Genomic DNA, 70,509 nt, shown 5'->3' with positions numbered 1-70,509 from the left:
GGTTGCATCATTTTATATTCCCATCAGTATCCCATTCCATTCATTTTCCTCCACATCTTCTCTAACAGTTGTATGCTTGTCCATGAGAATGGTTAATAAAAGCTAAAAGCCATTCCAAAAGATGAATTGTGGTGTTTCACTGTGGTATTAATTTGTATTTTCCTAATGACTAAAGATATTGAGCATCTTTTCATATGCCTATATGCTACCCATATATCTCCTTTGATGAAGATATTCATTTCTTTTGCTCATATAAATTATTTTTAGGTAAATGTAGATTCACATGCAATTGTAAGAAATAACAGAGACACCTTATATCCTTTACCCAGTTTCCCTAATGGGAAACTTGCCTACCTACAGTACAAAATCACAACAAGATTTCACCTTATTTCTGGTGAGATTCAGATTTTACCTGATTTACATGCGCTGCGGCCATGAAATTAAAAGATGCTTGCTCCTTGGAAGAAACACTATGACCAACCTAGATAGCATATTAAAAGCGGAGACATTCAGTTCAGTTCAGTTCAGTTGCTCAGTCATGTCCGACTCTTTTCGACCCCATGAATTGCAGCACGCCAGGCCTCCCTGACCATCACCAACTCCCGGAGTTCACTCAAACTCACGTCCATCGAGTCGGTGATGCCATCCAGCCATCTCATCCTCTGTCGTCCCCTTTTCCTCCTGCCCCCAATCCTTCCCAGAATCAGAGTCTTTTCCAATGAGTCAACTCTTCACATGAGGTGGCCAAAGTACTGGAGTTTCAGCTTTAGCATCATTCCTTTCAAAGAACACTCAGGACTGATCTCCTTTAGAATGGACTGGTTGGATCTCCTTGCAGTCCATGGGACTCTCAAGAGTCTTCACTTTGCCAACAAAAGTCCATCTAGTCAAAGCTATGGTTTTTCCAGTAGTCATGTATGGATGTGAGAGTTGGACCATAAAGAAAGCCTAGCACTGAAAAATTGATGCTTTTGAACTGTGGTGCTCGAGAAGACTCTTGAGAGTCCCTTGAACCAGTCAGTCCTGAATATTCATTGGAAAGACTGATGCTGAAGCTGAAACTCCAATACTTTGGCCACCTGATGCAAAGAACTGACTTATCTGAAAAGACCCTGATGAAAAGATTAAAGGCCAGAGGAGAAAGGGATGATAGAGGATGAGATTGTTGGATGGCATCACTGACTCAATGGACATGAATTTGAGTAAGCTCTGAGAGTTGGTGATGGACAGGGAAGCCTGGCGTGCTGCAGTCCATGGGGTCGCAAAGAGTCGAACATGACTGAGCGACTGGACTGAACATGCACTAATGTGTGTGTATTTAGTTCTGTGCATTTTTATTACATGTGTAGACTTGTGTGACCATCACCAGAGTGAATACACAGAGCAGTTCCATCATAAGGCTCCCTCATGCCACCCTTTCATTTTTGTCCATTTCTTTTAATTTGGTTGGTTGTTTTCATATTGTAGACTTTTGAGACTTCTTCATAAATTTTGAACACAGATTGGTTGTCAGATAAATGATTTATGAATGTTTTCTCCAGTGTGTGTCAAGGTTTTTCTATCCTCTTAATAATGTTTTTGGAAGAGCAGAAGTTTTAAATTTGATGTTCAATTTATCAATTTTTAATTATATGAGTCATGCATTTTTGTCTATTTTTTAAAAAATCTCTGCCTAATCGAAGATCACAAAGCTTTTCTCTTTTGTTTTCCCAGAAGTTTTATAGCTTTAGGTCTATGTATCCATTATACCAGGTATTTCTTATATTGGCTTCCCTGGGGGCACAGATGGTAAAGAAACTGCCTGAAATGTGAGAGACCCAGGTCGGATCCCTGGGTCGGGAAGATCCCCTGGAGAAGGAAATGCTAACCCACTTCAGTCTTCTTGCCTGGAGAATTCCATGGACAGAGAGCCTGTCAGCCTACAGTCCACAGGGTCGCAAAGAGTTGGACATGACTAAGTGACTATCACTTTCACATATATGATTTTTTTTGGCTGGGTTGGGTCTTCCTTGTGGCATTGGACTTAGTTGCCTCATGGCATATAGGACCTTAGTTCCTTGACCAGGGATTGAACCCACATCCCCTGCATTGGAAGGTGGATTCTAAACCACTGGATCACTGGGGAAGTTCCCTTGAATATATTTTTAAACAGAAGTGTATTCATGTACTACTTTATGTAAGAAAAAAGCCAACTCCAAATGTTTAGTATATCTCCCTCTGACCTGACTGCTGATTAGGACGAGGTAGAATCTCAAAGATCCTTTGCAGACAAACAGAGGAGAGAAAGTCAAGAGACCATTAGGACTCCCAGTAGTTAAGTGTACCTCACATTCACGAGCGTCCTCCTCCTGCCAGGTTCTGTGTTAGCTGTATGGAGACTATATTATGCAAATTGCCTGCTATGTGCATTAGCTACACAAAGAAAGGATGAGTCCTATTTTGGAGGAAATCAGGGAGGCTTCCTAAAGGAGGTGACTTATCCTCTAGGCACTTTATGAGGGAAAAGCACAAGGAGATAAGGCCTGAATGAAGACGTGTAAGGGGCCTGTAAAGGTCTGATCACTTGAGGAGAGATAGTTGGCTACAAAATAGTGTAAAGGGCTAGGGCTTGGGGTCCAGCAGTTTAAGATTTAAAACCTTGTTATACTGTGTGACCCGGACCAAGACATTTCACCTCTCTGAGCCTTTGCTTCCTCATTGGCAAAATGATAGAAGTTCCTAACTCCTTAGGCTATTTCTAGGACTCACTGAGATCAAGCTTTGCAAAGCTCCTACTGTGGTCTTAGTACAGAGCAGATGCTTACTATACAGTAGACAGTAATAGCATATTTTCAAGTCTAGGCCTGGCCTTCGGAACCGTTTGGCTGCAATTATGCTCCCAATTTTTTTATTTTTATTTTTTAATGTTTTGGCCATGCTAAAGGGCATGTGGGATCTTAGTTCCCTGACCAGGGATTGAACCCATGCCTCCTGCATTAGAAGCATGGAATCTTAACTGCTGGACCGCCAAGGAAGTCCTAGCTCCCAGCGGTTTTTAGTGAACTCTGGAAGGTGGGCTTTCAGATCCCCCGAAATGTCCCCTTCACTGTGCTCCCTTCAGACTTGCCAGTTGAAATAATGACACTTCCCTATACACACACCTAGGCCTGTGGGGGCAAAAAAATCTGGCTTCATTTCACTCCAGAAAATTTTCAGTACTTCCAGACTTTGGTTTTTATCTCCAGCATTTTTAAGGTCTGACAAGGAGTTGGAATAAAGACTGCTTGTTTATATTTTTGCCAAATGGGCATTTTTTTGTCCCTCTCCTTGGTAGTGTGAATTAAGGGAGTATTTGCCTCCCAACCCCACTACCAAGCCAGCTCAGGAAAACAGACCCAGACCACTCTTTTGGCCAGAAAGCTTGGAGGACTCATTAAATGACCCCCCAACAGTCCCACCCCAGGGTTCCGCTACTAGTCCTTCAGTTCATTTCATTTGCTCCGTGTGTCTCACTCTTTGACACTTCATGGACTGCAGCACGCCAGGCTTCCCTGTCTATCACCAATTACTGAAGCTTGCTCAAACTCATGTCCATCAAGTCAATGATGCCATCCAACCATCTCATCCTCTGTCATCCCCTTCTCCTCCTGACTTCAATCTTTCCCAGAATTGGGGTCTTTTCAAATAAGTCAGTTCTTAGCATCAAGTGGTCAAAGTATTGGAGCTTCAGCTTCAACAACAGTCCTTCCAATGAATATTCAGGACTGATTTCCTTTAAGATTGACTGGTTTGATCTCCTTGCAGTCCAAGAGACTCTCAAGAGTTTTCTCCAGAACCACAGTTCAAAAGCATCAATTCTTCAGTGCTAGGCTTTCTTTCAGAGAAGGCAATGGCACCCCACTCCAGTACTCTTGCCTGGAAAATCCCATGGATGGAGGAGCCTAGTAGGCTGCAGTCCATGGGGTCACTAAGAGTCGGACATGATTGAGAGACTTCATTTTCACTTTTCACTTTCATGCATTGGAGAAGGAAATGGCAACCCACTCCAGTGTTTTTGCCTGGAGAATCCCAGGGATGGCGGAGTCTGATGGGCTGCCGTCTATAGAGTCTCACAGAGTTGGGCATGACTAAAGCGACTTAGCAGCAGCAGCAGCAGCAGGCTTTCTTTATGGTCCAACTCTCATATCCATACATGACTACTGGAAAAACCATAGATTAGACTAGATGGACTTTCGTTGGCAAAGTAATGTCTCTGCTTTTTAATATGCTGTCTAGGTTGATCATGGCTTTTCTTCCAAAGAGCAAGTGTCTTTTAATTTCATGGCTGCAGTCATGATCTGCAGTGCTTTTGGAGCCCCCAAAATAAAGTCTGTCACGAGTCCCTCAGAAAGCCTTTACACACACCTCTGAGTTTCACAGCTGCTCTCTGGGACTGGCAGCAGCTGTGTGAATATAGTACTCCTTTTCACAGATGGGCATACTGGAGCCCAGAGAGGAGACGGGCCCAGCCCTTCACACCTTCAAATCTTGGCTCTTCCATTGATAAACTGTGCCTCAGTTTCCCCAAGTGTAAACTGGATCTAACCCTTGTCTCTGTGGAGCGATTATGAGAATGAAACAAGCTATTCCAGGAAGTGATGAATGGCGAGGTCTTTTGTTATTATGTCTCTGTCACCACGGCTCCTTTTGTGCCTTTACTATCCTTCCTCTGGGTTCCAGGGCTCAAGGCAAATGGCTCCCATTTCTTAAGTGCTCACTCTGGGTCAGGACTGGTTCCAAGTTTAACCTGAGAGAGGGAGCTCAGGAGGGCAGGGACCACAGCTGCAGTCACTGCTGCAACCCAAAGCAGAGCGCAGTGCCTGGCACACAGGAGGCACTCACTGAGTATTTGTTGATGAGAGAAAAACAACTCATGATTTAGGTGGTAATACTATGTCCCCTTTATAGCTGAGGTCACTGGGGCCCAGAGAAGTTGAGTGCTTTGGATCACACAGCTGGGATGTGGCATTGAACCTAAGTGGTCTGGTTCCTAAAAGAGTGGCTGTGAGGGACTGAGGGACTTGTGTGCGTGTGTGTCTACACTGCCTGCGTGTCTACACTGCAGGGTAACTCCTCAGGGATTTGTGTACAAGTCCGGCACATTCCCCACTGCCCCTCCCAGGAGTCTTGGCCTTGTAGGCTCCAGGGCGGGCCTGCCTGGGCCACGTGACCTGCTCTGGCCCTGGCCCGGCAGCTGTTCCCCAGATGTGCCCGCAGCGCAGTCTTCCAGCCGCCAGGCCGGCGCCTCTGGGCTGGGGCTGCCGGAGCTGCGGGGGAGAGACCTTTGGCTCTGGTTGTCCCCGCCCCCCCCGTAATGGGAGGCTACAACCGTCCCCTGCACACTCTACCCCCAGAACCGTGTGCTCAGCCCACACTTCTCTCTGCCCATCATGCTGAGAAGAGAATCCAAGCTCCTCCCGGCCCGCAGCCCCTGACAGCACCACCAGCCCCACCAATGGCATCTCTTGCCCCTCCCTTTGTCTCACCAGCCCCAGGGCCTCCTTTACTACCTAGTGTGGTCCTGCTTCAGGGCCTTTGCCTTTGCTCTTCCCTCTCACTTGAAGGCCCATCTAGATCTTTATAAGACAGCTCATTCGTCAAGTCTCAGGTCAGAAGTCTCCTTTAGAGAGACCTTCTTAAAACCTCCCTGGGCTATTCACTTTCTTTCCTGTTCACCCGGTCTTCATCATTCATAGAACTTATTACCATCTGAAATGATCATTCTTTTCTTGGTAATTGTCCATCTTCTCCACACCCTTTCCAGGCTGTGAGCTCCTTCAGTCACTGCTGTGTCCCTAGAGCTGAGCACAGGGCCTGACCCAGAGAGGGCAAGCGACTTGCTCAAGGTCACACAGCACAGTACTTAGAATAGCATAGTATTTAGAGTAATATCTGTCGAATGAATGGTTATCTTATGGTCCTCAGTTACCATGTGTGCAAAATGGAGACAAAAGTTGAACTTAGTCTACAAGGTTATGACATGTCAGTTGGAAAGCATTCAGAAATGGGAGCCAGAACACAGCTTTGTGTCTTTCCAGGGTCCTCAAGTTTTCAACCCTTCAAACCAGCAGGAGGCTGTGGATGGGTGCATGAGGGTGTGGGGACTTCGAGCTATCTGTCCTTAATAGCTGTGGAAGCCTCTGCCAGGTCCCGGTCCCACTCTGGACCTCAGTTTCCACATCTATAAAATGAGGCCTGTTGCCACCCCTCCATCCTAGAGGTTTTGTGCTGGACTCCTGGGTCATGTTGGAGAGGACAGGGGTCCAGGCTTGAATCCACCTTTTGCTTTTCATCCTGTTTTCCAAAGAGGCCCCAGAACAATGAACAGGCGGCTGGAGCCTTTCAGTCTGGGCACCTCCCTGGGTCCCCTGCAGTTGAGGAGTGAGGTGGGGCCTTCCTGTGGCCTGACAAAGGACCACTGCTGCTCTGGAGCCTTAGGACCAAAGGGAGGGGCAGAATCAGGTCCCAGGGACCTCCCACTGAGGTCACTTAGCACAGGCCAAACCTGCAGAGCTGACAAGTACACTGCTAACACACACTGAATGACATATGACAAACACAGCACATGTGTGCAAACTGACACCATGACTGACACAGTGACAACAACACCTCAACACACAACCAACAGAGCAACCTGCCAAATGCATAACACAGTACCACGTGATAAGAACAATTAGCACGCTGGCCTCAGAGCACACAACCAAAACCCAAATCTGTACAACCAACACATCAGTAAACACACGGAGACCAAGGAGGCAACACACTGAAACACCCAATTGTCAAGCCTAACAGAACCACATCAAAGCAACACACTACAACAGCACCCTCAACAGCACAACCCAGACACACACCCTACAGTGCAACACACATTCACCAAACACAATAGACACTTACACCCAGATCAATATTGCTCACATCAAGATGCTGACACACAGCTCCCACAGTGCCCACATCTTACAGAAAACAATCCAATGCAAATCCACAAGCCAGCTTCCCCAGGCACTGATTCCCCGCAGGGTACATGCCCGACCAGCACCACCTTCACCAGTTCAAAGGCCCCATACTGCCTCCCACCACTCCTAAAGTCTTTTTTTTTTTAATTTGGCTGCACCAGGTCTCAGTTGAGGCACGTGGCATCTTTAGCTGCAGCATGCAGGATCTTTTAGTCGTGCATGTGAACTCTCAGTTGTGGCGGCTCGTGGGACCTACTTCCCTGATCGAAACTGGGCCCCCTGCCTTGGGAGCATGGAGTCTTAACTGCTGGACCACCAGGGAAGTCCCCCAAAGCCTTTTAAATTGTATTTATTTATTTATTTGGCTGCACCAGGTGGCTTGAGGGATCTTAATTCCCTGAACAAGGGTTGAACCTGCGTCCTTGGCAGTGAAAGCATGGAGTCCTAAACACTGGAAAGAAGGTGTTAATCGCTCAGTCGTGTCCAACTCTTTGCAACCCCATGGGCTGTAGTCTGCCAGGCTGCTCTGTCCATGGACTTCTCCAGGCAAGAATACTGGAGTGGGTTGCCATTTCCTTCGCCAGAGGATCTTTCTGACCCAGGGATCAAACCCAGGTCTCTTGCATTGCAGGCAGATTCTTTACCGTCTGAGCCAACAAGAAGTGAAGTGGACTGCCAGGGGAATTCCCCCATAGTCTTTGTAGATGTAGATACCTCCCCCAACAGGACTTGCCAGGTAGCTCAGTGGGTAAAGAATCTGCTTGCAATGCAGGAGACACAGATTCAATCTCTGGGTTGGGAAGATCCCTTGGAGCAAAGCATGGCAACCCACTCTAATATTCTTGCCTGGAGAATCCCATCGACAGAGGGAGCCTGATGGATTACAGTCCATTGGGTTGCAAAGAGTCAGACACGACTGAAGCCACTGAGCATGGAGGTATCTCCTGCAACACACACATATACACACAGACACTTCAGTATTGTGCATAAGCCCTGAGGACACACAAGCACTCAACCATGCCCACCCAGTGCCCAGGAATTCATGCCTCAGAATGTAGAACTGGGCTCTGCCAAGGGCAGATGCATGGGAGCTGGTCTGATCCTGTCAGCCATAGAAGCTGATGCCACCCACCAGGGATACCCCAAGTCAGGCACCGTCTGCAGAACTTGCAGATACCGCCCCTCCTGCTGCAAGGCCCAGGCCCATGGAGGTGGAAGGAGGGAGACTGGGCAAGGACCTTCTGGTGCTGGGCTTTAGTAAGTTCCCCCTGTGCCCACTGGGGCTCCAATGGTGGCCCCAGAGCTTCCCTTCCCGGAAGCAGAAATCCCCGCTCCTGCCTGGTGCCTAGCAGAGGGCCCTCCCTTGACTCACCTGCCCCGTACACCTGGTGCCCCCTCCTACCCTGGGGCCCGGAACCCGGAAACGGCTGAGGGTGTGTCTCTCAGGGCCTGCCCAGGTGCCTCCCCACCCCAAAAGCCTAAGGCAGTTCCACCCTCTCCACTCACCCCAACCCTAAGTACCCTCCAACTGCACCCTTGCCTCAGGTCATGGGTGGGGCTATACACCTCAAATACTGTGACTCAGGTCAATCTCTCAGGTCTTTTAAAAAGTCTCATTAGTTTTTGCTGATGCAAAAGCAGAACTGTTCTGGTTAAAAAGAAGTTGACATCTCAGAAACACTTAAGGGAGAAAGGGGCCCTTTTCCTAGGTGAAAAGAGGTCTGGATTCACATCTTTGTTTACTGCTTATAAGCTATGAGTCTGTACGTCACTTCATTTTTTCTGTGTCTGTTTCCCCATATGTGAAACTGGGGACAGGAGGAGTTCCCCTCTCTATGAGGATTCAGTGAGTTAAGTCGCATAAAGAGCTTAGAACAGTGCCTAGCAAAGTTGGCATTCAATAGACACTAGTTATTATTATTATCACTGACTCAATGGACATGAATTTGAGCAAACTCCAGGAGATAGTGGAGGATAGAAGAGCTTGGTGTGCTGCAGTCCATGGGGTCTCATGAAATGCCAACCACTCATTCTGTAATTGGCACACACCAACTCTAGGCACAGCATTGAAAGAACAAGGTGCAAGTTGATGCCATCAGGGAGCCAGGTGGTTGGTTCCTGGCTGCTGTGTCCACATGCTGGGGACCCAGATGCCACCAATAAGTTAACTACTGCCCTTCCAAAGGGGGCACTTTGGAGAGAAATGAACCTTCCAGGAGTGCTCTCGGTAGCACTTGCCGGGTCCTCGCAGTCTGCTCAATGGCCCTGCAAACCTGATCCCTGCCTGGAGATCAGGCAGACACCCCCCAGTTCCCAGGGCTATGATGGGGAAGCACAAAGTGCTGTAGAAGGCGTGGCCTGGGAGATACCCCAGTCAACTAAGGGAGATCAGAGAGGACTTCTTGTAGGAAGAGGTAATATGCCATCTGAGATGGAAAAAAGCGAGGAAGAGTGAGGCAGAGGCTCCTGAGCCTGAACATCTGTACATCTGGGATGTACACAGGAGACAACTGCCACATCAAATTGCAAAAACTTCAAAGTCTGATAATGTAAATTCGTGAGGGTGTGGGAAAACAAAAATCCTCAACCGCCGCTGGTATGTAAACTGGTACGATCACTTGAGAGCTCAGTTTGGCAATATTGAGTAAAAGTGAACACGGGAACTCCCTTTGACCCAGCAGTTCACTCCCACGGACATACCCTGAAAATCCTGCCCTCAAGATGCCAAAGGCATGGGGCAGGAACACGGCAGCTATGCTGACAGCAGAGCAGATTGAAAACTACCCATCCGTTCAACAACAGGAGAACAGGGAAATGAAATAATGGTGGCGTGGTGGTTGTTGTTCAATTGCTAAGTCGTGTCAGACTGTTTGCAACCCTATGGATTGCAGCACATCAGGCTCCTCTGTCCTCCACTATCTCCTGGAGTTTGCTCAAATTCATTCCCATTGAGTGGAGTGGTGAAAGTGAAGTGAAGTCGCCCAGTCGTGTCTGACTCTTTTCCACCCCATGGACTGTAGCCTATCAGGCTCCTCCATCCATGGGACTTTCTAGGCAAGAGTGCTGGAGTGCATTGCCATTTCCTTCTCCAGGGGATCTTCCTGACCCAGGAATCGAACCCAGGTCTCCTGCATTGCAGGCAGACACTTTACCGTCAGCTAGACCTGTATGTATTCTGCTGGATACCTGCAAAAATATGATGCTGCTTAGGGGGAAATACAGAAGGATTTGTTTTTTAAGTGTAAATTTAAAAAGCCACAAACAACGTTAATAAATTTCTTTGTATTAAAAGTATAAGAGGGCTCCCCTGGTGGTCGAGTGGTTAAGAATCCACCTGCCAATGCAGGGGACATGGGTTTGATCCCTGGTTCAGGAAGATCCCACAGGCCCTGGAGAAAATGAACTCTGTGCACTGCAATTACTGAAGCCCCCACGCCTAAAGCCTGTGCCCCACAAGAAGATAAGCCATTGGAATGGGCAGCCCGGCAGGGCAAGGAAAGAATAGCCCCCACTTGTGGCAACTAGAGAAAGCCCAGGTACATGACAGCCAGAAGACCCAGAGCAGCCAAAAATAATAAATCTTAAAAAAAATATACATGGCCTGGAAGAAACATGGCCACTTTGTGATGTTACCTGGGAAGTGGAGAGGGTGGCAAGTAGTCTTGGAGAAAAGGGCAGAGGCACTGACTACAGGGGAAAGCTAGCAGCATCTGTAAAGTTTTATTCTTTAAAGAATATGGGAGGGGGAATTCCCTGGCGTCCAGTGGTTAGGACTCCACCTGTTCACTGGAGGGGACGCGGGTTCCATCCCAGGTCAGATCTTGCAAGCTGTGGAATGGAGAGGGGGAAAAAACCTAAAAGATGTGAGGGGAACAATGATAGCAAACTGCTGGGTTGTTAGCTCCTGGTGGTGGGAATACAAATCGCTGTATTTCTCCGTCATTTCTACACCACACTAAGTAAAACGTTAGGCAAGCAAGAAGGGCAAAAGGCATTTCCAAGCAGAAGGGCCAGTCCAGTTAAAGGTTGGGGGCTGGAGATGGAGAGTTGCGCGGGGGACCCCGGGCGTTCAGGGTTAGCGGGAGGTCAGCAAGGGAGCGCTTTGCAAAGAGGCGGGGTGCCCGAGCGCCCTTCATCTCCGCAGGCCCGGCAGTGACTTCGGGGTGAGCAGGAGGGGAGAGGTGCCGCACCCCAGCTTTTGTTGGGGCGCGCACCTGCCTGAAAGAGGGCGATCCGCCCCTCGGGGCCGCCTGGCGGCAGGACCAGCCGCGCCGGGCAGATGGGCCGCCCGCTTCCTGCGCTCGCCCCGTGGGAACCGACCGGGCGGGCGGGGGCGGGGACGCCGGGAGCCGCGCACAGATGGGCGGGGGCCGCGGGCGGCGGCAGATGGGTGCGAGCCCGGCCTGGGCCCGGAGACAAAGGCTAAGGGCAGATGTTCGCGGCCAGATGTTCGCGGGATAGGGGGGCTACTCTGGGAAAAACCGACTTGCCTTCCCGCCGCCCTCCCCCTAAAGTGGCTCCGGGCGGGCGGTGGGCTAAGTGAAGCTGGTGTAGCCAACGGCAGGGGCAGCTGGGAAGCGGGGAGCCCACGACAGGGGCTAAGGGGCTCTCTGGTGGAAGCATTTTACCCCTAGCTTCCCCCAACCCCGACCCCGAAAGTTCCATCTTCTTTCTGCAAAGTACCAGTAAGACAGCTCAGGAATCTGGTCTGAACTTCCCTCCCCTATGTGACCTCCTTCCCCAGGCCTCCGGTATTAGGGGCCGAGGTGTCAGCACACACCCCTGTCTGCATCACCACACCTCCACCATCATCATCATGAAGAAGGGAAGCGAAGGTCGCTCAGTCGCAGACGGATTCTTCACCAACTGAGCTATCAGGGAAGCCTAATGAAAACACCCCATGGCAGTCCATGGCATTCTCCAGGCCAGAATACTGGAGTGGGTAGTGGTTCCCTTCTTCAGGGGATCTTCCCAACCCAGGGACCGAATCCAGGTCTCCAGCATTGCGGGTGGATTCTTTACCAGCTGAGCCACAAGAGAAGCCCAAGAATACTGGAGTGGGTAGCCTATCTCTTCTCCAGCGGATCTTCCCGACCCATGGTCCAACCGGGTCTCCTGCATTGCAGGCGGATTTGTTACCAACTAAGCTATCAGGGAAGCCTTGTCATCATCCTAGCGGCAGCAATGCTGGCTGACATTTATTAAACACTTATCAGGGCTTTAAATCATTCAGTTCAGTTCAGTTCAGTTGCTCAATAATGTCCGACTCTTTTTGACCCCATGGACTGCAACACGCCAGGCTTCTCTGTCCATCACCAACTCCTGGAGCTTGCTCAAACTCATGTCCATTGAGTCAGTAATGCCATCCAACCATCTCATCCTCTGTCATTCCCTTCTCCTCCCGCCTTCAATCTTTACTAGCATCAGGGCCTTTTCAAATGAGTCAGTTCTTCTCATCACATGGCCAAAGTACTGAAGTTTCAGTTTCAGCATCAGTCCTTCCAGTGAATATTCAGGATTGATTTCCTTTAGGATGGACTGGTTGGATCTTCTTGCAGTCCAAGGGACTCAAGAGTCTTCTCCAACATCACAGTTCAAAAGGATCAATTCTTCGGTGCTCAGCTTTCTTTATAGTCCAACTCTCACATCCATTCATGACTACTGGAAAAACCATAGCCTTGACTAGACGGACCTTTGTTGGTAAAGTAATGTCTTTGCTTTTTAATATGTGCTCTAGGTTAGTCATAGCTTTTCTTCCAAGGAGCAAGTGTCTTTTAATTTCATAGCATCAGTCACCATCTGCAGTGATTTTGGAGCCCCCCAAAATAAAGTCTCTCACTGTTTTAATTGTTTCCCCATCTATTTGCCCTAAAGTGATGGGACTGGATGCCATGATCTTAGTTTTCTGAATGTTGAGTTTTAAGCCAACTTTTTCACTCTCATCTTTCATTTTCATCAAGATGCTCTTTAGTTCTTCTTTGCTTTCTGCCATAACGGTGCTGTCGTCTGTGTATCTGAGGTTGTTGATATTTGTCCCAGCAATCGTGATTCCAGCTTGTGCTTCATCCAGCCTGGCATTTTGCATGAAGTACTCTGTATATAAGTTTAATAAGCAGGGTGACAGTATACAGCCTTGATGTACTCCTTTCCTGATTTGGAACCAATATGTTGTTCCATGTCCAGTTCTAACTGTTGCTTCTTGACCTGCATACAGATTTCTCAGGAGCTCATTAATTCTCACAGCCACTCCGAGTAGAGATGCTCTAACCATCAACTCCAGTTGAGGGATAATGAACACAGAGGTCCTGAATGACTGGTGACTTAGTGAAGGTCAAAGAAGAATTTAGCAAGGCTAGGGTTGAAGTCTGGGTTTCTCAAAGCCTATGGGTTCCCAGGTATCATGCCTCCTTTACCCTCCTGTGTGCTAAGTGCTTTACCAACCTAATTTCTTCATTTAATCAACAATATTTGTGAAGCACCTACTGCACCTCTGGCTCTGGGCCCACACTGGGATATTAGAGTGAACAGAACAGAGGGAAGTCACTATTCTGTGGAGTTTATATTTAGGGGAGAAGCGCACACAAAGAGCAGGGTAAGTGCAGTATGTATTATCTCTTCTGGTGATAAATATTATGGAGGAAATAAGTCAGGAAAGGGGGGGTTAGGGAGGGCTGGGGTTAGGATAGTTTGCAATCTCAGGGGCTGGGAAAAGTCTTCTCTGGGAAGGTGGGTAGCTCAGTAAATAACTTGTATTTGCACTTCCTTCAGCTACTGGGGACAAAACATTCCAGGCAGAAGTCAAAATCAGTGCAGAGGTCCTGAGGCAGAAAGGTGCCTGGTATGTTCAAGAGGCTAATGTGACTCTGGTCGAGTGAGCAAGGAGAAGGCTGCTAGAAGGTGAAAGTCATGAAGATATGGGGGCAGAGACATAGCTAGATCTCAGAGGCCACAGTGAGGAGTTTGGTGAGGCAAGATCCTGGGATGGTTTTAAGCAGAGGAGGATGGTGGTCTGACTCCTTGAGCAGAATCTCAACGACTCTGATCCAGCTGCTGTAGGGTTCCTATCCCTGTACTGCAGGGTGGCCCCTGCTCATCTCCACCCTTGTGTTTCTCTGCTTGGATGACAGCAGTTGGTTTAGATCAGAGTGTCTTAATTTGAGGTGCCTAGATGGGTTTCATTGTTGGGTAAATTTACTGTATTTTTTTGTGGGGAAAAGATCCACAGCTTTTAACACATTGCCAAAGGGGTCTGTGAGGAATATAAAGTGTTCATAGATGTCTTGCTCATAAGAGCACCCAATTGGAAACAGTTTAAATATCCATCAAAAGGAGAATAGCTAAATGCACTGTGAAATACTATGGGGCTCTGGGAAATTATGAGACAGCACTTCCACTTTCAGGAATGTATACTAAGGAAAAACTCAATGTGTGAAACAAGGTATGTCCAGGAAGAAGAGTCAACTGGAAAAAAACCCATTTGTCCATCACTAGGGGATTGAATCGGAGAAGGCAATGGCACCCCACTCCAGTACTCTTGCTGGAAAATCCCATGGGTGGAAGAGCCTGGTAGGCTGCAGTCCATGGGGTCGCTAAGAGTCGAACACGACTGAGAGACTTCACTTTCACTTTTCACTTTCATGCATTGGAGAAGGAAATGGCAACCCACTCCACTGTTCTTGCCTGGAGAATCTCAGGGACGGGGGAGCCTGGTGGGCAGCCGCCTATGGGGTCGCACAGAGTCGGACATGACTGAAGCGACTTAGCAGCAGCAGCAGCAGCGGATTGAATAAAGACCATTCTCTCCATATAATAGAATACATACATGCAGCTGTGAAAAAACAAGAAAGCTGCCTTTATCCTGAAATACTAAGGTTTCCTAGTACTTTGTTAAGTGGAAAAACAAAACAAGTTGTAAGGTAGTATGCAAAGACTGCCACCACTTTTGTTTAAAAAGAAAGAAAAACAAAATATTCATATTTGCATGTAACTCACTAGGAAACTGCCTCTGGGGTGAAAAGAGAGATGTTTCTACTTTTTAAATTGTGTACCATGAGGATGCATTACCTATTTAAAAATGAAATAAAATTAAAATGTAAAAGGGGGGGACTTTCCTGGCAGTCCAGTGGTTAAGACTGTGCTTCCACTGTAGGGGGCATGGGTTTGATTCCTAGTCAGGGAACTAAGATCCAACATTCTGAACAGTGTGTCCAAAAAAAAAAAAAAACCACAAAAAATGTAAAAGGGAAAGGTTTGGACCCAGAAAAGATTAAGGGAGAGTGCTTTGCCTCTGGGGCTTCCTCCCTGTCTGAGATTGTGTGTTATGTGGTTAGGAGATATCTGTGAACAACCTGAGAAACTCAGCTGGACCTGTGACGGGACCTGAGACTCGCTCAGAGTCACGTCCACCTGGAGGTGGGACCCAGGGCTTGGAGGTGGGAAATACCCTGTCAGTGGGCTGAGGGCTCCAAGATAGGAGCATTTATAGAATTTACTTTTTTTTAAAAAAACAACTGGGAAAGTGTTGATCACTCAGTCATGGCTGACTCTTTGTGACCCCATGTACTGTAACTGGTAGCCCACCAGGCTCCTCTGTCTGTGGAATTCTCCAGGCAAGAATATTGGAGTGGATTGGCATTCCCTTCTCCAGGGGATCTTCCCAACCCAGGGATCGAACTGGGGTCTCCTGCATTACAGGCAGACTCTTCACCATCTGAGCCATCAAGAAAGCTTTATTTAACAGCTTTATTGAGATATAATTCATATATCATACAATTCACTCATTTAAAGTATATAACTTGGGGGTTCCCTTGTGGATCAGTGGTAAAGAGAGACAAGGATTCAATCCCGGATCTGGGAAGATCCCAGATGGTGTGGAGCAACTAAGCCCGTGTGCCACAACTATTGACCCCGTGCTTTCGAGTCTGGGAGCCACAATTACTGAGCCCACGTGCCTCAACTACTGAAATCTGGGTGCCCTAGAGCCCATGCTCTGCAGCAAGAGAAGCCAGGGCAATGAGAAGCCCAAGCGAGCACCACAACTACACAGTAGACCCCACTCTCCACACCTAAAGGAAAGCAATGAAGAATGCAGCAACGAAGACCCATCGCAGCCTAGAATAAATAAAGTCAAATTACAGAGTGTGTAACTCCATGGTTTTTAATATATCATAGAGTTGTGCAGTGATCACCACAATTAATTTTATAACATCTTCATTATCCCCAAAGAAATCTATTGGCGAGTCACTTCCCATTCCCCCTGCTACCTCTCAGACCCTGGCAGCCACTAATCCACCTTCTGTCTCTATAGATTTACCTGTCCTGGTTATTTCCTATCAGTGGAATCATACATATGTAGTCTTTTGTGACTGGTCTCTTTTATGCAGCATAATGTTTTCAGGGTTTCCCTAGAGTATACTTTTAAATGCCCAGAGAGGGACTTTCCTGATGGTCCAGTGGTTAAGACTCCAAGCTTCCACTGCAGGGACCATGGGTTCAATCCCAGGTTCCCTCATGTTGCTCAGTGCAGCCAAAGATAAATAAATAAAATAAAATGCCCAGTTACTCCAGCAGACTGTATAGGGGTTGTCTCTGGGGTTGGGATGTGGGATCAGGTCTCTGACTCAGGTTGAAAGTGGACCTTCCTCTTTCTCTGACATGTACCTCTACATGATTTGCTTTTTCATAATAATGTATTTCATGTATTAAGGCTGGTTAAAATGATAGTTCATTGGAAGGACTGATGCTGAAGCTGAAGCTTCAGTACTTTGGCAACCTGAAGCTGAAGCTTCAATACTTTGGTTGGGATGTGAAGAGTCGACTCATTAGATGCTGGTAAAGACTAAAGGCAAAAAGAGAAGGGGTTGGCAGAGGATGAGATGGTTAGATAGCATCACTGACTTGAATGTGAGCAAACTGTAGGAGAGTGGATGATGGGAGAGCCTGGCATACTGCAGTCAGTGAGGTCGCAAAGAGTTGGACACAACTTAGGGACTGAACAACAAAAATGATATTTACATGGTGCAAAAATAATTGCAGTTATGGACAACGAATTTTAAATCATTATAACTAGGCTCAAACACATCTTTATTAATCAAAACAGGAACCTTTACAATCAACACATTTTTGCCAACTAGAAATAAGTTTGCTTACTCCTGTAGCATAAAAATCAATGCTTCAGAAATCAACGAACTCTTGGAAAGCATTTTCTGTATCCTGCTGGTTGTGGAAGTGTTTTTCCTGCAAAAAGTTGTCAAGATGATTGAAGAAGTAGTAGTTGGTTGGCCGAGGTCAGGTGAATATGGCGGATGAGGCGAAACGTCGTAGCCCGATTCCTTCAACTTTTGGTTGTGCGACCTTTCGTCAGGCCCTTTCTGTTGACTGATACCGGCTGCAGTTTTTGGTGATTTCACTGATTTGCTGAGCATACTTCTCAGATATAATGGTTTCACCAGGATTCAGAAAGCTGCAGTGGATCAGACCAGCAGCAGGCCACCAAACAGTGACCATGACCTTTTTTTGGCTCAAGTTTGGCTTTGGTAAGTGCTTTGGAGCTTCTCACTCCAACCACTGAGCTGGTCATTGCTGGTTGTTGTATGCAGTTCACTTTTCATTGCAGGTCACAATCCCAATCGAGAAATGGTTGGTTGTTGTTGCATAGAATAAGAAAAGATGACACTTCAACATGATGATTTTTTTGATTTGCAGTCAGCTCATGAGGCACCCACTTACCAAGCCTTTTCACCTTTCCAATTTACTTTAAATGCCGAACAACTGTAGAATAGCTGACACTGAGTTCTTTGGCAACTTTTGGTGTAGTTGTAAGAGGATCAGCCTCAGTGACTGCTCTCAATTGGTTGTTGTCACCTTCCGATGGCCAGCCACTGCACTCCTCATCTTCAAGCCTCTCATCTCCTTTGCAAAACTTCTTGAATCACCATTGCACTGTGCATTCCTGGGCCAGATGTGTTGTTGATGTTGCCAATTGTCTCTGCTGCTTTACGACCCATTTTGTATTCAAGTAAGAAAATTGCTCGGATTTGCTTTTTGTCTAACATCATTTCCATAGTCTAAAATAAATAAAAACAAACAGTAATAAGTTATTAGCAAAAAACCAAGTGAGAAATGTGTATTAAGATGATGTATAACATAACCACGTTTATTGAAAATGTATTCCAATATCAAGTGGAAAATTTCAATAATGCAAAAACTGCAATTTTGTTTGCACCAACCTAAATAATACATATTCATTATAGAGAAGTTGGACAGACATACAGTTCAACTTAAGCAAGATAAAGTCATCCTTAATTCTGTCCTTCTACCTGTAAATACATACAGACATTCCTTCTGAATGTTTACGAAGTGGGGATGGGATCTGGGCAGGGTAGAGGAGAGGCAGTTTCTGCATTGGGGAGCAGTAACTGGGGGGGTGGGAAGGAGGTGCTGTGGTCCAGGGATTTCTAGGATTCTGCTTACAGAGGCAGTGATTTTTATTTTCTGTTACTTGCTCTGAATGCCCTCCTCCTCTTTGCCCTAGCCTCTATTACCACAAGGTGGAATTATGCATTTATTTGAGGAAATCATTTATTCATGAGCATTTTGTAGTAGATGCTCAAGAGAAAGTAAAAGATAATGAAACCGACTCCATGACCCAGAATATAAAGCTGTGTGTTTTGTTTCTCAGTTATGTCACTCAGGCAGGCCTCAGTTATTAATCACCTACTGTGTGCCAGGCTCTGGCCAAGTCCTGGGGAGACATAGATGAGTAATATTTAGGTCTCCCACTCTTCCTAGCTTCCCTAGGGACTTTCAGGTGGCCTTTGCCAGGATTACCACCTAAGTCAATAACTGTGATGATAATGATGATGGTGATGATCTAAAGTAGTGGTTAGCATTTTAGGCTCTGGGGTGAGGCAAACTCGATACATGGCTCTGTGGCTTTGGGAACTGTGGTGCTCCTGGCATGAAGCCCATCTTCCTGGGCCTCAGTGTCCTCTTCTATAAATGGTCTTAGCTGTTCTACCTGCAGGATTGCGATGCTCTGTGACAGTACTGCAATATGCTTCATCCCGCCTGGTCCCACGTAAAGTGGTAGTGATCACTGAGCGTTTATCACTGACCCCACTCCCCACTTGTCTGCATTTCACATCACACCATTCCCAACGGAATCCTTCCAGCCACACTGTGACTTGAGTACCACCACCTCCATTTTGCAGATGAGGTAACTGAGGATGCAGTTAGCTCAGGGGGTGACGAGGACGTGAGTTCTCTCACTGTCTGACTCCCAGGTCCAGGGGGCCAGTAGACTGGGGGCTGGGAGCAAGAGGCTCTTCTCCACTCTCTCCCACACTTCCCTGGGAAAATCCAACAGGTGGTGGGGCCTCTGCACTGGGGACCATTGTGCAGGGGCCTGGGAGGGTCGGAGGGCCCAGTGTGTGTCTGGGAGAAGATGGATGCCTTCATTACCATGTGAATCCTGGGAAACTGCTTCCCTGGCTGGGTGGTGGGTGGGCGTGGGCCGCAGGGGGTGGGTGGGGGAGCTGGGTGTTCTCAGGCCTGGACCACACAGTGACTGGGAAGGGAGTCCTTATGGAATCCTGAGGGACCCATTAAGAAGACAGATAATGGGATTTCCCTTCTTGCTTAATTTCTTATTTTAGGATATCTCCATCCTGTGAGGCTTAAAAGAGACACAGATTGAACACAAAATGTTGTTTTTAAGGAAGAAAAAAAACCTTCCCCCCCCTCACCGCTCCCCACCCCGCCAGTTGCAACTTTCCCACTGACTGTGCTGCACGTTTGGGTCTCAACACTTAGAGCTGGAGCCTTTCACAAAGTGCGCATGGGTCAGCATCTCATGGGGGCATTTCCCCGCGCCAGTCCCTGAATAGCTCTTTCATTCATGGAAAATATGTCCTGGGGGAATCCAGGGTGATTAGCAAATATTAATAGCTGCTGAGCAAATTAGGAGAAGCAGGTTTTAGACTTAAAAATCAAGGTATTGTCAATTTTTTAAAAAACATTTTAAATTGAAGGATAATTACAATATTGTGTTGGTGTCTGCCGTGCATCAATATGGATCAGCCATAGGTATACATATGTTCCCCAGGGTGTTGTCAGATTGATTGGAGCAGAAATGACTGGCCAGTGTTTGGACAAAAGGTCAGTAGTAGAGAGGGAATAAGGTAATCGGAATCACAATGGTACCCAGTGACCTGGTGTCCCCATTTTACAGATGAGGAAGCGAAGGCTTCAGAGGGACCCAGGCAGAGGGGTGCTCAGACCATAGCAGGAAACCTGGAGCACACACGGACTCACATACATGCACGCGCAGAAATACATCTGCAGCCCTGCCCCATGTAAGGTTTCCGTGCCCTCACATTTATACAAACCCCAAAGTCATACAGATTCCACAAGAAAACACATTCTTACTCTTGCTGACACATGTAATTGCACAGAGAACCTCTAAGGCAGGAAGGGGCCCGGACCCTCCCCTGGACTCTGCACCATGGCAGCTAGCTCTATGGCCTTGAGCTCAGGTTTTTTCTACTTCCCCCGGACCACCTACCACCTTTGACACATATGTCTCCACCTCCTCTCCCCTCCCCCCTCCAGGGCCCCCAGGGTATTAGGGGGGTAACTCAGGTCTTAGCAGCAAGAGAGGTGCCTACTTTCGGGGCACAAACATGTGGAGAGTCCTTGAATGCAGCGCCCAGGGGCTCAGCCTTCTCGGTGTCCCCGCTGCCATCACCCTCCCCCAAGGCTTAGTCCCAGGAGGGCAAGGGGCCAGGCCCCACCACCGCTTTGTAGAGGGCAGGGTGCCCTGGGGAGGAAGGGCCCATTACAGACCCCGGAGGGGCTCATCCGCCTCACAGGGATCTGCCTTCACATGCAGATGGCCTGTTTGTCTCACCTGGTCTGCCTTAAAATGACAAAGAGGTTGGAGGCTGTCTGGGTATTACAGGAGATGACACCTGACCAAAATGAGAAGAGGAAGGTTGTTAACTACAGTAACACAATAGATATCAAAATTGTTTGCACTGTATATATGATTTGTGTTAAAAAATACATACTACAAAAAAAAAAATCTGAAATTTACGTTTAGCTGTTAACAGTAATCTCTGGGTGGCAGGAAAATGCTGGTTTATTTTCTCATTTTTTAACATATATGCTAATTTTCTACAAAGCATGGCTGTAACTTCTGGATAATAAAAGTTTTTTAAATTAAATTGATGTTTTTGAATTGTGGCATTGGAGAAGACTCTTGAGGGTCCCTTGGACAGCAAGGAGATTCAACCAGTCCATCCTAAAGGAAATCAGTTCTGAATATTTATTGGAAGGAGTGATCTGAAGCTGAAACTCCAATACTTTGGCCACCTGATGCAAAGAACTGACTCATTGGAAAAGACCCTGATGCTAGGAAAGACTGAAGGCGGGAGGAGGAGGGGACGACAGAGGATGAGATGGTTGGATGGCATCACCGACTTGATGGACAAGAGTTTGAGTAAGCTCTGGGAGTTGGTGATGGACAGAGAAGCCTGATGTGCTGCAGTCCATGGGGTCGCATAGAGCCAGATTCGACTGAGTGACTGAACTGAACTGATCTATTTGTTTCATTTATTTTTGGTCGTGCTGGATCTTCGTTGTGCGTTGGCTTTTCTCTAGTTGAGGCGAGTGGAGGCTCTTCTCCAGTTGCAGTGTGCGGGCTTCTATTACAATGGCTTCCTTGTTGCCGAGCATAGTCTCCGCAGTGTGTGGGCTTCAGTGGTTGTGAGCACAGCTTCAGTAGTTGCGGCACACGGGCTTAGTTGCTCCACGGCATGTGGATCTTCCTAAATTAGGTAATGTCTCCTGCATTGGCTGGTGGATTCTTTATCATGGAGCCCCCAGGGAAGCCCAATAAAAGGTTTTTAAAAATGAATACTGAATGACATGAAAAATTACAAGGGAGTGGTGTCCTCACATGAGTTCAGAGGTCTTTTTTTTAAATTAATTGTGTATTTATTTGTCTGTGCTGGGTCTTAGTTGCAGAATGTGGAATCTTTACTTGCAGTACGCAAACTCTTAGTTGCAGCATATGGGATCTAGTTCCCTGACCAGGGATCGAACCCAAGCCTCCTGCACTGGAAGCTTGGAGTCTTAGCCACTGGTCCACCAGGGAAGTCCCGAGTTCAGGGCTCTTGATTGCTGTGTGGGCAGCTTCCTTCTCTGTGCCTTTATTTCCTCATCCCTACGATGGAGACTCAGCACATGGAGGATGTGAACACTTGGGATGGTGCTTGGCACACAAGAAGTGCTCAGTAATGGCAGCTGCTATTCTTCTTCCAGGAAGGTTTCTGTTAACGCTTCCCAGTACAGACTGGATGCCACCTGGCTGCCTGCAAGGATGGGTGTGCACAAGTTCCCTAGGCTGGGTCATGTACGGGTTCACCTGCATATAGGTTTGCCCACGCACTTACGTGTCCCTCGAGCATTGAAGTCCATACATTGTGTGCGAGGAGTCCATACATGTTCACCCATGGGGTATCAGGGACAAGCACTGTGCTTGCAAACAAGATCACAGGTCCTTTGCTTCTGATCGCTGGGGTGGAGGAAATGCTCTTTCAGTTTTCTACCTCAGCACACTCATCCCTTGTTTCCTTTCAGCTCAAAACTGCTGGGAATTTAGGCTTCTTCCTGGCATTGGCCTAGACTCAGGGCTCTTTTAGGGGTCTTAGGACATTTGTAAGGTTGTATGTAGTATGGGTTGAACAACCTCCAAGGAAGAGGAAGTTGGTAAGAAGTGTTGGGACATGTGGATTCACGGTCCTGCCATGGTGCTGAGGAATATCTGTATGACCGTCCACCTTCTGGATTGCTTCGAGTTCTTAAATCTTTCTTATTCATCTGTCCCCGTGGACGGTTTCATCCACTCATCACTCATAGTGTTATCATTACCGTCGTGGAGCCCCACCCCTGGCTTCCAGGCCTTCCCCAATGTAATGTTTAGAAAGGACTATGTCACCCCCCTGCTCAGAAACCTTCCTTGGCTCCCACTGCCTCCAGGATAAGGCCTAAGCTCCATGGCCTGGCCTTGTGGGATCTGCTCACCTTTCCTTATACCTCAGTCTTTCCCACTCTGCCAGCCTCTTCCTTCTCCTCGGAAGGGGATCTCTCCTGGAAACAGCAATGAAAGCTAAATGAGCTTCCTTTCCTCCTTTTTGTTTCTAATGTGGAGTCTAAGAGATTTGCGTTCAAATCTCATCTTGCCGTTTCCCAGCTCCCTTGTGACTAAGAAAGTTTTCAGATCCTTTCTGAGTTTTAGGGGCTTCCTTTGCCTGATGGAGATAATAGCTGATATTTCTTTTTTTTTTTTCTTTTTTTTGCTGGGGATGGATTTAATTTTACTTTCAGTTCTATTTGGTTTTGAAAAACTCAAGATTTGGAAAATACAAAGTATACAAAAGATTACAAGCCACCCAGATCTTCACATCTTTCTTGCCCTCAAATTTCCTCAAATTACTATCTCTTTTTACACATCTTAGAGACTCTTCCATAAATATTATCTATTGAAGATGTGCTGTGTGTTTTCCATGGATTATTTCACTTAAATCCTCACAGCCACCTGTGGGCAGACTGAGGCTCAGAGACCAGAGCCTCACGGTTGGTAAGCAGTAGATCCGAGACAACGTGTCCATTTATGAAGTGCTTTCTATGTGCCCTAGGATTGTCCCAGAGCTGGGACATTCAACACATACTGAGTGCCACTCTAGGTCACTGGGCCGGGGGCTAGGTTACTCTGGTGGGGAGGAGGGCAGAGGCTCAACCTTCCCACAGTTTATCAGTGGAGATGGCCTGTCGCTATTGCCCCCTTTTCTCTGAGTAGGAAAACCAAGGAACAGACGCGAAAGAAACAGACCTGAGGTCATACAGTGGTAAGAAAAGAGCTGGGATAAGCAGACTTACTTTACTATTGGGGAAGCTGGGGCACGGAGACGGAAACAGACTTGCCTAAGGAAACATGGCAGGCGGCAGAGCCGGGATTCCCAGGCTCACAAGGTCTCGGCCTTCCCGGCCCTCCCCTCGGGGGGCGGGCCCACTGTGGGCCCCGCCCCACCGCTCGCGCCCGCCTTCCTGGCAGCCTTGGCGGCTGTTTCCTGCCCGCGTAGCTGGGCGGGCGGGCGGCCGGCCCATCTGGCGGCCCCCACGGGGAGGCGGCCCAGACTCGCTGGAGCCAGGCGCCGGCCTGGGCCCCCATGCCCGCCTGGAGAGCCCAGGTGTGGCCGCGGCGGGGGTGGGGGTGGTGCCTTCCTTCCCGCTCGGCCCTTCCTGACGCACCCGGGCAGGATGCTGCCTCCTCCCCAACCTCCGCCTCCCACGACCTGGCCTGGAACGGGGAGGGAACGCTAGCGGTGGGAGAGCGGGCTGGGCAGGGAGCAGCAGGCCCCGCCTCTGGTCTCCACTCCTTAGGAGACCTCGGGCAAGTCTGGCCCTTTTTTTTTGGCGTGGGTGGGACGGGAGTAGAGAGCACTCCGTTTTCCCATTTGTGCGAGAACGGCTGAACTCTGACCGGGTCACCCAGGATCCTACCTTGCCACTCAGGGTCCGACCCCAGACAGGATTGTGGGAGCGGGAGGCACCTCTTCTGCCTGAGGATCGTGACATGATCATTGACTTGACATTATCCATTCGTTCAGCCATTTAAAGTCTGTCTGCCTGATCACAACGTCAGCCGGGAAGCCCGCGCTTGACCTGTGTTCGCTGCCATGCCCAGCGGCTTGACCTGTGCCCAACTCATACCTGGTGCTGAAAACCCAAAAGGGCATGTCAAGGCTTTACCCCCTCCCCCTTAAACTGGAGCCACCCCTCCAAATTGGAGCTTACTCATTTTACAGCTGAGCAAACAGGACAGAGTGGGCAGCCAGCCCTGCTGTCGATGCTGACCCTCTTCTCCAGCGCCACTCCAAGACGGAACCCAGAATTAAGCATCTTGATTTATGTCAGCAGCACCTGCGGTGAACATCCCCCAAACCAGGCATCCTAGGTTCAAATCCCTCTGGGGCCCTTAATGTCTCTCTACTTCAGTTTCCTTTATCTGTAAAAATGATGCCACCTCCCTCACAGGGGTGTTATAACCATTCCATGAGTATTTCTAAAATGGGTTATCATAATGCTGGACACGTTAAATACAGATGACCTAGTGTACTGGAGCTCTCCACAGGGCTGGCCTCCCTCTTCCCCTACAGTAGCCCCCTCCCACTCAACCGTCGTCAGGGGAGAGGGAGGCCACTGAAAGGGACACCTAACACATCAGGGGCGAACTTGGGGCTTTTGGAGCTGTTTCCCAAGAATCCACTCCCACCCCAGGGTGAGGCTGGCAGTAGGCCCACCAGGGGCCCTGCCCAGCCACCCACCCCCGCCTCTCCGGCGTGCAGACTCGATCCGTGCCCGGCCTGGTGCCATTTTTCCATGGGACTCTGGCTGTGGTGGTTCACATCTGGAGTCTAGACTCGGAGGCTCTGCAGGCCGGGCCTACCGCCCGGGCTGGGCCACCACTGCCCGCTGTTTGCTCAGCTGAAGCTGGTTAATTGGAATTAGAGTGGCCTCTGCGGTGCCGGCTGGCCGGGCGGGCCCTGGACGGCCGCTGCCGAGGTCTGTGGAGCATCTGGCGGGGCCAGGACGGTCATTAGGTGGCAGGCGCCCGGCGCCACTGCCACCTCAGCCTCTGCCGGGGGCCGGCGGTGACTCAATGAGAGCTTTGTAGGCTATGGACCGCAGAACCAACTGTGCTGTGTGCCTGGGCTGCCTGCCCCATCTGCCGCCCTCAGAGAGGCCTTGTTCCAGGACCACACGGCCTCCCCTCTGGAGGTGGCTGGAGTCGGCAGAGATCCGAGAAGCCCCTGAAAGGAACCCTCTTGGCTGGGGGAAGCTTTTGAGATTTCCCATCCTTCCTTTCCAGAAAGCCCAGAGAAGTCAGCAGTGACTCAGGCCCAGGGGTCTGCAGAGGAGTTGCAAAGTCCTTAGGAACTCTGGAATTTGATTCAGATTGCTCAAGGTCAAATCCCTGTCTAGGGGTAGGTAAGCTGCCTTAGTTCTCTCACTTGTACATGGGGCTAATATTACAGAAGGAGAGTATGAGAATTAAGTAAATCCTGTATTGAGGTGCTTGGTACTTGCAGCAGCTCCCATTATCTGCTCCCACTTGTTCTTTAGCTCCAAACTGGAAGCCCTGTCATTTTCAGCCTTTAAACCTGGAAGCTTAGGCAGAGATTTCTGGGCTGTTGAAAGTCTGAGTCTCAGGCCAGTGGCCACCCTCCCCGACCTTAGTTTCTCTATCCAGTGACCCCATACCAGGCAGGTAAATAAAGGCTGTGCCCACCCCTTGCCTGGTCCACTGGGGGTTCTCCTTCGGGCCAGGGCTGTTGTCTTTGGCAAACTGTGGAGAAACCCTGGCTCTGGGATCTTCAGTTCTTGGGCCTGGATGGCCTCCCAGAAGCCCCCTCCCCAGCCTCTCCAGGGGCACTGGGGATGGCTCCGAGGATCAGGATCCTTCTGGCTTTGCAGCAGTAGTTTTGGGAAGAAGCCCAGGAACAGGCAGAAGGGGAGTGGTGGGTCCTCCATGTCTAGGGTGATCTAGAGTCCCAGGCTCCCCAGCTGAAGCCATGTGAACGTTGAAACCACGGAGGATGGGTTCTGCCAGCCTGGGAATAAAATCCACTCTTTCCTGGGGCCCACGTGGCCCTGCTGCTTCCCTGGCTTCACAGATAATGGCCCTCTTGCTGAGTCAGGCCAGACTTTGGATACCACAGCCTCTTCCCCACAGGCCTTTCCTCCAGAATGTGATGTAGCCGGTACCTGTCCAATACCCTCACTGCCCCCAAGTACTGGGAGGAGCATGGCAGGAGAACTGGAGGGCTGGGCACAGGGCTCGAGGGCCCCTCTGCTGGTCAGAGGGCATCTGGGGGTGCTAAGCTGGCACACTGGCCACACGCTGGGTGGGCAACCAGGATGGAGGGGCCAGAAGGTCAGGGCCTCACCGCAGGTTGCGACAGTCCACCATCCCCAGGAAGGGGCTTACATGAAAGTCTCTGGGGGGGAGGGTGAGTAGTAAACCCACTCTAAGGTACTGGGTGAGAACGTTCTCAAAGTGCAGTGGCCTGCCCAGGCAACGGGATGAGTTTTTAATGTGAGGCAAAGTCAGTCCACAATACAAAAGTCTAAAAATCAGACCCACTTTTCCCACCTGGCACCCAGGGATTGGGGGGGTGGGGACAGTTGGGGGCTTCCTTTGCAGGCAGGAGATGGGGAGGAGCAGAGAAAGGCCAGAGAAGGGGGAGAGGGAACCAGGCCCTGGAGGCCCCGCTGGAGGGAGCTTGCTGCCCCTGCCCTTCTCTGGGAGCTGCCTGCCTCAGAGGCAGATCCACACTGTGCGGGCCGGTGTGCGGCCAGCCCGCCCGGGTGTCTGGCCCTTGCAGGGTCAGGCACCAGCTCCATCACTTCTCCTTCTTCTCCAGCCCCTTCGATGTGGTGGCCTCTGTTCCCTCTCTGGTTTCTGTCACTGCTGCTGGATCCTTAGGATTTGACTCCTCATAACTGACCGGAAAAACAAGACAGAACAAGGACGACACACTTAGAGGAGGGAAGGGCAGAATCTTTGTGCCCACCTCCCACCATCACAGGAAAACCCTGGGCACAAACATCCTTGGCCCAGCACCTTCCAGGACTTGGCCCGGCCCCGCCGTGCGCCCTCCTCAGACCGGCTGCTGGTTCCACTTTCTCTGTGCCTGGTGGTGCCAAGAGGTGGCAGGGCAGCGGCAAATGGAGGAGAGGTTGGGCTTGTGCAGACCCATTTTAAGCTTCCTGGACCTCCCACTGGGGAAAGAGAGTGGGGAAAAACAGGGACAGCCAGGATGAGGCTACAGGACGAATGGCTGCCTCCCAGGGCACATAACAGGAGTCGGAAAGCTCAGCCCCAGGGGCGCGGGCGGGTGGGCAGGGGGGCTGCTCTACTGACAAATGGCAAGGTGCCACTCTCGCAGGCAGACACCCTGGCTTAGCTCTTCCTTTGGGCTCCGTTCACTGAGCAAGTGAGTTCATGCCAAAGATAATGCTCACATTTCCTCACCACATCAACCCTGTGAGGCAGGTATGTGCCCACTTCTATATGAACAAAGAGAGGTTCCGAAAGGGGAAAGTGAAGGTTATACACTTGCCCCAGGTTATGTATATGCAGAGCGGTAACAGTGTCCACGGCTGTGTGACCAGGGCTGCTGACCCCCACTCTCAGGTGAGCCCCACAGTACTGGTGAGGCCGCTGGGGTTCTGGGGCCCTGCTCCCCCGCCCCTCGACTGGGCACTGTGGCTGCCTAGTGGTGGTGGAGCTGCCTCTTGCTGCCTGCCCCAGCAATGCTCCCTGCCCCGTACACTGGAGTGGGGGTGTCTGCCCTACCTTGGGCCCCGGGGCAGTAGGGGGAAGTGGGCAGGTGGGCACCCGCTGGGTATTACATGGCGCTGGGATTCTGCGGGCGCCGGCGGCGAGGGCCAGCTAGCTTCTGCTGCATGGAGTCCGCCAGGCTGGCTGGGGAGCCCGAGACTGTGGGGAAGTGGGTGAGCCTCGGGGTGTGAGGCAGGATTTCCGCTGAGGACTCGTAGCTGTGTGAGAGACAGACAGAGACAGAAAAAAAGAGATGGAGAGGAAAAGACTAACGAGGACAGAGATTTCTCTTCCAGGGAGCAGAAGTGGGTCTTACTTTTATCTATCTCTGCACTTTCGAACTCTGTGGAAAGAAGCCAGTATTACTTGGAGGATAAAAAAGAAAAGGTGCACCTACACAGGAACACACTCTGCAGAAGAACAGGGATGCCCTAGATGTATCTGTACGTGTCCCAGGTGGTGCTAGTGGTAGAGAACCTGCCTGCCAATGCAGGAGACATAAGCGACGTGGGTTCCATCTCTGGGTGGGGAAGATCCCTAGAGAAGGGAATGGCAACCCACTCCAGTATTCTTGCCTGGAGAATCCCATGGTCAGAGGAGCCTGGCGGGCTACAGTCCATGGGGTCGCAAAGAGCCGGACACGACTGAGCGACTGAGCACACACGGAGATGTTCTGCTGCTGTGAAACATCTCTCAGACACACCCTTGTGTGAAGAATCAGGACGCAGAATGCCCCAAGAACGCCACCGCCTGCGTGAGGACGTGTATACACATTCACGCTTTCAGGTGCAGAGACACCTCTGGATGGCCAGGGACGGGGCTGGCTGCGTGGGCGGCTGGGCTATGAGGGGGCTGGTTGTCCCTCCCCTGCTATGGAATTTGCAACCACGTGAATGTGTTATCATTTAAAAAGTAAATGAATAAAAAAAGGAGAGTGCCACTAAAGGGAAAAGTAAAACCAAAGATAAGGTGGAGAATTAGGGAGAGAGATGGGCAGAAGAGAAGAGAGACTATTTGCTTTTTCACCTCAATCTAAAAACCTCCTGGGGGGGGTGGGGGGCAGAAAGGTGGGGCACCCATGTGGGCAAACTTTTACAGAAACCAAGCACCAAGTGGGTGAAGGCGGGCACCCTCTGTCCTGGCTGGGGAGGTCACCCCCAGTAGGTGCTGGGGGCTGAGGCTGGCTGAGAGCCGAGGGTGAGGGTAGGGACTGAGCTCAGGGCCCAGGTCCCATTCCTGCCCCCAGGTTCACCCCCAGCCTTGCCTCAGAGTCCACAGAGCTTTGCCAGGTCAGGAGCCCTGGGCAGGCATGTTGGGAGCCTGGGGCTCTGAGGCAGGGTAGGGAGGGCAGGGGCAGGTATGGGGGAGGGGTGAGTCACAGGCTCCCCTACAGGCAGCCAGGTGCACAGAAAGCTCTGGCAGGCACTCGAGGGACAACCTGGAGGCCAGGCAGGTGGAGCTGGTGGAAGGCCCCAGAGTGGGCAGCTTCAGCTGCAGCTGGCAGCTATTTCTGGGTCCCTGGCGGGTGGGGCTGGTGCTGCTGGGGTGTAGACACCTGTCGGAGTCACGCAGGCCTGGGGGTCAGGGTGGGGCTGATCACGGGTGTGGCAGGTGTGTGGACGGCCACAGAGAAGGGGTATGTGTGTGACTAAGATGGAGAGAAAGCAGCCGGCTCTGGGTTACAGCCACAGCGGCAACTGGACATAGACTGACGCTGGAGTTCTAACCAAGCATTTCCATCACACTAGAGTCCCCCTGCGGAGAAGGCAATGGCACCCCACTCCAGTACTCTTACTTGGAAAATCCCATGGACGGAGGAGCCTGTTAGGCTGCAATCCATGGGGTCGCTAAGAGTCGGACATGACTGAGCGACTTCACTTTCATTTTTCACTTTCATGCATTGGAGAAGGAAATGGCAGCCCACTCCAGTGTTCTTGCCTGGAGAATCCCAGGGACGGGGGAGCCTGGTGGGCTGCCGTCTATGGGGTAGCACAGAGTCGGACACGACTGAAGTGACTTAGCATAGTATAGAGTCCCCTGTGTCACTCACGTGTGGACACTGAGGCTGGGGGCGGGGAAAGACCTGCGTGAAGTCATATGGTGGCAGGGTCGGGATGGGAACCCAGGGCTCCCGACAGTGGGGCAGCCTGCGGTAGGGAGTCTACACAAGCCAGTCCCCTTTCATGACTCAGCTGGCATCTGGTGTGGGGGCTGCCTTGAAAGCCCAAAGGCCATTCCCACCCCTGGCTACTGGCCCACGGAAGGGTTCTGCTGGTGCCCACGGGCACCCACGTGCTGATGCAAAGGGCAAGGCTGGTGGCATGAACAGTGTTCCCCCAGAGGCACGTACCCACAGCCCTCAGAGGCTCCGCCAGCTGCCTGCAGTGCTAGGCAGACCCCTGCTCCCTGCCCCCTCTTACCTGAACATTTCGGTCACTTCTCCCTTGGCCAGTGCCACCAGGACAGGAAAGCCGATACATGCAGGGACCAGGTACAGGAGGGCAGGCTGTGAGAGGACAAAGGCTGGTGAGGCAATGCTGGGCAGGGCACCCACTCAGGGCCGGGCCTATCACCCCAACTCTCTTCTGGGTTTGACTGAGGGACAGGTTCTCGAAGCAAGTCAGTGGCTGTGCCTGCACTGGGGCTCCTGACTTCCCTAGAAGCAGCAGCAAGAAGCCCAAAGAAACTCAAGTACGCAGGGCTTTCAGGGCGTCCTGGAGTCTGGCTGGCAGCATCCCACTGCCCAGGACACCCGGTTCCTGGTGAGTTGGTCCTACTCCCAGAGACCCTGACTGCCTAGGTCTGGGGCTGGAAGTCTGCACTTTTAAAGACACTCCAGGAGATGCTGTTATAATGACAATGATGATGACACAGCTGCTATGAATGGAGCACCTGCTGTGTCCTGGGATCAAGGTCACCCAGCTGGTCAGGGCCCAGAGCCTGTGAGGACACTCCTGGTGAAGCTGGGTTTGGAGGACAGGACAATTATACCGGCCGGAACTGTTCCTGGAGAACCTACTCTGTGCCCTGAACACAGGCTCTGGCGAGTACTTCAGTCCACCTCCATAACCCCATGACCCTCCTCCTTCTGTACAAGCGGAAGGCTCATGCTTTGGGAGTGGGGAGTGGGCAGCTCAGGCCTTGGAGAGCCTAAGTGGTAAACTGAGGGTTGAACTCGGGTACCCCTAGACTCCAAAGCCATTCTTCTGCTCACAGTGTCTGAAAGCTGGACCTCATGCTACTGCTCAGCCTTCCACGGCCCCTACTGCTCCCAGTGGCCTGACGTCCTCAGGAGATGTGACCCTTGTTTCCCTCTCCAACCTCACCCGCCCTGCCCTGCTCTGGCCACATTGGTCTCGTTTTGGTCCTCTTTGTCACCTGCAGCCACAGGATCTCGGCACGTGCCATTTCTAGGATGTTCTTCCCATCTGTGCCTACTTTGCTTCTCCTTCAGACTTCAGCTCAGCAGTCACTTCTGTGGGGAAGCCTTTGCTCGCACTGAGTCAGGCCCTCTTGCTGCACACTCAGGGCCCCTGCAATTCTTCACGGCATTCTCCAGCAACTTGGAATGAAACATCCCTGGGCTGTTACAGGCTGGAGATTCTCTCCTGTTAGGCTGTTAACTCTGTGAGGGCAGGCTCCACAGTTATCTTGTTCACTGCTGTCTTCCTACTACTCAGAAGAGGGCCTGGTGAATACTAAGCTAATGGCTCCCTCACAAAATACAGAGGGTGCCCTGGAGATGACTTGGGTAAGAGTGAAGGAGACATTGTTCCTAAAGCCAAGCCTCGTTCCTAAAGCCAAGCCAGCCCCTGGCTAGAGGACAGGGCTCCACAGTCCCCGAAAGCTGACCATCAGACCATTTTCAGACTCTTGCCATGGATGGGCTGTGAACTACCCCACTTCACACAGGTTAACCTTGAACCTAATTACACCCTGAGCACTTGGATCTGAGTTTTATAGATGCTGCTACTGAGGTTCAGACAGAGGGAAATGACCTGCCTGCAGTCACACAGGGTGTGTAAGTGGCTGAGTTGGGATTTAAACTCAGGCAGCTGAGCTTCTTCCCCTGCATCAAGTCTTTGCTATGAGATCAGCTTTGGGCCAGGAACGACAGAAATCATGACAAAAGCCTGCATCGGGACTCAAGATGGGCAGCCAAAGCAGTACTCAGGGAAAAGTTTATAACTCTAAATGCATTTATGAGAAGACTAGAAATAAACAATGCAAGTTTTCAAATCAGGAAGCCCCAAAGAAGGAGGAAAAGAATGAAGGCAAAACAAAAATTAATGAAATAAAGCAAATACAAACTTAATACAATTTAATTTCTGAAAAGCAGAACACTTAAGAGATGATGAAATTGAGATCAGAGGAGAAAAAAGGATCTGCCCTAAATCACATAGTTGGTCAGGATACAGACACGGATTCCCTGTCACTTAAATCCAGTGTCTTCTTCATCAAGGCCAGGCTGGGCAAAATAGAGGGCTTCCTGGGAGGAAGGTGGGTAGATATTTGGCCCCACCAAGGTCTTCCTCACCTAAGAGCCAACAGCAATTGAGGTGCTCCTTTGGGAAGAAGTGTTTGCTTAGTATCAGAGGGATACAAACCTATTCTTTTCTTTCCTCTCAAGGCACCAGGGAACCTCTCCAAAGAAATTCAGTGCTAAGGAGAGGATGGGATGTACAGCTTGGGGCAGTGAGCTGGGGGTCAGGACTCCTGGGTCTCCATCAGGCCTTGGCTTGCTCTGTGACCACAGATAGTCCGTTTTCCTGTCTGGGCTTCCCTCTCCGTCTGTACAGTGAGGGCACCTGATGATCATTAAGGACTTTTCTTTGGAGGTTGCTAGTCTTGGCCTGGAGTACATTTTTGATAGAGGTTAAAAGACACACAGGCAGAGGTGACACCCTCCCTAGGGAACTGCTGGCATAGGGACTGCCTATGTCTTGGTGAGGGAGGAGGAGCTCAAAGAACAGGTTCCCCTTGTGTCCAGAGCCCACCTCAATGAAGACTTTCAGGGAGATACCCATGTGGATGATCAGGGAGAATAGGTGGCTGCTGCTAGGCAATAGGGTCGGCTTGTGGTCAGGAGTCTAGGGCTCCAGCCAGGGCCGAGCTTGACTTGCTGTGTCACGTAGGGAAGGCTCCTTTTCTCTCATGTAGAGGACCACCTCTCCCACCTCTGCCCCCAGCCTGTGTGAGAGCTCCCAATGGAGCCTTCTCTGAGTCTAAGGCAGAAGGCAAGCCTGCCACCTGGTGGCCACCTAGGGGATAGCTCTGGGCTTGGAATCTGCGGGGGCTGACAGCTGGAGAAGACACCTCCCAAGACAAGGCCCAAGTACTCCTAAGTGCATGTCCCTCTCAACTTGCACAGCTCCTGAGGTCATCTGGAGCAGATGTGAATGAAAGGGGCTTCCTCACTGGTTCTTGGTTTCTCTACTGATGAGGACCTTGAACTTTCTGTATAGTGTTAGTATCAATTTCACAGTGTCTGTAAGGACTCAATGAGTTAATGAGCGAAAGGTTAGTTTGCACAGTGCCTGGCAAACTAACAGACTAACTGGGTCAGCAGCTTTTGTGATTAACTCAAAGGTGGCTTCTCTGTGGCCGGTGCCCAGGGAAGGGAGAAAGGAGGAGGGGGAAGGATGGAGGGAGCACAGCAATACCAATTGGGTCAGACGTGGATCTGAGCACTTCACTACATTAACTCATTTCACTCTCAAATAACCCCAAGGTGGCTACTACTATTTATCCTCATTTTCTGTTTTCATGAATCAATGAGGAATCCTAAGTGTAACTTCAGACAGTAGAGCCTGGATGGCCACCAGGGCTCTCTTAGACTCCATTCCACACGGCCTTTCCCATGGCTGGGGGTTCATAACCTGGGCTTGGTCTTCGTGTGACACAGGTTTGAATTCTGGGTCCATCACACTTTCCACGGAGCACCTGAACTGCAGCTCCTCATCTGTTCACAGAACCCTCACGAAGCACCGAGCAGAGCCTGGCACAAAGGAAGTACTCTGATTTCCAGCAGAGAGCAACCCTGTCTGCTGGCTTCCCCTCCCCGACTCCTCCTCTCCAGGCCACACTGACAGCTCCTGGCCTGGTCCACTTGGCAGCTCAGCACCCATCTAGGAGAAGGCAGAGCCTGGCTGGCTTGGGGGATGATGGGAGGGAGATCCTGACATCCTATCACTTGCCTGGGGGGCAGGCAATGGGCTGAGACCGCAACAAACACCCACCCGATTCCGTTCTTCTGTCTGCCACCACTACCAAGGCTGAGAAGCCACAGCTGGGGCCACGCAACACTCATCTGGCCCAGATGTGGGCAAAAATCTGCTGAGAGGGCTCAGGGAAAGGTTTTGCCTTCCTTGAAGGTCACAGGCTCGGCTGGCAGCCTTCCTCCTCCCCCTCCTCACCACTAGCGTGCATGTACTACCTGAAGCCGGGCTGCCATCTTGCACCAACTATGGGTGAAAGCCCGAGAGAATCACAGACACGGCTGCTCTGCACCCCTGGGTCGCCTGCACGTGTGACATGGGAGTCCTGGTCACCTGCAGTGAAAGCGCGCCCTGTACACGGAGGACAGTCATGCTCACCTGGGCGTGCTTGAAGATGTGCATGATGAAAATGGTAAGGCCCAGGCCGAAGATGTAGGCTGCAAAGCTGGTGTAGAAGTAGGTGTGGGTGTTCTTCTTCAAGCTTCGGCGACAGCATGGGGTAGAGAGAGAAAGTGAGACACAAGCACTGCAGAGCCACATGCCCTCTTAGGAGAGTAGCTGGGGAGACCCTGGAAGCTGTGTGGGGCTGAGGTTATGGGCTGTGGGGTGTGGAGATGGGCGTGCACTCTGGTTCTGCCCCATCTAAGCATCTCTGGACCAATCACTTTCCTTCGCTCAGCCTCAGTTTAATCATCTGCAAAACAGGAATGCCACGCGCCATCTCCCTGATGGTTGCTGAATATCAAATGCTATAATCGAGAACAGCGGCTATGAAGCTCAGGTCAGCATAAAAATCACCCGGACAGCATGTTAAAAAATAAAGAACTGTGTGGGAATTCCGTGGCGGCCTAGCGGTTAGGATTCCAGGCTTTCAATGCCATGGCCTGGGTTCAACCCCTGGTCAAGGGACTGATATCCCACAAGCCGAGCAGCATGGTCCAAAAAACAAACAAACAAAAACAAACAAAAAAAAACACACAGAACCAAACCCCCCCCAGAACAGAACAGAGTGCTAGGCCTAGTTCCCAGGGAGTCTAATCTAATGGGTATGGGGATCTGCATTTTGGTATTTGTGTGTATGTGTGTTTTATAACTTTATTTTTGGCTTTTTAAAAATGTGTAGCTGATTTATAATATCACGTTAGTTTCAGGTGTATAACACTGTGATTCAGATATTCATATATTCTTCAGATTCTCTTCCCTTATAGGTGATTACAAAGTATTAAGTACAGTTCCTTGTGCTAAACTGTAGGTCCTTGCTGGTTTGGGGCTCATGTTTTGAGGCACTAAGATGCAGAAACTTAAGTTAAGTTCTTACTTTTAAGTGCAGTGGAGCTAACAGTTCAGTAACCCATTATGGATACTAAAGAGATGCTGATTACGAGGATAAAATGCCAGTGGCTTCCTGGGCAATTCGCCTAAGGTCAGCTTCAGAAGAGCTGACCCACAAGCATCCTGGCATTGCCATCACTTGATGCCCTTTCACGAAGCCAGCTCAGGACCTTTGTGTGTGTCTAGCAACATCTGTGGAATGAAGGGGGACCGACTCCTTTCCCTTTGCCCTGGCGGCTTCCGAGCTGGGAGCCGCAGTCCACTGAGAACAGTCCTGCTGTGCAGCCTGGAGTACAAGAGACTCCCTTTGGGAACGGTGCAGATTCTGGAACAAGCTCCCAAGGACCTGCAGGACAAGGATTCTTCCTTGGAGGGTGCTGCCAGCTGAACCTGGTTCTCTAGCAAATGGCCTGGAGACTCCTATAGGTTTCTCTTTGTATGACCTCTGGAAACCTAGCAGTAGAGCAGCCAGCACAGCACAGACGTGTTTCTACTTAGAGACCGGCCAGGTCCCTCCCAAAGGCTCCACAGTGGCCCTACCCAAACAACCCAGAGTGATGTGAGCAGCGGAAAAGTTCGGTTCTGCATGCAGCCTGGACTTCCATGATGCTGGCAATGGGTTTCTCACTACCACTTTCAACATTATTACTGTTTTTGCAACTACTGGACATAAGGAGATTAAGGAATAGTCCATAAACCAGCTCAAAATTAAGCATATACATGCAGAAAGCCCTCCTCTAGGAAGACTGGGCGCCACCTGCTGGTGGCAGGCCCAGCTTTGCCCAGGTGCATTCACCCACCTGAAAAGGTGCAACCTTTTCTGAGTTTCAAGTGGTGGCTCAGCTTGGCCCCCTTCCCTCTCCCTTGTGCTCACTTTCTACAAGGGACTGAAGAATGTCTGAGTAAGGAGAGGGTGGGTAACAGCGAGAGCAGCTGGGATACGGAGACCTGACCCGTGGCTGATAAAAGTCGGTGGCAATGAGGGCTGCACCTGCTGCTGGATGCCCTGGGAGCCACCGAGGCCAGCCAGTCTCAGCACTCCCTCCACACTGTCCCCGTCAGCCCCAGGCAGGAACGACCACTAGCTTCAGGATGAGAAACGTTGCCTGGAAAGGTCAGTTTCCTTGCCAAGACCACTCAGTGAGAAAGCACTAGGGGCGCCACCAGGACCTTCTGGGATTCCACCTCAGCCTGTGAGTCACACCTTCCCCACCCTCTCCAGGCTCTCTGGGCACTTAGAATCTCAGAATGTACAATGCAGATAAAATCAGAATTGTTCCGGCTGCTGTTGGGTGGAGGGTCTGTGACCTGAGGTACCCTCTTTGGGCTCCTCCAAATGGAGGAGCCCTAGAGAATCTCCTGCCTGGGTCAGGGAAGGCCTCACTTGTAGAACCTGAGGACTAGGGTTCCTAAGTGGCTTACCTGATGTCGAAACGCAGCAGCAAGGCAATGAAGATTCCTGCGGGGAGAAAACCAGGGTTAGATGGAGATAGGGAAGAAGCATACAACTGACAGCTGGGTCCCAGCCTGCCATTCTCAGCCACAGAGCAATCATCAGGGGACAAGGTGTGGCTGAGACTGCCAACTGCCAGCAGAAATCCTGTTTCTCTACCTTCAGTCCACCTGGAACAATGGGGAAGCCTCACTGGAAGAGGGAGGAAGTGGCAGAACTGTTCCAGGTAGACTGTTTTGGCCTGGGACCACACTGATTGGCACCTCACAGCACCATTTGCTGTACCACCCGGGGTGCAACCAAACATTTACAGGATGCTTAGGCACTAGATGCTGTAGGCAATACAGTGGGAGCAAAACCTGGGGCGGGCATGCTGATCAAATGTTAACAAAGACCAGTGTGAGACTGTAACTGTGAAAGGGTGCTCCTGTGTCATGGCAAGGTCTATCATGGCATGAGACCCAAGCTGGGGGTGCTGGGTGGGGAGGAAAGAGGGCTTTTTTGAGGAAGTGACACTTGCCAGGGAGAGGGAAGACCATGTGCAAAGGTCTTGAGGAAACAGAGCTCAGGAGGTGTGGCAGGACAGGCTGCAGCCCAGAGTAGGAGATGCTGGGGGCCGGATCTGCCAGGCAGGGCCCCGTGGGGGCGAGAAGAGTTGGGTCTTTATTCTAGGAGTAAGGGGACACTTCTGGAAGTGTTCTAAGTGGGAGAATAACATAAAAGATTTCGAAAAAGACCCATGTGGCAGCTGTTTGGTGGGTGGGAGAGCGCAGAAGCGGACACTAGGAGGCTCTGCAGGAGCTCAGGTGGGGACAGTGAACTCTGTCCACCCACTGCACTCCTATTTGCACTTTGAAATCTGGCCTAGTCATCCCCAGAAACCTGAGTCCCTGAGACACAGCCACCCAGTCCAGCCTCGGTATGTTGCACACACATGGCCATCCCTGTGTCTCTCCCTGACTTGTCTTTGGGCTCAGACACAGCAGGGCTGAACCTCATTTGGTTGAGAGCAAGCTCTTAGGAAGCAAACATTCTATGCTGATGAGAAGCACCGACTGGCAAGATGTGATTCATTTCAAAGAAGAAAATGATTTAGTCCCCAGCGAAGACTACAGCTGGGAGCTGGTGGGTGGTGAGAACAGACAAATGCTGCCTTTCTGGAAACAAAACTAGGAATTCAGTGGCCCCTGGCAGCTGAATTCTACAACTGCTCTTCAACTAATCCACAGGTCAGAGCTCCCAAGAGCTTCTTCTACTCATAATACTGCATTTGATTCTTAAAATAACACCCCGCAACCTATTCTTCCTTCAAGATTATCCCTGAGGATCTGAGAGGATGCAATAAGTCACACCAACTGTGACTGTTGGAAGACTTCTGATACATACAGGGATTGATGGATATGCAGAGATGTCCTGTGCAGGCCTGGAGCCCAGCACCACCCAACAAGGACGCCTGGGAAGTCTGTGGGTGCCTGGACAGACCCTGCTCTGCAGGGCGAACCGAACACATTTCTTCATCCCTGATGGGGCTTCTTCCCTGCCTCCCAGCACCACAAGCTATGGGGACACCTGGATTCAGGACCATGCATGACCTCTTAGGCAAGTCTCTCTTAACCTCAGTTTCTTCATCAGCAAAATGGAAATACTCTCTACCTCATCGGGCTGCTAAAAGTAGCAAAGATAATATATAAGAAAACACTGAGCATACTGCTTGGCAAACACCAGGTGCTTAACAAACGACGGCTCCAGGATCGTGATCTTACTATGGTTGTTACTGCATAAAAGCGGTTTTGACAGCATCACCTTTCTTTGCAGTCAGATAGACCTGGTCTGAGTCCTGTCCCTCTTGCCGGCTAGTGTGTGAATTTACGTTAAGTCCCTTCACCTCTGAGCCTCAGGTTGCTCACTGCTACGAGAGAGAAAGCCTCTGCTTCACCACCATACGTATCATAAAAGGAAAGTGTCACACAGAAGTGCCTGTACACTCCCGCTCACTAGCAGGATGGCTATTACTTCCTACACTGGAAAACAAACTGGCTTTTAATTTGTTCCAAGCTTTCTTCTTTTAAGCAAACACCAGGGGTGCTTCTAACCCTCTGACCCGAGCCTCTGTGACTAGGGAGTAAGAATGCTCTTTGGGTGTGCAGCACCTCTGTCACCGGGCCTAGGTCTTCCAGGCACACAGCATCCAAGTCTCAGCCGTTTTAGCTGCCCTGAGAGAGGCAGCTCAGCTTTGCCCAGTTTCTTGACCAGCAGTTTGGGCTGCAGGCCCCCAGGATGCGTGCCCATGCTCAGGCCCATACACAGGCGTACCTGTGCCCATATCCACAGGCGTGCTGACTAGCACCCACACACATATGATGGACCCAGAGGCCAGGTCGTGTGGTCAGGCAGGTGCAGGCCACTGGTCCCTCTGCTAAAACTGCAGACACAGGAGCACAGCTGTGTGCCCCGTGTCCACGCACAGTGCGTGCTCTCCCTGGTGTCCTCCCAGCACTGGGGAGAGGGGGGCCAAGGAGACTGTGGCAGTTCTAGCACACCTGTGTCACCTGTAAACGCTGGGAAGGGTGTGTGTACGTGCAAATGTGAGGGGCCCAGATTCCTTTAAGACTGCCACTGAATGTGCTTATATTTCAATCTGTCATATACATTTATTTCTGCAGCTCTCGAGTAATGTCTGTTCACCCAGCCAAGCTCCATGAGGGCAGTCTTGCTCACCACCATTCCTCCGAGGGTCCAGCCCACGCCTCTGCTCCATGTGTGCTGAGGTGGACCCCCTTCACCAAACCCTGGGCAGGTGATGATGGGGGAATCGCACAGCCTAACCCTTCCTTCTTCCCTCTCCTGGTGAGTGAGACTGTGTTTCACAGGACGACTCCTTCTCCATGGAATCCCCTTCCACCCCCTGCACTTTGGCCCCTGCCCTGGCCCCGTCACCTGGAATGACGATGTCTCCGAGTCCCAGCATGGCAAAGTTGTCCGCTTCCAGGCCCTTCTCCAGCAGGTCCTGGGGAAACACCACTGGAGGGGGAGGCAGGGATGTGAGGAGCTGGTGAGAGCCAGCTCATGCACTCCCAGCCTCCATCTCTGGTGTATGGAACTTACACACTTGCGTTGCTGGGTGGGAGGATGGGAATGGGGAGTCAAGAGGATGCTGACGAGCTGAAGGGGGGTGTGTCCATCTGGAATCACAGCTAGTTAGAGCAGGAAGAATCTAGAATCATCTAGGCTAAAGGTTTAATGCCTTTACTGAGCTATAACTTATCACATGTCATACAATTTCAATGCCTTTTAATAGCCAGAACTCTTTGGTTAAATGGGACTGACCCCAAAGCCCAGCATATAAAAGATGAAAGAGCCCACACAGTGCTGGCATCTAATAGGCTTTCCATCTCACCACAGGACATGTGGACAGAGCCTTGTTCTGAAGAAGGAAGAGCTTGGGCTACAGGCTTTCTGTACCTGTTGATGAGGAGGAGGCTGCTGCTGCTAAGTCACTTCAGTCGAGGAGGAGGCTACATACCTACAAACCCCTTGCTTATAGCCCCTTACTCAGAAATCCTGCTGGCCAACTTGTTTGGATAAATACAGATTGAGGAAAACGCCTCCCTGTATGTCCAGTTATGGCAAGGGGCAGCTGTAACTGGATTTCACCCAGACAGCCTTGGAGCAGAAGTTCACCAGTTATGTGTGGGCTTCAGGGTCAGACTGTGTGGGTCTGAATCCTGGATCTGCTGTGTGACTTTGTACAGTTTACTTAACTACTCTGGGCCTTAATTGTCTCACCTGTAAAATGGGTATAACAACCGAACTGACCCTATAGTGTTGTGATGAAGATTAGGTTATTTGAACACACCGTTAACTTTAACTGTTACGTCTTTACTAACCCAGTCCTGCTTCTGTGTGAGGCTGCCCTCCTAGGTGATGAATCAAGCATGGTATAAGGCTAAGACAGTCAGGACAATCTGGTCTCCGAATTCCTGACTTCCCTTCAGCTAGGGGTGGTCATGTGACCCAGCTCCAGCCAATGGCATATAAACAGAGGTAAGACGGGTGGGTTCTGGGCCAAGATTGTGCTTCCCTAATGAATCGGACAGAGTCCTTCCCTGTCCACTTTTTCCTGCCTTGAATACAGTCACAGCGATTTACAGCCCTCCTTGTCTGAGCCTCCTAAACCTGCTATCATTCAATCCTGAGTGGCAGATCTGGAAACCTACAGAGATGAAGTCTCCCCACTCAGGCCACACAGCCAGCACGTATCAAATATGGGATTCAAATCCAGACTTTCTGACTTCACTAACTGTCCACTTAACCACTCTGCTAGACTACTCCTAGCAGTAGAGGGCAACAAGCTTTCCCCATAAGACAAAATCCCCAATTCCAAACACCAGAAACCAGAGGGGACTGTCATTTCCCTGTCCAGAGTCTTCCAATGGCTCATTCACTGCCCACTGGGCAGCAGCCGGGCTCCCTGACATGCCATCCTCGGCTTCCTCAAATCTGGCCTCTTTTCTGCTGCTCCCCTAAAGTCACCATGCTCCTTCTCCGATTCTCTGCTCCTTTCACGCATTCTTCTGCTTGCAGTGCTGGCCTGAAGCTGTTCTCTCTTTCAAATGCCCCTACTGCCCCTTCACGCTTGCTAAACGCATATGCATTCTTTGGGACCCAGGAAAGCTTTCCTGACCTGTTGGCTGGGTTCATCCATCACAGCACGTGAGGCACAGTTGCTCTTCTGGCTTGGCCAGCATCTGTTCTCTTGCTCTGCACGACTGCCCTCACCTTACACCCTTGGTTCTGGGAGGCTGCCAACTCAAAACACTGCCCCCAAGCACTGCAGAAGGCGGTGACCCTGTCCTCTGTACCACTCCCAATGGGAGAACCTAGTTCCTGGGCCCGGAGAGGCCCCATGGGTTCATCCAAGCCAAAGCTGGGAGGAACTTTCCTCTGGGGTCACTGAGCCGCGACCCTGTGCAGCATCTAGGAGCAGCCGTGTGACTGTGAGCCTCTCTCTGGCTCACGGAGAGGACCCGTGTGCAGCTGTGGAGTCAGACCATGAGGAGCACAGCTGCTGCTTGGCTCTTGGGGCCGGCTCCATCCTGACTGCCCAACAGGATCCCCCTTCCTCCTTCCATCATGTCTGATGGATTCCGTACTCCTCTTTGGGTCTCGCGATGCCAGGGAGTGGTTCTTGATAGTCTAAGGCTTAAACCCCAAGCTCATCATGCTTTTCTCATCCCCCTCTGATGAGGAACAATGAACTTGGGCCTGTGACCTGATTCTGGCCTGTGAAATACGAGAGAGGCTGCAGGGAGGATTCAGGAAAAAACATCCCTCTCTGATGAAAGGGAGACATAAAGTTCCCCTTTTCTGCCCCTGAACATGCTGAGAATGGTGGGGTGGAGGACTGAGGTGACCCTGGCTCTTGGCGATGCCACCGATGGTCATAAACCCAACTCTAGATGCTCCGCCACCGGGCTTGTTGCCGAGTGAAAGGACAACATTTCCACATTACAGAGGTCTGTAGGTGAGGTTTCTAATATTTCTAACAATGGATACACTGAAGAACACAACCAGGGAAGTGTGAGAGGAGTGGGGCAGACAACACCTGCTGGTTATGTGTTACAGGGATCCAGGGAGGGGGCTCCAGGTCTTGATGTGGGGGTGTCCTCCTCTGGAGGCCCCGCCTGCCTTGCCACAGGCTGTTTTAGACACCGCTCTCTATGACCAGCTGGCCAGAGGATGGCTGTGTGGGAATACAGCCGACAAATCAAAGAGAAGGAAACCAGGCCCTAGACACCAGGGAACTTGGAGAAGAAACAGCTGAGGGAGGGTATTAACTGAATCAGGGACCATGCGGGAATGCGACACCAGGGTGGGGGCAGACGGGCTCCCCATGGTGGGGTGGTCACTTACATTTTATTGGTGCCTCAAAGGACTTTGCCACTGTCACCATCACATTGGTGCCAAATACCTAAAAGGAGAAGAGAGGAGTCTGGAGGGAAGTGTGTGCAGATGGGAAGGAATGGCTGTGCGTGGCTTTTCAACAAGGGGCTGCCTGCGATGGGCGGGAGAGGGACAGGGAGCCAAGAAGGGTTCCAGAGCAGATGTAAAGTTGAGATGAGGCAGCCAACGACATGGCTAAATGGACACTTCCTGGGGCTCCTTGTCTGGACAGCAATGAGGGGCAAGTCCAAGGAGTTAGGAAAGGATCTCTGATGCCCTGGCTGGGCATCCTGTCAGGTCAGGGCTCTGTCCTTCCCAAGAGAGGAAGTCCTCCAGCACCACTCATTCAGGGGTGCCTCTCAGCAAGGGTGGCAGGTCCCTTAGCCCAGCGCACAGTCTCTGTCCTTACGGTCAGTGTCTTGCTCAACAGTGTCCACTCTTCTGCTTTAACCACCCCTGCCTCAGCTGTTCTGAGCCTCAACTTGCTTGCTGGAGAGACATGGGATAAGCAATCCCCTGCCGGGCTCACTGTGAGGGAGAGAGGACGGCTGGCAGGCACAGGGCAAAGAAAGGTGAGCTCTCGGTGAGCAGGGGTGGGACTCTGCTCTGTCATCTACTTCACAGCCGAGGGCACTGCCCCAGAAAGGACCTGATCTAGGGCCTTACCTGCAGGTCAAGGTGGCTGCCCTCCACCGGACCTCCTGTGCGTCCCTGCCCGACTCACCCAGAAGATGTCGTAGATGAAGAGCCCGCCCAGCAGGATGCAGCCGGTGCTGACGTTGTTCAGGTGCAGGAGCTCCACCCCGTTAAGGGAGAAGGCCAGGCCGAAGAGGTTGTTGGCAATCCAGTGCTGGGGGAAGGCGAGAGTGAGGCCACCTCACCGGTCACCACCTTGCCCCTCCAGCGCTCCAGCACCCCCCGCAACTGCCTAGGCCCTGGCTACTCACCTTCCTCAGCAGGTACCAGACGCCAACGATGCTGCTCAGGCCCAGGCACACCAGGTCCTTGGTGTCAAACTCATAATTGATGATCTCTGGGCAGAGAGGCCGGGTAAGTCCACTCCCCGGGGCGGGGCTGCCCCTCCCACCTGTCAGCCCCTGGACGGAGGAGGGCATGGCTGTGGGCTCCGTCAGAGACCCACAGGCTGGGGGTGCTCACTGGAGCCCTCCCCAACCCCAGACTCTCCAATTTCCTAGAGGAGGGAATGGAGGCCCAGAGGGAACCCAGGCCTGACGCAGGGTCAGTGGGAGGTGGTCCACGGTGCTAGAAGCCCACGCTCTGCACTAGCAGCTGGGCAGCCAGCTGGGGAGGCGGCTCCCTCTTCGAGTTTTAGTTTCCTCATCTGTAACAAGGGGATCACAGGGCTTCCCTGGTGGTCTAGGGGTTAAGACTCCACCTTTCCACTGCAGGGGGCGTGGGTTTGATCCCTGGTTGGGGAAGGTTCACATGCCAAGAGGTGTGACCAAAGAAATAAACACAAAACAAAAAAATGGGGGTCACAGCACCTCTCTGATAGGACTGCCATGGGGAGCAAGTGAGGTGGTCCTTACAAAGCACTCAGCACAGAGCCTGCATACAGTGGGTGCTCAACCAATGCTGACTGCACTGAGCCCAAGGCCCTTGCAAGGTCCCAGTTCATTCAGGAATCTTTCTACTCTGCCGCCAAAGGAGTCAAGAAGGTTGCTGGTTAGCCCTGTGTCACCAGTAGAGGAGGAAGCAGGTGAGAGAGAGAGGCCTGGAGAAGTGGCAAGCGGGAGGCCCTGAGCCTGCTCTGTTGGGGAGCCTGTGGCAGACATCCTGACGTTAGACCCCTTCTCCATCATCTCCGAGTGTCCTACTGAGGAGGCCCAGAGAGGTGGTGGAGCCTGCCCAGGGTTACAGAGCGCAGGCTTTCCTTTCAGATTCCAGACTGTAGTGGACTGCTGGTTGGCCCCAACCGTTGTTCACCCCTCTGTGGTGACAATACCCTGATGGAAACGAGGCCAACTAGCTCTCAGCCACATTTTCCAGCTTCCCCTGCAGCTAAATGGGCCTGCGGAACAGCTGCCTCTCCGTCCTTTGGGACAGCCTGCAAAGCAATGGTGTGCTACCCTGGACCCGCTGACCCGAGTGCAGCAGAGCACAAGACAGGTGAAAACCCCCATGGTCACTGACTGGGCACAGATGCCTACAGATGCACAAAGGAATCATATAAAATCGCTGCTCTCCAGGGACAAGGCAGCGTGTGCTGGGCACATCCCCAACAAGTGTGACATTCACAAGCTCAGACTTGTACACAAAAGAGAAATACCTTCCACCTGTCCAAGCTGTTGATAATCCTGTTACAGCAGTCGAACCCACACCCTAACTCACTCACAGGACCCAGGCTTTCCCCAATTCCCTGTGGCTTTCATTTTTTTCAAAAGCCATGGAACCTCCTTTTCAAATCATAGCTAGGGAAGTAATCACACTAAAAACAGACATGATAAAAATAGCTTCAGGAGCCGACTGTTTACTGTTTACTGAGCCAGGCGCTGTGCTGAATGCTTTCCACTCATCACTTACTCACAGTCCTAACAACATGCTTATAAGGGAGGTACTACATTATGATGCTCATTTTACAGATGAAAAACCAAAACAAAACCAAAAAAGCCCAACAAAACCCCCCAAAGCTCAGAGAGGTAACAGTGTGCACCCAGCGGCAGAGTGGGGATGTCATCCCAGAGCCCACCTTGCCCATCACTTGCTGTACCGGGGAGTCCCAGTATCGGAGAGACAAAGGGGAGGGGAGGGAGCGGGAAGAAATCCAAGGTACGGCCAAGGCAGGGGGTGGCGGCAGCACTGACCTTCCTTGTTCTCCCCAGAGCCCTGTGTGAACAGCAGCTGGTACTGTCGGTTTGGGAAGTTGGCTGGAAAAAACTTATTCATGAGAGGGCTGAAAGGAAAGATAAAGCAGGTTGGCAAACAGAGCCCCTGTGGGGGTCCCACAACCCCAGACATTTGTTTACAAGCTGTTATCTCCCAACAACCTCACAGGTGCCCTGAGAGGTAGGTGTTATTGTGCCCATTGTAGAGATGTGAAAACAGGCCCTCAGAGGGCAAGTGACTGCCCAGGGTTACATGGGAAATCAGTATCTTGAGCTGATTTGAGACCTGAACCTAGCCTCTTAGTTATTACCCAAGAAACACAAAAGAGGCAGACTTTCACATAAAACAGTTTTTAGGACAGCAATGGATTCCAAAGTCTGGTTTATCCACAATCTGTATGAGAGTCCCGTCAAGAATGCATATTCTGGCTTAAGCCTGCATAGGGTAAGTCCTGACTCTTCAAGGAGACCCGCTGAGTCTAGGCAGACAGCAGAGCTGAAATAAGGGGCCGACTAGTAGCCCGGTGAGATCTGACTCTTTAGAGTGAGAATGCCTGGGCCCATATTGCTGAGGCGGCTGGAAGGCCAGCAGCTGAGAGGGGACCATTAACTGCAAATAGCCCCAGATAAACCACATCCTTGCCAGCTCCCTGCCCAGCCAGAGGCAGTGGACCTAGCCTGGTCCACAGTAAAGCCATGATGCACAAACTGTGGGCAGACTCATAAGGGAAATGAGATGCATAGCCCTTTCTCCTGGGCTCAAGACAGAGAGGTAGATGGTGAGGTGGCGTGAGTTTTGCTGTTGACTCTAGAAGCAAAAAGGTAAACCCTCTGTCCCAATTTCTCAGAAGTCTGTTTATTTCAAGCGCAATCCAGGTGTGTGCAGTGTGACAAATCAAAGCTGCAGTTTCCTTTGCGTTCTGAGGCTACTGGAGACTTCCCATTAAAATGGCTATCTAATCACTCTTTCACAGGTAGCCTCTTGTGTGTGTGCTTGGAACTCAGTGACTCTTTGCGACCCTTTGGACTGCTGCCCCAGGCTCCTCTGTCCACGGGATTTTTTCAGGCAAGAATACTGGAGTGGGTTGCCACTTCCTTCCCCAGGGGATCTTCCTGACTCAGGGATCAAACCCCCCCCAAAAAAATCCTTCTAAGTGTCTGAAACTACTTTAATATGTTTTTTAAATCCTGCAAAAATCTAGCACACTTTAGCAGTTAGCAGACCCGAAAGCAAGCCTGAGTTGACTAGTATTCTTCTTGAGGGGATTTGTTTTGACCATTTCCTTTAATTATCCGTTTCCCAGAACACTTAGAGATGCTGGCAAGCAGCAATTCCTTCTGGATGATTCCTTAACTATTATATAAACTGTGCCAACACAGATAAAGCGGGAACAGTATAAGCTGAATTATTGTCACCTCTAATTTGAGTAATAACCATGCTGTCAGTTTCGGAATACAAATAAAAGGAATTAAACATGGGAAGAAAAAAGACTGCATATTCCTGGATTCCCTTCCAGATCTATTAAGTCAGATGACCTGATGGTCACCCCACTCCATAATTTGCCAGGCCTGCGATTTTTACAAACTCGGCTGGACTTGATAAGTGAGATGAATCACAGCCCCTTGGGCGAGAGCGGGCTCACATTCACTCCTTCCATGGGGCCTGTTTGTGGCTCAGGATGGGCTTGGCCTCGTCTCTGGAAGCATTCTGATTACTCAGCATGGTCTACTTCCTGGCCTGGCAGGGAGCAGAGACTTTCTTTTTTGGATTGCCTTCAGAACAGAACGGAAAACCAGGGCTTTTGGCTCAGTCTGGGTCTGGATACTAAGCAGTATCGTGGAGCAGACACAAACCGGGGTGGCCCAGCCCTGATGCTTGCTCTGCCACATGAGGCCCTGGGCTCACTTCAGTGCATCAGTCTCTCTGCTGAATGTGGGGATAATACCACCTGATTCAAAGAGCTGCTGTGAAAGTAGGGGAGAGGGAGAAGTTTAGCCCAGCGTTAGATCCTCAACAGGGGTCATAAGTACTCAATGTCTATCATCGCAGGTGGTTGAACTTGAAAGCATTCAGCAATGCCAGATCAGACTGATGACTGATGGGGCAGGCAAATCCACAATGGTGCTCCCAGCTAAAGGAAAATGGACCCAGGCCAAGGGGTACCCAGGGCACAGAGGTAAAGGCAGGGAAAAGGGAGCTCTCTAAGACCCTGGAGCTTGGAGGAAGAAAATGTGGATTAAGAACTATCTCTGGGCCTTAAGTTTCCATTCAACACACAGCCAATCCCTTCCCGTCTACAGAGGTATGACATGAATGATGACAAGGCTTTGTGATCATGTAGACACGACTGATACAAGATGCAATTGGGAGTGGGTTTCCACAAACAGGCTCTGAGCAGGTGGGAGGCAGCAGCTGGGAGGGATGAGGCTGGAAGCCAGTTTCAGCTCTGTTCACTGAATCACGTTTCAGGAGCATGAAGCCAGAGGGTGTGTGTAGAGGCAGAGAGAAGGCCTGAGGCGCTAAACTTAGGAGCCCTACAAGCAGAGGGAAAGGGGTTGAGAGCATGGACTCTGGAGCCAGGTTTCCTGGATTCAAATCCTGGCTCTGCCATTGAACTGTGTGACCTTGGCAAAGTTACTTAACTGTTCCTGCAACTGTCTCCTCATTTGGAACACTGTAACAATACCTTTCTCATTGGATTATTAAGAGGATTACATGAATGTTTGGCACCCTGTAAGCTTAACTGCAGCTTCAACTCCAAGTATGAAGTCTCTAGACAGATGTCTTTGTTATCCCAAGAAGAGGGGCTGCTGGATAATACGGGGCAAGAGACAAGCAACCTGGCTGGTGTGAGCCTGCCTTAAGGGCAAGGGTCCTGAGAGGCAGCTGGTAAATGCTTGCTGAATGCAGGTTTTGTAGCAGGCAGAGACTCACTCCTTCCAGCCCTTGATGGCTCACGTCAAGCCTAAAGGTCACTGCTTTCTGCTGGGAAACCACATCCTGCTGCCCTTCTCCCCTGGGGGTGAAGGCAAAGGGCAAACTGGTGTGTGGCCTCTCCCTCCTGGGGTTGCAGATCGTGGTCTTAGGGACCTTATCCTCTAAAGGTCAGCTAGGTGGGATATGAGCTCAGAGGTGGTAAAAATAAGCTGCACGGTTCCCTTGGCAGGAAGGGTACTGGCACAGGCATGAGTCTTGGTGGCTGTAGCGGGTGAAGGCAGGCTGTGGGCCCTCACTTTGCTTAACACTCCAGGCTGTGGTTTCTTCCCTGGGAGGCTCACGGCAGCTGGGGAAGTGGAAGGAATCCCACAAACACCGCCGCCTGGACTCCCTGGCTTGGGGCTCAGCCCCCACAGCCTCTCAGCAGACAGAACCCTCCTCTGGCTGTCCTCAGGAGACTACAGGCCCATCGGAGAGCGCGTGCCCAGGCCCCATCTTTAAGCTCTCTTTTCTCCTTCATTTTCGCCAAAACTACAAAAAATACGTGGCTGCACAGTTAGACCCGTGCTCAAAACCACTCTGCTCCTGAAGGCTGTGACACTCTCTGAGCCTCAGTTTTCCTGTCTTGAACCTGCAGTCCTTGTTTGGATTCTGAGGAAGGTCTATGTTTGGGGATACATACAAACAACTAACCAAAATTTTAACAGTACTGTAGACTTCTAGGAGAAAATACTTAAGAAAACTCCATTCGATCAAAGGAAGGTAAACTTAATTCTTAGATCAACTATCTAAATAGCACAATTAAATTATGCCCTCCCCCTTTTCTACTAAAATTATTTTTATCTGATTCAGTTCTTTTCCCTGTACATTTTATAGTAAGGCTTTCTTTAATCCCATTCATCCCAGTTTTTCAGTCTGTATCAATTTCTGTTTCAGAGGATAGCTTGGACCCTGAATGGTGAGTACCCCTTATGCCCACGGCCAGTCATCATTTTCACAAGGTCTCACCTTCCCAAGTCACACTGTGTGCTCTAAATCGTCTCAAGAAAATGAGTCACTGACAAATATTACCATGTGCAGTTTTAGTGGCTTCGGTTCTATTTTCTGCTGATAATTTCTATCAATAAAAACTATGAACTAGTTAAAAGACAGACAACTCTTTCTTGGTTAATCCATGAGAAATTTTGGACAATGTTTCTCAGTTACTGTCCTAAAAGGAAAAAAGAAAGATCTGGGGTGTCAAAATGACACAGGTTCAAAATAGCCTGCTGGGCAGTGGCTGGTGATCTCCCTTGCAGGACTGTTGAAATAAAGTGAAATAATCAACTCCTCAGCACCTGGTCAAACAAAATATATTTTTTCATGCTAAGGCAGTGCTTGGGCTGTGCTAACGACTCTTGCAGATGCTGAGGAGGGTGGGATGCGCTAGAACTGGGGGGCTCCTAACCAGCATGGGATTCCCTGGTAGGTCAGCTGGTAAAGAATCCGCCTGCAATGCAGCAGACCCTGGTCCGATTCCTGGGTTGGGAAGATCTACTGGAGAAGGGATAGGGTACCCACTCCAGTATTCTTGAGCTTCCCTGGTGCTCAGACGGTAAAGAATCCACCTGCAACATGGGATCAAACCCAGGTCAGGAAGATCCCCTGGAGGAGGGCACAGCAACCCACTCCAGCATTCTGTCCTGGAGAATCCCCATGGATAGAGGAACCTGGTGGGCTACAGTTCAGGGGTCGCAGAGCTGGACACAACTGAGTTACTGGCACAACCAGCATGGGAAATGACCTCCCTCACTTGGTCCACCAGGAGAGAAGAGGTCTGTTCACTGGGGAAGGGTGACTAGGTCTGCCACTGTCTTGCTGGGCTCATCAGTCTGGATCTCCAGAAGGATTGGGGGGCTGGGGTGTGGCCCTAGAACACGGCCTTGTGGGTGAAGTTGAAGACAACACTGACCTCGGTCCCATATGTCTGTGTGAACTCGAGCCAGTTGCTCTCACTCTTGGTGGAATCTGGACATACCCCCTTGCTCTGGGCATGTCACAGACATGCTGACTTGAACCTTCCCACGCCCCTCCAAGGAGGTACTCCCCGTATCTCCATTTCACAGGTGAAGAAACTGATGCTCAGAGAGCTTGAGTAACTTGAGCCTTGGTTCCAGGTCTGACTGTCTCTTGGGCCCACATTCTTGACTCCCAGATCCTGCCTCGAGGAACCAGGCCAACCTCCGCCCACTCCCAGGGCTTCCCTGAGGATCCCGCTCTTCCTCTCTGACTGCACCTACAATGTGCACAGACCTTCTGGCTCCCGGCCCGGCCTCTCCCTCCTACACCCTCTTCCAGGTTTCCTGCCCTTCGGAGCCGAGTTCAAATTGTGTTCCTGCTTTCCGGGAACTTTTCCTGGTCTGCTGACCACCTCCATGGTTGTCAGCCTGAGGCTGTACCTCTTCAAGGGGCCAGATGGAAGCAGGTTGGGGTGCTTGTGCAGTCACAGCCAGGGGATGGGCTGGGGACACCACTCCTGTTGGGTAAGCAGCCCCACCTGAGGACTCCTGGTTTAGTTCTTTCAACCCCCACTGAACTGACACAGCACGTGACGATCTGAACAGGGTGGCAGTGAAAAGAGGATGGGCTCTGCGGCCACAGAAACTTAGATTTGAATCTTTGTTCTGCTGCTTATCAGCTGTATCATCCTAGCAAATTTCTTAACCTCTCTGAGCTTCAATTTCTGAATGTGTCATAGGATTAAAAGCAACAGATTACAATGATTACAACAACGGCTAACAGCTACTGAACACACCGAGTGTCAGATACTGTCCTAAAAGTTTCTACGTGACCAATGAGAAAGGTATGATCATTTTCCTTCACATTCAGGTGAGGAAATTGAGGACAGAGAGATTAAGTAACCTGCCCAAAGTCACAGGGCTATTAAGTGGCAGAGTCTGGATTCCAAGTCAGGTAGTCAAATTCCAGAGCCTGTGCTCCTAACTTCTCTCAATACTGCCTTGCTCTCTTATGAGCTGAGACCACAAGTGAGAAGCCAGCTTAGCGCGTGCGCAGCAGCCACCACACGCAGCAGGTGGCACCGGCATCACTCATCTCAGTACTGTGACAACTACCACGACACTACTGTTCACAGATAATTTCCCTAACAACTGTGGTGGCCAACGCCCACCGGACAGTCTTATCCTTCCTTGGAAAGAAACCGGGGCCCAGAGAGGCTCTGGTTCTTGTGCAGGGTCACCCACGGTATAACACAGGGGAAAAGTTCCCTTGGGTTTTTACAGCCAGGACTCAAACCTGGCTCTGAATGATGCCAAAGGTCATGTTCTCATCCGAGACCCTGTACTGGCTCTTGAGAAAGCTGCTTCAAAGGTCGCAGAGATGCCTTCTGACCTGATGGTGTGGGACAGGGCCAGGATTCCCAGCACGAAGAAATACATGGACAGCAAGAGGTTGATGTACTCCTGGGAGAATATCTGAGGCAGAGATACAAAGAGAAACAGGACGTCAGGGTTGTTGGAGGCTATGAGGAAACCAGACTCCCTGCTTTTCTTCTGGAGATGGTCTCCCCGCTCTGGAGATGGGGAACAGTGTCAGGAAGAATCTCAAATGGTACTGGGAAGGGGGGCTTCCAGTTTCTATGGCAACAGGAAAAAGGGAAGGACCCTCAAGCCCTCAGATATGCCTCCCCAAGTGGTCGCCAAGAGTCGGACACAACTGAGTGACTGAACTGAACTGACTAAAGCAGTCTGTAGGTTTGCCCTTGGTGGCTCCACTTGGAGACAGGCAATGGGGTGTGTGTGTGGGGGGCAGACACAGGGGAGGGGAGCCTGATGTTCAAAGTCCCAAGAGAGCCGTCTGAACCCCAGAACAAACTCTTTCAAGCTTCCTCCTCTCTGCTCAATGGCTGAGGGAGCCTGTGGGTGGCCACCCGGTTATGAGTCACCTGCACCCCGTCCCCTCTCCATCCCTTCCTGGGCCGCCTCTCCCACAACGATGCCTGAAGCTCTGACTGAAGCTCTGACGCAGGCCCTGACAGCTGCTTCGGGGTCTTATTTTGGGTGAACCTGAGGAACATTCTCTCTCACAGGGCTCCAGAGCCAGTGGTCACATGTTGTTAACTCTGGACTTTAGAAAGGCTGTGTTATATGGCTCCACGGTCACAGTATCATATTGTCTTTTGTTATCATGAGGCCCTCTTACTGGGGGGAAATAATGTGCTGTGGAGTGGGACACAGGGCCACTGATGACTGTCAAACAAGCCTGTTCTTGGATCTGTTTAAACGCCTGTCTGATCACCTTGCTCCCCTGCTTAACACCTCTCAGCAGGTTCCCTGCTTGAGCTTCTCTGCTCAAGTCCACACCCTCTCCTTGGCTTCTCGTGTCCTCGTGGTGACCACCGCAGGCCTCTCTGGCTGCAGCTCGTGCCACACTGGCCTTGGTGTGCTATGTTCCCACCCGCGGGCGGCCCGCGCACATGCCCCTCTGTCTGGGAAGCTCTCTTCTCCTCATTTGGGCTTCTGAGAAGCTTTCCTCGACATGACCTTCATTATTTCAGCTCATGTTTACCGTCTGCTACGTGCCGTACGCCGTGCTCAGTGCTGGAATAGGCAGAAAAGCCCCTGCTCTCACAGAGTTCAGGCTCCAGAGGGGGAGAATCTCAAGAGATGAAAGTGTAACACACTGTCAGGTGGAGACGGGTGCTAAGAAAAGCACAGCAGTGTAAGCAGAGTGGGGTGGGACTGTCACCCAGGTGGCCCAGGAAAGCCTACGACACTTCACCTAGGAGTAGATCTGAAGGCAGAACGGGAGCGGCTGTGAGGAGGTCTGGGGGAAGAGCCCTGGAGGCGGCGGGAAGGGTCCCCAGGGGGCCTTGTGTGCCCGTGTGCAGGGAACAGTGAGGGTCTGCAGGCCTGGAGCGGAGGGAGGAAGCAGAGTGTCAGGAGACGAGGCCGGGACGGCAGGAGGGAGACAGAAGCTGCAGAGCTGTGAAAAAGGCTTTAGCTTCGTCTGGGTAAGACATGCTGGTGTTGCAGGGCTGAGGGCAAGGCTGTGACCTGGTCTGATGGCCTGAGAGGATTCCTCTGCAGTTGTGGGGAAGGCACACCCCACAGGGCAGAAGTCCAAGGTGACAGCCCAGCGAGAAGGGCACTGCGTGTGGGAGGATGGAGGACACGGCGAGAAGGGGGTCAGACTCCAGCTCTCTGAGCTAGAGAAGCAGGACGTGCCCAGGGCTGCGGGCTGTGGGGGGAGGGCATGTCTAGGGTTCTCGGCTGAGCAGCAAGGCAGGTAAGGGGCTGCTGTCTGAGGTGGGGGCTTGGGCAGGGGCAGGTCCCTCCGTGCTGTTCTGGTGCTACAGGCCTCGACTCCACAGCGCTTCCTAGGACTCTCACTGCATGTTTATCTACTGATTTCGAGACTGGTGTCGGTCTCCACCACTTAACAAGCTCCTAGAGGGCAGGGGTGGGCCAGCAGTTTTCCCCACTGCAGTGCCAGCACCCAGCACAGCACCTGTGTGTGAGTTCTCAACAGAGACTTGTAGACTGACTGAACATCAGCGGGCACAGGGCGAACGCTCCGACCCACACAGGCGTGTGGACCGAGTTAACTCGCAAGGATGTGTTTCCCCACTACACAGTGCTCTTTCAACACGGGCCGGGGGAAGAAATTTCCCTCTGGCCATGTCTTTGAGTTTCTGGTCAGCTTGACTGTGTGGCCTACGAATTGTGCGCCAATTCTGAACTTTTAGAAGTCAGGGCTATACCCGTGTCCGGGGTACTTCTGGCAGAAGCACAAGTCTGCAGAGTCTAGAGCACAGGGTCTGGGTAGGGTCCTCACCCAAAGCTTCCTTGCTTTCTACTATTTTATTCTTTTTTCTCCTTTACCCCAATTTCTTCCTTTATTTTCCTTATGCTACTGGATTTAATTTTCATAAGCTGCCTCAAAGCAATCAGGTTTAAATGAGGTGCAATAAGGTAAATTTTATGATCTTGAGAAATGCAACAAACTCCAGTGCCCTAACCAGGAGGAGGAAAGGGGCCTAGTGAGAAAGTGAGAGCCACTGTTATGCAAACTGTATCCAGTGGTCAGTCTGGAATTTGGGAAGAAACTGGTGCCTGTGTTATCCAGGCAGCTGCCTTTCAGAAATCACAACATGACACTCTTGTGACTTGGTGGGGATGGACACTGTGTCTTCTGGTGCAAGGCAGGCTGGGGCTTACCTGCCTGGAGAGGAGGACAAGCTGAGCAACAGGTGTCTGGAGCCTTAAATAAAAATGTTCACACCCTCTGCTGCCAGAAATTCCTTTCTAGGGAATCTAACCTAAGGACAGAATCCTAAATACTGAAAATATTAGATGGTCCTGAGGCAAAGGCCTGGGTGTGTATTCCTAGTACTCAGTACAGTAGAGACTTGAGAAATATCTGCCAAAAGCCAAGTCGGATGCACCGCGCTCATGTACACGGAGCCACGGAGAGATCGCAAGAGTACAGGGGAAAGGGAAAGGGACACAGTGCCACGTATGGAGACGAGACTCTCACCAAAGACACACAGATACACTCAGACCATATGCCTTTGAAAAAGACTCACATCCAACGACACAAACGCCTGAGGGCAGGTGCGTCCGGTGAAGGGAAATGAAGGTGGAAGATGGAGATGGGCGTCAGGGGTGAAGAAAACAAGCAGGGCAGCCTGGCATGGCTGATGGCGGTGTGCTGTGAACCAAAGCACGTGAGAAATCCACCTCTTCTCCCGAGGTCCAGGAAAAGAGGAAAAGGAAAAACAGTGAACAGCTAATGTGACCTGATGCCTTCTCACTGACAGGAGTAAAAATCACAACTACGTTTTCTGTGTGAAGTGAGGCGGATACTGTCAGTCAGCCGTGGTGTATCTGCTTGGGAGGGATATTCTGAAATCATTAAAAGGGGTGGTTCTGATCCAATAATGAGGGAGCGATGGAACTGCAAACAGGCGCTGTTTTTGACTCATCCACAGACTGGTAAAAGTCAAGGATTTTGACGGTGCTCGGTGTAGGTGGGAGTACAGGGAAGCCAGCACACTTGTAACTGCTGGGAGGGCATGTAAACTGGTAAAATCAGAAGGATGTGGCACAGTCTGTTCCGATTGCCACGTGGAGATGCTGTCTGAGCGGGCAGTCCTACTGCAGATACACCTGACAACACGTGACTGTGCTGAGGCGCCCACGACGATGCCCACGGCTACAGTGCTGGGACTTCCCACCGCTGGATGCCCCCTCAGGGTGCATCCGGGAAACAGAACCACAGGCAGCTGTTACAGGGAACGAGGCAGAGCTGACGGTGCTCATACAAAAATATCTCCCTGGAAAGAACGGTATGTTTGATATATATATAGCTGTTTGAAAATTTTTACATAAATGTGGATCTATGCATAACGGAATAACTCACAAGAAACTATGCTGGGGAGAGTATTATGGTTTATTTGCATCTCCTCTTAGATTGAAAAAAAATTTTTTTTTAAACTACATACATGTATTTTTAAAATGTAAATGAAAAGTGATGCTTAAGGAAGGACTTTCCTTGTGGTCCAGTGGTTAGGACTTTGCACGTCCACTGCAGGGAGCACAGGTTCAATCCCTGGTCAGGGAAGGCCGTGAAGGGTGGCAAAGAAAAAAAAAAGTCCTTGAAAAGTTTTCAATGACCAAGAAAAAAGTGCTTGCACTGTGTTATTTAAAAAAAAAAAGTTATAAAATGACTATAATTACGTTAAAAACATGCTTATGAAAAGTCTGAGAGGAGATATGCCAAGGTGCTAATGGTGATGACCTGCGTGTTTTTCTCCTCTCTGTTTTCTGCATAAATTACTTTTGTCATCAGAAAACAGTACATGTTAGACTAAGATAAAAAGTTTGTGAGTCTGCAGTACATGAGAAAATGCTTATGATGCTATCAATGTGAAGTGAGGGAAGCGGCTACAGGACTGAACACGCCACGTGGTCACAGCTACGGAGGAACCATGCACGGGAGCAGCAGGGGAAGGACACACCTCCAAAGGGGCTCTGTGACTGTCTCTGGCAGGGGGGTTTTGGATGGCTGCTGTTTTCCCCTTTTTACTTTTCTGTGTTTTCCAGGTTTTCAACACTGAGCCTGTGTAACTTTTATTGGGAAAATAAACCTCGATAAATTAAAAAAAAAAAAAAAAAGAAAAGCAATTAGTATGGTAGAGGTATGTCCGAGACACAGCTATACCCCACCCCAACACGGAGAGTACAAAAACAGAAACCAGAACAGAACAGAAAGCTCCACGGAGAAGGGAAGTAAAGTCTGGTGGGAAGGAGCCCCCCGACATCACAGCAGGGAAGGGGGGCGAGGGGTGAATTGTTATTACTTTTCCTGCTCTTTATTTTCTATAAATGAACATGCATGCCTCCTGTGATGGGAAAAACAGAACAAAATAAAATATTTAAACCAAATGACACACCAGGTGACAAAGGACTTACTTTGAAAAAGAGGTAGAGTCCCAAGAGCGTGCAGCTGGCGATGATGGGGAACCGGGCGGCGTCCCGACTGGTGATCGTCTCGGGCATGTCCGAGGCGTTCTAGATGAAAAAAGGCCGTGCTGAGAGGGGACTGGTTCTGGCCTGCAAGGGTTGGACACTGGTGGGAACTTGGTGCCACGACAGCTCATTCGTCTCCCCGCTTTATGCCTGGTCACTGAGGTGCCTCAGGGGTCCCCATGTTTTCCTGACTCAAGGCTTTGCTAGTGCTGTTCCCTCTGCCAGGGCTATGGTCTATCCACCCCAGGGCAGGATGCTCTGATCCCACCGACTTGCTATTGACGAGACCGGGACCCCGACAGGGACAGTCCTGGAGGACCCAGTGCGTGTGCGGCAGAGGCAGTGGGTACCTAACAACTGCAAGAGAAAACACTGGACACTGGCGACAGGAGAGCAGCCCTCGGCCTCATGAGGGCTACTTCCAGTTTCCTTACAGATTAGCTGAGGTGTCAAGATAGCCAGTCTTTTATCCAGTAGGTAGTGAATATTCTACGTGGAAACAGACCAACCACAAAACAAAACTAACAATGGTTAAAACTGAGCATTGGGAAGACAACAACTGCAAGGAGAAGCAAATCTTGACAAAACTCAGACTCAAGTGACTGGGAAAATGAATCTGGTCAGAGTACAAGCCACAGTTAAACTCACAATGGCAGATAGCAGGAATGGGATCTGGGTATAGAGCTGACGGAGGATAAATACTTACATGAAACAACTGAATGCAAGCAAAATCACTTCAGTATTATTAAAATGAAAAAAAAAAAAAGGAAATGGAATTAACAGTACAACACAGAAAGTTAAATCAGCTCCATGGAATTCATGACAAAAAGATTTCCTAATGAAAATCTATATTGGTGTAATTCTGGTTGTTGTTTAGTCGTTAAGGCGTGTTTGACTCTTTGCAGCCCCATGAACTGTAGCCCACCAGGCTCCTCTGACGTGGGATTTTCCAGGCAAGAATACTGGAGTGGGTTGCCATTTTCTTCTCCAGTAATTCTGTTTAAATTTATATTAAAAAACATTTTAAATATAAATCTAAAGGTCAAAAGCTTTCAGGACCACGAGGCTCCCCACCCACTTCTGTGCTCACAGTCCACAAGGACCCAGCGACCGTCACTGCACGACGATGCCCCTAGAGTGACCGCCCTAACAATGGCTTGCTGGGTGACTCAGGCAGATCGTGTGCTCTCTAAGCCTGTTCACTCATCTGTCAAACAGACCGACAATGTCTATAGCTTTCCCTGGTGGCTCAGACCAGGGAAAGGGCCTGCCTGCAAGGTGGGAGACCTGGGTTCGATCTCTGAGTTGGGAAGATCCCCTGGAGAAGGAAATGGCAACCCACTCCAGTACTCTTGTCTAGAAAATTCCATGGATGGAGGAGCCTGGTGGGCTACAGTCCATGGGGTCACAAAGAGTCGGACACGACTGAGCGACTTCACTTAAAAGGGCCAAGAGGCTTAAATCAAATGAGATGTCCAAGAGCCTGGCAAACTGTCAAGTACTGTGGCTGTCCAAGGAGCTGTGATTATCAGGGAGGGGCAGGTGGGAGGCCCTAAGCCAAATCCCAACACAGGCATGGCTACATTACAGCCCTGCAGCCCAGGCAGGGCTGAGGGAGATCCTCCCCCTGGAAGGACCAGGTGGCTGTGTGAGGCACTCTCTGGCAGCTCCACTAGGAGCAGATGAGCAATAATGACATGGCGAGGTAGGCCCATCTTCCTTCCTTCCTCCCAGCCCTTGATTTCTGCATTTGGCAGCACTGTGTGGTAGGGTGTGGGCAAATTCACGGCCCTCTCAGTGGACCTCCACAGAGTCACTGTATTTCCTGTGTAGCAGCAGGGTGGGCACAAAACTAAATGAGCTCCCGACTCTAAAGTGTCCACAGGCAGGCAGGCCAAGGCTCTGACGTGTAAACAGAACATCCCCGGGTAGCGTGACCCGTGGTAGAACTGCCTCGATACGTGGCACGAGCAGCCCGTGGTGGAAGGAGGGCTCTGACGTCAGCGGGCCCAGCCCCATTGCCAGCTCTGCTTCTTCCCAGCGGTGGGACCTTGGGCAAGTTATTTTCTTTCTCAGAGCCTCAATTTCCTCAGCTGTAAAACGGGTTGCCAGGATTCAATGATTTTTGCATTGGAAGTACTTAAGTGTTGTGCCTTGAGCTTCCCACAAGTTGTACAAACTATCATTATTATGTACAAGGGAGTCACGTGAAAGTGGACAGGATACTACTTCTGCAAGGAAGCAGGGAGTGTCAGAGGTGGTTAGAGCAGGTATTACTTAAGCAAAGCTGTGAAGGTCAAGCACAGGGTCTGGTATGCAGCAGGAGCCAGATAAATGCTGACTGAGTTGAGGAGTCTGCTTTGTGTACAAGGAAGGGAAGCATTTACAGGCAGAGGGACTTGCAGATGCAGGGCACGTGGTGTGAAAGGACCCACAGACTCTGGCATCACCTGCAAACCAGAGTGACTGCTCATTTCCACACATTCACTTCAATTCAGCCCAGGATCCTGGGTGGGAAGAGGCTCAGTATTATTTGATGGCAAACCAGGTTGGACAGATGCTCCACCACACAGTTAAATCCGGTCTTCTGTGGGTGACTGTTAGAAACACCCCACGTGCAATGTTGAGTCAGCACGGAAGACTTAAAATCTGACTGACCAGGACGGTAACACGGACAGCATTTACTGAGGGCTTTCTAGGTGCCAAGCATTCTAGGTACTTTACATGATTTCATCCTCACAATAACCCCAGGCAGCAGGGACTTTTAATACCTCCATTTTACAGATAAGGAAACCGAGGCTCAGAGAGGTGATGTAACTCGCTCTAAGGTCACACAGCTGGCCAAGTGGCAGAGCCAGGAGGCATGCTGAGGCAGTCTGGTTCCAGAGCCCAGACTCTTGGCTATCACCCCCTAGAAGTCCTCTGTCTTTCCTATCTGGAAATTTCTGCTGCCAAGTTATGTCAAAATGCTCAGGGGGCCTGTGACCTTTCTGAGGAACAGAATCCTGACAGCAACAGAATCTCTGTAGTTTCAAAAATACTAGAAGTTGGCCAGATTCTCCACTGATTCAATTTAGATTTTCAAACTAGATGTTCGTATGCAAATACAATGGCTCCTGGGGTGGGTTTGAGTGGCTGGGAGCTGACAGAAAGAGCAGAAATAAATTTAGCTTCCAGTGACACTGTGGATGCTTAGTTATCAGAGCGGAAGCAAAAGCAGCAAAGGAAGAAGGATGCCAACTTCATTGAAGTCGTTGGCTCTGCTGGAGCTCTGGGAGTTCTGCTTCCAGGCCATGCCCTACAAAGGATCTGGGATTCACGGACCATTCTGGCACCCCAGGTCTCCTCTCCTCACTGCACGTGCACTCACTCACCCAAGCATCTCCCAAACTACCCCCACCCGAGTCCTTCACCCTCCACTGCAGGCTCCATGAGCACCACCTCACCAGCCCCCTTCCTGCCTGCCCCCTCCTCTATTAGGAGCTCTTTCTGAAGGACCTGATCGCATCACACAACAGCTCAGAAACCTCTGGAGAATGGACTACCAAGCAGCCATTAAATGAGAATCAAGGTCACTGCGGGTGGGAGTTATCAACTGGTACAACCTGTGCACTAGATATTGATGAAATCCATCTAAATTAAACATGCACAGAGCCTCTGACCCAGCAAATCGATTTCAAGGAATCTATCCTACAAATACACAGAGAAGCGTGAAGTAACAAATGTATAATGAGATTAATATCAGCATGGCTTATGATAGCAGAAGATTGACACAAACTAACTGACCAGCGGAGGACTCCAAATTAGGGGTCCTCACACTTGAGCGCATGTCAGAATTGGCAGTAGGGCTTGTGAACAGATACGTGTTTCTAACAAGTTTCCAGGTGATGCTGATGCTGCTGGTACAGGGATTGCTGCTAAGTCGCTTCAGTTGTGTCCGACTCTGTGTGACCCCATAGATGGCAGCCCACCAGGCTCCCCCGTCCCTGGGATTCTCCAGGCAAGAACACTGGAGTGGGTTGCCATTTCCTTCTCCAGTGCATGAAAGTGAAAAGTGAAAGAAGTCGCTCAGTCGTGTCCGACCCTCAGCGACCCCATGGACTGCAGCCTTCCAGGCTCCTCCGTCCATGGGATTTTCCAGGCAGGAGTACTGGAGTTGGGTGCCATTGCCTTCTCCTGGTACAGGGATTACACTTTGAGAATCATGGCTGTGGGGTACAGGGGGACACCATACAGCTATTAAAGAACAGAACTTCTCCATGGGTACTGGTGTGTTAGATTTGAAGCATATTAAGTGGTGGAGACAGCAAGGTGCAAAAAAGAGTGTGTCTACAACAAAATGTGCGCTTCCCCAGTAACAAATCTGCTTGGAATGCAGGAGACACGCCAGGAGCCATGGGTTCGATCCCCGGGTTGGGAAGATTCCCTGGAAAAGGAAATGGCAACCCACTCTAATATTCCTGCCTGGAAAATCCCATGGAGAAGTCTGGTGGGCTACAGTCCATTGGGTCTCAAAGATTCGGACACCACTGAGCGACTAAAGCACAGAAATACCAAAATGCAACAGCTATATAGCAAAGGTGGGGGAAGCATGTGCTTATTTACTTGCAAAGGCACAGACACCTCTTGATGGATAGCCAAGAAAAAGGCAGTAGGGGATGCCCCTGGGGAGGGAAACTGGGCAGCTGGGGTGGGAGGGAGATTTTGCTCAGTCCTTCTGGAATTCTATACCACGGGTGTGCATAACCTACCCTCCCTGCCATAAAACAATAAGATAGGTCTACATGTACTGACACACGGGAATGACCAAGATATACTGCTTTGGAAAAAAAAAACGAAGAATCAGGTTTCAGAGCAGTATGTACTGCAAAATCTCATTTTTATAAACATAAATTTACATATGTATACATACACGGGCACGTACATGTCTGTATATGCACAGAAAAAGATGGGGAAGGATGCACACCAAACAGCTCACTGGGTACTTCCAAGGAAGTGGTATGGGGCGGGGATTTCCTTCATGCTTCTGTGTTGCTTGAACTTTTGCAAACACAAAACATGTAGTGGCTATGAAGATTGGCTGTTGTATTGCCTTCCGGATTCCCTACCTCAGAAAGGCTGCAGGTTTCTGGAGCATCTTCTTGTTACCTCACCCCAGCACCTGTACTGGACTCGCATCAAACTGCTCACCGCCTCCCAGAACACACCTGTGGTCCTACATCTCCCTTTCATGTCCTGCCCGCTGAGCTCTTGCCCACCCCGGCAAAGATCATGGCGGCCTCCTCGAGCAGTCAGCTGGTCACATGGCTATTTCTCGTTGGGGACTGAGCTCTGTGAGGGCAAGGCTTGGCCTCTTCGTCAGGCACTCCTGGTAGCCAGCCAGGGCCTGGCATAGAGCAGGAGCCCAGTCCAGCTGGCTGGGGGGCTCCTCTGAGTTACCAGCCAAAGGCCTTTGAATCAATCTGATGAGTAGCTGTTCCTGGGACCTGCTCCCTTTTGGGAACACAGGTCTCAGACAGGGATAGGCACTGCTCTTGGATGGCTCCGCCCATGGCTACTTCCTCCCAACACACTCCAGGACGCTTCACCTTCTCCTCCCACGATTTCACAACTCACTCTGTCACGGACAACTTGGCTCCAGGGAGAATTCTGTCCTCACATGCTCTCTCTCAGCTGGCAGTGGGGGTCCAACCCTACTGTGAAATCAAAATTCCTGGGCCCCCAAGCTAACTTTTCTCCCCTTGCCAAATGATCACAGAAACATGACTCAGGGTAGAAAACGGGAGTCATTTAGCCTCTCCTCTCCCCAGGCCAAAATGCCACTTGTGTGATGCAGGCAACTGCATCCAGGAGAGAGCCCAGGACTAGGAACATCTGGTTCTGCCCCTACCTGGCAGAGAAATCCTTTCTTTGCCTCCCAGTTTCTCTATACAATGGTAATAATAAAACTGGCTCTGCCTGCCTCAGTCAGTAGCTGGGAGAATCAGAGTGAAGGTTTGTAGGCTTTAGGATACCCTGGTGATTGGAGGCTACTAATGGTCAAGCTGTTTGTAATTCCATACAGTCTTCCAGTCCACCTGTCTCTCAGGAGATGCTGGGGAGAGGTATTTAGATGCTACAGTAGATCTAAAGCTCTCTTCTATTACCCTCTGCTCCAGCCACTCCAGACCTTCCACCAACTCCTGAACTGCCGTGTGCAGCTACTTCGCTAGTTTCCTTTGCTTCGAATGTCTTCTGGCTGAAATTCAACCTCTACATGAAGGCTCGAGTCCACCTCCAGCACAAAGCTGCCCTGCCCAGCCCCAGGCGCGCTCAATCTTCTCCCTAAACCCAGCAGCACTACTTGTATTACAATCTCAGATCTAGTTATTCCTCGCTCATCCACACACCCAAACTCCGTGGTGATAGGGCTCTGACCCACTCATCTTTGCAGCATTCCTCTGTCCTGGACAACAGTGGAGGTTCAGGAAATTCTGTTGTTTGGAAGATGTTTTCTAAAGAGATTAGTAATCCATGTGTAGAAGGTGCTATGGAGAATTACTCAAGTTTGGGGAGCCCCTCACATCAAGTGCCTAGCTCATTCCATGCTGCCCTTCACCTCCTTTGTCCTGATCTATTTCAGAATTTCTCCCTGCACCAAGTGTTTGTGTGTATGGCATGACAGGGAGGCTGAAAGCCACCTGAACTCTCCTTAGAACAGGCAGAACAATAAGGCAAACGGGGCCATCTAAGCCCTGCCTGACCAATCCCCTCTGCATCTGACCTAGAGGGAACCAGGAGCAAGTTCTCCGATCTTGGGAAAGAAAGGTGGCAGGCCCCAGTCACTGCTCAAGTTGGGTAATGTTTCGAGAACCTGGGTTAGAGCAGTTTCAAAAGCGGCAGCTGTTTGTGGGTCTGCCCTCCTTGGGCAAGAGAGCTTCCGCTAAGGTTCAACTTCAGGTTTGCGTGGGGAGGAGCAGCAGGGAGCCCGCGCAGATCAGGAGCTGGAGGACGACTGACAGGCTGACAGGAAGTGAGAAGCCATTGGCGCAAAAGGCTAGAAAGAGCTTCTTATAGAGAAGGAGGGTGGGAAGGAGGAAGTCTGGAGGTGGAAGGCCCTGGGATCCTCTTAGGTATACAACGGGACAGATGTTGAAGACCAAGGATGGAGTCTGGCCCAGTCTTACAAGAGAGGCCAATGGCAGCTCACTAACTCAGCTGAGTTACTCCAATTTGGTGGAAGGACTGTCTTAAGGGGCATGAAGAGAGGAGCTACTTTGAGGTAGGGTCAGGGTCTGGGGTGGGAACAGGGTTAGGAATAGCATCTGGACTCAGGCTAGGATAGGTCCAAGCTTGGGTGTTAGGCAGGGAAGAGGAAACCAGCAAACTTGGGGTCTATGACAGGTTAAAAAAGAGAGGCACCAAAGTGCCAAGTTTTGAGGAGCTGGCTGACTGGAACTGGTTCCACAAAGTGATACAAAAAAACTGGGGCCTGAGCTAGGGGTTCTAGGAGTTAATATTTCTGTGTTACTTTTTTTTTTTTTGAGGTGGGGCAAGACTCTATGGGTCACAGATTCCAGCCGGACAGGTGTGAGAGCCTGGGTTCCGGAACTTACCCGGGGAGGGGGGTAGGGTGAGGAATGACAAGAGACTGTACCATTCAGGAGGTGTTAGGACCAGCGACCCAGCAGGTACAGAGGGATGCTGACCCAGAGCCTGGGATGCGGCGAGTGTCCCAGGTGGAATGAGCAGCGAGAGCCGAGGGTGAAGCTGGTCTGGCCGGGACCAGGAGGCTCGAAACAGTGCTCAATCATAGTGTGAGGGTCTGCCAACGGTGCTTCCAGCACGACGCACAGAGGGAGGGCGCAGTCCCTATTTGAGGAAGGGGTCAGTTCAGGAACCTGGTTCGCGGATGGGTGCCCACATCCTCAGGCACCTAAGGTCAGCCCCGGGATGTGAACCTGGCGTGGGGAAGCCGTGGTGGGCGATAATGGGAAGGGCCAGTGTCCGGACAGAAGAGGTGTCTGTCCTGCCTAGAGCGGGGGTAGGGGGAGGGTCCGTGTCAGCCGTGTCAGGGTGGGAGGTGGACAGCGCCCGGTTTTGCCGCGGACCCTACCTTGCCGCGGGCGCAGCGCACGGAACGCAGGGCGCCGAAGAAGATGGGCAGTAGCGCCATGAGCAGGAGGCTGCCGTAGGCCAGCGCGATGCCCTCTGGCGTGGAAGGTGGCCGCGTCGTGCCGTTGGTTGGGCCGCCTGCCTCGGCGCTGCCGTTATGCGGGTCGCTGACGGCCGAGTCCATGGCGAAGCTGCGCTCGGGGTCCAACTCCAGCTCCAGCCGCTGCAGCGGAGACGCAGAGAGAAAGATCCGGCGCTGTGGGGAAAGCCACGTTCCCCTAAAGAAACAGGAAGTGACGTGCCTCCCTCGCCGGCCCGCGCCGCGCACGCGTGCGCGTTCATGTCTCCACGCCCGCGCGCCCTCTAGCGGAGGCGGAGGGCCAGGAGGCCGGTTGCTAAGCAACATGCTGGTGGTAGGGAAAGGAGCGCTGGACCACTGCAGGGGGCATCCACTCCGAGGGAGACCCGAGGACCCCATTCTCCATTCCCAGTCAATCTCCTTAATCCCGGGATGCCCCATTCCCCGAAATTCCTAATAACTAACGATTTGTTTACACATGCATGCATTCATCCAATATTTAATCATCCCCTCATTCCTTAAATACTGAGTATCCCATTACATTACAGGCACTGTCCTAGGCTCTGGAGACACAGAAGGGAACAAAATAGGCAAAAGTCAGCCCCTGCTCTCATGAAGCTTGCATTTTTAGTGTGGTGGGAGGGGGTGTTGGGAGGACAATAAACTAAATGAATAAAAATAAAAATCGATGTAACTGTGTAGTTATATGTTATATAGCATGTTAAGAGCGATTAATAATTTAGAGAGACCTCTCTCTTTAGGAATCTAGTGAATTTTTGTATATGGCTTGGGCCAGAGTGGTTCCAGCCGGTTCCAGGGGACAAAGGTCAGGAGGCTTGCTTTGCTGGTGGCCAGGCCTGTGGGGGTCCCAGTGTCATGTGTGTTCAGAGGTGAGGAGAGGGTGTGGAGAGGAATGCCTCGGGCTTGGGTGCATGCCTGGACTGTTTGAGGTTCCTGGCGCTGCTTCTGATGCCCTAGTTAAGAGCTGGAGAAAGTAGGTGGCAGATAAACTGAAGAAAGCTGCACCCTGCAGGCACCAAGCACCAGAGAAACTCTGGACCAAGCAGTGGGAAAAGAGCATGCTCTCCAGGAACCCAGGAAGTGAGCCAACCTCGAGCCAGGAAGGGAAGATCTATTCTCTTCCAGTATTCCTCTAGTACACTCTACTGAAAAGACTTAACATATGTCAGATGCTAAGGGAGAAATATTGACAGGGTCCAGCTCCATTATCACAGAGCTGGCAAAAATAGTAGATTTAGAGCAGTAAGTTGATTAGTGATACAGATAGTGTAAAAATCAAACAGCCTGGGTCAAAGCTGGACAGGTGGTGAGGTGGGATTGGAGTATAGGGTTCATAGTGAGAGGAGACAAAGGCAAGGAGTCACACTAAAAAAATTGAATAATAGAGTTGTTTGCCTAATTAGTGCCAGGCACTGTACTAGTAACTTTAAGAGTGTTTTGTTTGATCTCAGTAACACTGCTGAGATACGATTAGTCCCATTTTGCAGATGATGAAGCAGGCTCACAGAGATAAACTAGCCAGCCAAGTCACACAGTTCAGCAGAGGAAGAGGAGAGACGTGAAGTCTGGTCTAGAGGGCTCCAAAGTCTCTGCTTTTTCTAATATTTCAGCTACAAAGAAGGCTAAGGAGTTTTTCCCAGAGTGACTTAGTTTGGGGCAGATGGTGTACAGTTTCAGGCTCTGTTTTTCAGAAGCTGGACATGACCTGAGTGGATGGGTGAAGGCAGTGTGCCTGATGAATTCATCCATCAATAATTCAGGCCACAGGATTTGCCCAGCAGCTGGGCCTCATGGCTCCAGGCTCTTCATCTGAGAGTGTACAATTGGAAATCAGAGACACTCTCGCTTCGTGCTAGGCTGAGCACTTGATTTAGTTTGGCCCGGGGCAGATCTGGCCATCTACCTTTACCCTCGTGGGAGACTGTGAATATGACCCAGGGAACTGAGGGGTCGATTCAAGTTCAGAAAGCTCCTGTCAAGGCTTCTGAAGGGTTGGATTTCTGGCTTGGAGCTAGCCTGTCTTGATAGTCTCTGGAGACAGGGATAAGACAATCTTGAGGAGGCGGGGTGGTGCCCTGAGGCTTTATCTGCTGGAACCTCCTGTATGGTGTTACTTTCCCAGAGGAGATCTGAGCCAAGGTCAAGAACAGAGCCTGTCTAGTTAGCCTGGAATAGGTAAATTACCAAACACTTGCTCCAAAGAAAAATGTAGATCCTACTCCTTCCCCTTTTACTTATTACTGTGTTTGGTCACTGTGAATGGATTTCAGGTTTTCCAGTTTTTCTCATACATGCGCTCTCTCTCTCTCTCTCTCTCACACACACACACACTTGCACATCTATTATATGCTTAAATAATTCTGAAAATACTAAGCAAGGATCATTATTGGATGGTAAGCTGTGGGAGAAAGGTTTTTAAGGTGCAGGATAGTCACACAATAACAGATGACTTGTTATTTATAAAAGGAAAAACTTGCCTTTATAGTGGAGTGATCTGGTGGACACTCCCTTATCCAAGTGATCAAACTTAGCCATTACTGGATGGGATGGGACAAAAGGACTTAGATGTGATGCAATGTGGGGGACACATCACCTGAGCAGTCTTCTTGCCAAACATGTTTAATCTGTATCTATTGATGAGGAAACATCAGGAAAAATCTGAAGATGTCAGACTGTGGCGTATTCAGGACAGCTAGCCAGAACTCTTCAAAAATGCCAGTGCTGTGAAAGAAAAAAAAATCATGGTGTAGATGAACAGAGACTGAAGAGAGGTAAAAAGCAAATGTAATGTATCATCCTTGATCGGATCTTGGATCACAGCATTTTCAAGAAGGCTATAAAGATAATTTTCAGACGCTTGGGAAAATTGGAATGTAGATTGTTTGGGTGTGATAATGGTATTGTGGTTCAGTCGGCCCTTGCTGATCAGGGTGTGATTCCTGGACTAGCAGCATCGGCTGGAAGCTATAAGAAATGCAGATCCTCAGGCTCCACCAGACCTACTAGATCTCCAGGTGATCCAAATGCACATTTTGTGTGACAAATGCTGGTGTAGGAGACCTCTTGCATTTGTAGGAGGTATATTCCTGCCTCAGGAGCCCAGGGGATCCTGTCCTCTTGATCCCGGAGAGAACAGGCAGGAAAACAGTGTAACTCTGTGTAAATGTTTGCTGTTATATTATCTGCTGAGGTCACAGGGCCTTTAAATATATGTGCTCAATAAATATTTGTACACGAATGAATGAGTATATTGTTCCCTCCACCTAACCTACTTTATCTTTCCCCACAACCCTGCTTAACCCCTGCGCATCCCTCAAAGCTTGAGTCACATGTGATTTCCTCAGAGAACCTCAGGGAACTCCTGTTACTTCTAGCAGCACAGAGCCAGCAGTAAGTGCCACCGATGTTTTACTAAGATAAAAGAAACAGGGAGAAGCATTCTCTGTGCCCCATACCTCCTTACAGTAAGGCCAGAATCCTCATTTGCGAAGATCTTCTTGGAGGCCCAAACTGCTCATGTGGCTATGTTTTCAGTTCTATTATCCTAGAGAAGTTCTCACCCAGCTCTATTAGGGAACTTGTCTGAGAATTTTCCTGCAGGGTTTTTTTGTTTGTTTGTTTTTCTCTTTTGCCCTGGTGGTAGCAGGAAGTCAGAGTGAACCTAGGTGTGTGCCCCTGGGGAACAAATAGACAAAATGTGTTGGGTGTATACCAAGGCCAAGTACCTGCTCGGTTAGCGCGTGTCCTGGTTTGGGCAGGACAGGCATGGTTTCTGCCTTTTGCCATGGCTTATTATTATTCTTTTAAAATATTCTTATTTATTTATTGCCCACGCTGGGTCTTAGTTATGGCACACAGGATCTTTGATCTTCGTTGTGGCATGCTAACTCTTAGTTGCAGCGTGTGGAATCTAGTTCCCTCACCAGGGATCAAACCTAGGCCCATGCGTTGGAAGCACGGAGTCTTAGCCACCGGACCACAGGGAATTCCCTGATTGTTATTATTATTAATTTATTTTTAATTGAAGGATAATTGCTTTACAGAATTTTGTTGTTTTCTGTCAAACCTCAACATGAATCAGCCATAGGTGTACATTTGTCCCCTCCTTCTTGAACCTCCCTGATTATTATCATTTAAAGAAAATATTTACTTATTCGGCTGTGCCAGGTCTTAATTGTGACATATGGACTCTTTAGTGAGCATACTGACTTTTAGCTGCGGCATGTGGGATCTAGTTCCGCAACCAGGGGTCGATACCAGACCTCCTGCATGGGGGGCCCAGAGTCTTAGCCACTGGACCATCAGGGAAGTCCCTGGCCGACTAGTAATACAAATAGAACCCCTTGCATTCTCAAGGGTATACTAGTTTGGATGATAATGTATGGTCACCCTCATAGGTCAGAGGGCCTAAGATGAGAATTCTTGTTTTAGTGCCTTTGGTGGGGAGTGTCCTTAGGAGGAAGGGGAGGAAGGAAGGAAGGGGAGAAAAGGCCAAGTGAGAATGGGGTCTCAGCTGGGGACTTGCTCCAGCATGGTTCCAAGGGGACCTCTGGGGCACACCTACTGCACAAATTTGAGGCCTCCTGTGCCCTGTGTCTGTCAGTCACTGGCCACAGTCTAGGGGTGAGGGAGGGAAGGGAAGTCTCCCTGTCTAGTTGGCTTCTGTTTGACCAA

At 50.5% G+C, this 70,509-nt stretch overlaps 1 protein-coding gene and 1 long non-coding RNA gene across 8 annotated transcripts; both read right to left on the bottom strand.

The window, feature by feature from the left end:
* Positions 1–16,860: 16,860 nt before the first annotated feature.
* LOC109567342 (uncharacterized) lies at positions 16,861–24,824 on the bottom strand. Its single transcript, XR_011570172.1, has 3 exons — positions 24,537–24,824; positions 20,881–20,941; positions 16,861–18,037 (listed from the first exon to the last, which is right to left on the bottom strand). It is a non-coding gene; the product is annotated as an uncharacterized lncRNA (long non-coding RNA).
* A 2,270-nt stretch (positions 24,825–27,094) lies between these two features.
* On the bottom strand, positions 27,095–66,042 carry HM13 (histocompatibility minor 13). Of its 7 annotated transcripts, none has more exons than XR_002182009.2 (13): positions 65,737–66,039; positions 57,585–57,683; positions 52,501–52,583; positions 46,152–46,240; positions 44,274–44,359; positions 44,051–44,176; positions 43,297–43,354; positions 40,321–40,404; positions 37,353–37,389; positions 34,977–35,079; positions 30,801–30,886; positions 28,396–28,598; positions 27,095–27,539 (listed from the first exon to the last, which is right to left on the bottom strand). XR_002182009.2 is itself a non-coding variant. In XM_019972205.2 (13 exons), exons 1-13 carry the CDS (start codon positions 65,917–65,919, stop codon positions 27,440–27,442), a joined length of 1,281 nt encoding a protein of 426 aa, XP_019827764.2. In that variant the 5' UTR covers positions 65,920–66,039; the 3' UTR covers positions 27,095–27,439. The 7 variants fall into 7 exon arrangements, 6 of the variants coding, with proteins under 6 accessions (XP_019827764.2, XP_019827766.2, XP_019827765.2 ...); XM_019972205.2 differs by having other exon boundaries at positions 28,452–28,598; XM_070801457.1 differs by lacking the exon at positions 27,095–27,539 and adding an exon at positions 27,614–27,818 and having other exon boundaries at positions 28,452–28,598; positions 57,585–57,725; positions 65,737–65,875.
* Positions 66,043–70,509: the final 4,467 nt, after the last annotated feature.

The sequence above is a fragment of the Bos indicus genome, chromosome 13, assembly GCF_029378745.1.
Source record: "Bos indicus isolate NIAB-ARS_2022 breed Sahiwal x Tharparkar chromosome 13, NIAB-ARS_B.indTharparkar_mat_pri_1.0, whole genome shotgun sequence".
Classification (NCBI taxonomy): Eukaryota; Metazoa; Chordata; class Mammalia; order Artiodactyla; family Bovidae; genus Bos; species Bos indicus.
Note: the sequence above shows the minus strand (reverse complement) of the source record. Positions and strands in the feature narration are given on the sequence as shown.

Coding starts and splice junctions, on each gene's coding strand:
- HM13 (XM_070801455.1), bottom strand. CDS start 65,919: ATGGACTCGGCCGTCAGCGACCCGCATAACGGCAGCGCCGAGGCAGGC. Junction 44,360..46,151: donor CTCTGGGGAGAACAAGGAAG/GTCAGTGCTGCC, acceptor CTCTCTGCCCAG/AGATCATCAATTATGAGTTT. Junction 35,080..37,352: donor CTGCTGCGTTTCGACATCAG/GTAAGCCACTTA, acceptor CTGTCGCCGAAG/CTTGAAGAAGAACACCCACA.